Consider the following 72,089-nt stretch of genomic DNA (forward strand, 5'->3'; position numbering starts at 1 on the left):
TGCACCATCACCACAAACACAGATCATTTGTTTCCCCGTATGGAGCTTGGATGGGTGCCATACCCACACCAGATAGCCATGGCAGTATGGCAGTATGGACACATCACAAATTCATCAATGCGGTAAACAAATTGATATACATTGTTTTGACTGGTTTAGATACACATACACCTGCCAACATTACTTTGGCAGGTGGTGCTCGACTGGTTGCCAACATTGATGCACCGAGACTGTCTGTTGGCTTAATATTAGAAGCAAATTAAGCCCATGGTTTGGCAAATGGACTTTAATGGGCTCAACCCATAGGTGAGACATTGGTTTAATTTGGTGTAGGGGGCATGTGTTACAGCTAGGGATGGGTTGGTTTTACATCGAGTGGATGAATGGATTGGTATGGATTAAATAGCATAGCATGGTGGACATGGTTTGGTGTGGTTTTGGTTTGGACCTCAACTCATTCTTAGAGCTAGGGCGTTGTGAATCTTTGTTTAGGCATAATAATAGTTTTGAAAGTTGTCTTTGGGAAAAGATGAAGGCAACATATCAGGTGCAAACCAACCAACCTGTGCAAACTTGGAAACTACCGATCAGGACCACTAGATGTTGATCCAATGGATGGGGTGACGGGGCTTAAGCACAAAAAAAGGCTGGCGGATGGGGGGCTTAAGCGCAAAAAATCCCACCTCTCACCCCATCCATTGGATCAGCATCTAGTGGTCCTCATTGGTAGTTTCCAAGTTTGCACAGGTTGGTTGGTTTGCAGCTGATACGTTGCCAAAGATGAAAGATACATCTAGCTCTGGTATGTACGTAAATTTAAGAAGTGAGATTTTTAATTCTTCTCTAAATATTGTAAGCTAATATTAATAATATTTTTGCAGTGCTTCTTCTCTTAATCATTGACTTATCATTGTTGTGGTTATATTGCTAGGTCATACGGAAGTACTTAGAACAAGATAATGGACATATGGCTGTTTACTTGAACATTATTTGACATTTTAAGCTACCCAATATATTTTTCCCATGTTAAGAGATGAAAAGAATCCGCTTGAATCCACTTCATGTCCACTCTTGTTCACTTTTACTCAGTACTTGCAGCTACATTAACATAGTTATTTATAGTAATTATGGCACAACATAAATTGAAATTGTCTTAGTTTTCGATGCTTTATTATTATTTTTCCAATTATAGTATAGCAACATTCTTACAATAGTCCTTTGTTTCTATCATTGCAGATTAATATTTTGTCACCTTGTTCCAGAGCTCAAGTATGATGGATGCATGGTCATGTAGTTGAAGAACATACATGGATACTTATTTAGTCTCGAACTCTATGAATTCATATGCTATATGTAAATGGTCTACGTGATGGTTCATAGTATTCTTGATATCACCTAAAAACACACTAAAGTGGGTCTCCAAATCACCTCATTCTTTTGTGAAGGCATTTTTTTTGAAATTGCCTCAACTATTGTTCTTAGACTAACAAGTTGGTTCTTAGACACTAAATTCCTTTTTTAAATTTAGACATTTCAGAACATTGGTTCCGCTCAATTACGACCTTCTTAATTGTCTACCTGTTCCTACTCTAGTGTCATGTGAGGACCATGATGTGATGGCCTATTAGCTACGAAGACACTCCACACACAATGCGATGTCCTTACAGCTTAGGAATTGGATGTTCATATGTATATATTTCTTTGTAACACTTCAATGGTAACATTATTTGGCGTTACTATAGGGTGCATATTTGTCACACATTTCATGTGTTCCATTAATGTGATACAATATAGTACCACTATTGTAACACTTTACTTGTAACATTAATTTTGTGTTACTATAATTGTTGTTAGTAACACATTTTTGTAAAACAAGTCATTTGTGTTACAATCCATATTTGTAACACATACTTTTGTGTTACTATGAAATTTCTTTGGAACACATTAATGAATATGTTACAAGAATGTGTTACAATATCCTTGTTTTGTAGTAGTGTTTCTATCACCTACGAGCTATAGGTGGATACCTGGTCACAATTGGCTATATTTGCTATCGTGGAAAAGAACCATGTGATGATGTAATTAGAGGTCGGACGGAGTCTATGTTGTAGGTTGACTCATGTGATTTTGTCTGTGCCGCTTAAGGACCGCATCATTGTTGGTCCTCGGTCATTTTGAACACAGCCTCTCACTTAGCTGGTTGGATAACTCGTTTCGACCGTGAAGCCGAGTAGCTCAACTCAGGCTGGGCCTCATTCTATATGAGTGTGCACATTAGAGGTAGTAAGGATGTGCGGGTAGCCGAATGTGAGTGCAAGGGCAGGTTGGGCCTGATCGTCCTGGCAGCGGTCAGTCCCTGAGTGTGCGATGTTGATTGAACCTATGACATACGACCTGAGTTGTACCAAACGTGAACTAAGGCTACCTTGGTGCAGGTATGTGTGGTTTGTGTTAGGATTTTTGCCCAGCTGGTTGCAATCGATTTGAATCGTAGTCTCACCCGGATAGTGAGAAACTTGACTGAGCTTCCTTCTATCGTAGTAAGTTGCTGAAAGTGAAATGGTTATGATTATGATACAATAAATGGCTATGGTTAATAATGTGATGCTACATATTTGTATACAACATGTTTGGCACAGGTTAGTTGATTATCTAGAGTGAATAGCTATAATTAACTTGATGACTGAATTATAAAATGTGTAGCTCAACTAGTGGCTTTTTATGCAAAATGTTGTCAATCTAGCTCCACTTATAAAGCCTTGTATAATCCTTGGTGTCACTTTATTTTTGGTTTATGACGTGTAAGTATAGCTGAGTACCTTCTTGTACTCAGGATTTATTTCCCACTTGTTGTAGATGGTACTGTGTATCATGGTTATTGTAAGAACTGCTTCTCTCCAGCGATGGACGAGGAGTGAGACTGTGGGCACGGTCCTTCTATATTATTTTGTTCAGGTTGCTTTTGTTGGACTTGATCATGGAACTAGCACGTATCTCAACTGTGTGTGAGAGATGTTTTAAAACTATGTTGCTTCCGCTAATAAATTTGAATTCATGCTATAATAATTATATTTGAACTCCGATGTATGTTGAACTACTTGTGAACTTTATGTAAGATGTGACATGTATGTTGAATTATGTATGATCTTGGTGATGAATCAACATCCTTTGCGATACTCGACGGACTATCAGATTTATATGGGCTCAAGTATTACAGTGTGACCACTCCAGTGGTTGCCATTGTACTTGTACTCTTATAAATTGGTCGATTCTGTGACAACTAGCATCGGAGCAAGATTCAATATTATTTGTCATGTATAATTAAAACAAAGGTTTTTGTTTTACAAAATCTATTTTGGCAACTTATAGCTATATATATGTGTGTGTGTTCGAATCTGAAATTTAATCTAAAGTGTGCCTGTGATCATCTCCTTTATGCCCAGTTAAGGATTTCAGGTGGCTTAGTAAGTACTAACTTTGGGGTGTTACTTTCTTGCAATTTTATTTCATCGTCCATACGACGTGCTATTGTATGGGTGCCATTCACTTGAATGGTAATGTATGGATCAATATACCTCTACGTTCAGGTAAGCTGGTGAGTGGCATGACCACAAGATGTTAGCGTGCGGTCTAAGGGGAGGGGTAGTTTTGATACTGAAGTATATATATTCCATATATATACGGATGTATTTAATTATGGGTTAGTTTTGATATGGTTGTATATGCATATTTATATATATGTATGGACGTATTTACATATGGGTAGCTTTGATACAGAAGTATATATATATATTATATATATATGGAAGTATTTAGAATGAGACCTAGAGACCAGACTTTCATTTCTGCATATATATAATTGTTGGGTTGGGCTGAAATGTAATTCTTCTGTAGGTACACTAACAGCGAAATGTGTAGTCTGACTAGTTACGATTATATTATGAGAGAACGTATGTATGCCACCGTGTATGTCACTAGAACTTTAAGATTTTTACTAAGTTTGTAAGGATGTACGGAACGTGCATGCATCATGATAACTCATTCATTTGCATTTTTGCATTGTTCCTCCACTTATAAGTTGCTTATCCCAATGAATAAATTTTTCTAACGTAAGACTTGTTCTCACAAGAGTTGCACCATTTTTGGTACAGTGATTCATCGGCCACTAGATCGATGAAGAATCTCTCAAAAATCCGCAATGGCAGAACCAGGGTCACCGGCTAGGAACGATATGTCCTTAGGTTTGTTTGGCACCCCCACTCTACTTTGGAGGGTGTTGCACTCAGTGGGGTATACGGAGCCGCCTCGCTACTTTTGGTCATAGGAGTACATGGAGGCGCAGCCGTGGTACGAGGTGCAGGTGACCATTCCCGCTTGTGCACAGGCACCATAGTGGCAGGAATGGAGGGCTGAGTCCGAGGGAAAGTCCCCTTGGGAAGGTGCACATGTGGCAGCTTTTGAGACTTTGAGCAAGATCTGTCAACAGCATGGTGATGAGCTTATAGACAGTGCAGCATGGACCTTTCCTCATGTGGATCCATTAGTTACAGCTTGGGTATAGACTAACCGCAATGCTTTGTTGTAGGACCGGGATGAGCGAGCATAGAGTTCGAGTCCTTCTATGAGTGCCATGTTTGTTGTGATGCAGATGTTCTATGCACGACAAGATACTCGGGATTTCTGGTAGGAGTCTTATACCATATGTGTGGACAAGCTCATGAGAGCTGAGGCCGCACAACAGAAGTTGAGGAGGCATGTGCGCAAGCACAGGAGGACAGCTAGGGAGGCTCTTTGGGACATGGATGATGCTCAGACAACACTAGGGGCCATCCAGGCTCAGATGGTACAGGCAGGCCAGTAGAGGGATGAAGCCAACCATTGCGCAGAGGTGTCAGAGGAAGCTAGGACTAGGACTATGGTGCTAGCTGGTCATCAGGCAGTAGAGTTTGGTCGAAGAGAGGAGTACCTACATTGACTTTAGCAGGCCTAGAACACCATCATAGAACTTCAGCACGACATCCACCGCCTCAAAAATATCATTGACCCCATTCCTCCCCTAGGTGCAGAGGAGGAGGACCCAGATATGTTGATCGAGGATGATGGTTGGGAGGACGTTGAAGAGGAGCCAGATGAGGATGTTGTGCCCATAGATGACAGCGATGATGATCCTATGTCCGACATCGACCACAACCACTTAGACGAGTAGAGTAGCTGTAGTGACTAACTAGCTACGCTAGATGTTATTTTTTGCGTTCTTAAGTAATAGACATGTAACTTAAGTCAGTTTAGTTAATGTGATTTTGATGTAACCTTGGAACCTTGTATGGCTGATCCATGATGTTGCCTGAACACTAAAAAGTCTGGTTCTGTTTTGCTGGCAAGATTTGGCATGTATGCGAGCGTGTTGCGAGAATGTTAAGTAATAAAATTGGTGATGCTGCATTGTGGAAATGAATTGTTGTGCATCTATTTTATTGTATGAATTTATTCTCTCTAGTGAATTTAGTTTGGCATGATTATAAAGTTCTTCTACAATTTATCGACATCATCCAATAATTACTTGTTGAAATTCTACAGATGACGCGCACTCATGGTTAGGGGTCTGTTGGTGGTCAGGATGGTAACAACAATCCACCCCCACCACCACTGGCCTCGACAACGGAGTTCCTAGCCCAGTTTCTAGGGAACCAGTGTGCTACGGAGGAAATGTTGCACAATATCACGCATAATACCGCACGCGGGGGACATCAGCTCCAAGGTCCAGAACCTAATCAGTACAGCACCTTCAAGGATTTTCTAGACATGAAGCCACAAATCTTCAAGGAAGCAGAGGAACCACTACAAGTTGAGGAGTGGTTAAACACAATTGAGCAGAATTTCGCCTTCTAAGGGTCACAAATCAGATGAAGGTCGAGTATACTTCGCACCAGCTGTAGGCACCTATAGGCATATGGTGAACCCACTACTTGTCCACTTTACCTACCGGTGCTAATGTCAGTTGGGATCAGTTCAAGACATCCTTTAGGGGACATTTCATACCCCCAGGGCTTACGATGATGAAGGTTGTAGAGTTCTTGAAGCTCACACAGGGAACCAAGACCCTCACTGAATATATGCATTCTTTCAATAGTTTGTCAAGGTATGCTCCTGAGTTTGTGAACACTGAGGAGAAGAAGATTGAGAGCTTCAAGCATGGACTTGGTACCAAGCTGATGAAGACCATGGCAAATTTGAGGTGTGCAACCTACAATGATTTTGTCAGTGATGCTCTTAGCCAAGAGAATCACAACGGTCTACATGCTGGGGCTAAGCGTCGTAAGCGAGCCTTTGAGGCAGGTTCATCTCAGCAAAAAGCTCCTATGGCAATGAAGCCTCAGTATCATCCACCTACACCCAAATTTAGGCTGCCATAGAAGAAGACATAGCTCAATCAGCAGTAGAAAGTGTATCGTAAGGCCTTCTCTATTCCTCTACCCAAAGGAAATGTAGGACTAGGAAACTCAGGAGGGTCGGGGAACAACCAGCCGTGCTTCAACTGTAATCAGGTTGGTCACTGGTCAAAAGAGTGCCCCTATCCTAAGAAATGCAACAATCAGAACCAGGGCAATCAGAGGCAGGCAAATGCTAAAACACGCCCAGGGCATGTTCATTACACTGTCATGGAAGAAATTCCTGCTGGAGAGGTTGTTACTGCTGGTATGTTTCTTGTGAACCAACACCCTACAATTGTTTTGTTTGATTCTCGAGCTTCGCATTCATTCATGAGTCAGGCATTTGCATCTAAGCATGATCAAAAGATAATTGTTGTAGACAAGGGTGGTTATTGCATAAGTTCAGCTAGGGCTAGTATCTCTACCAACCAAATAGTCAGAGATATGCTCATCTCCATAAAAGAGAGGGAGTATACTATGGATCTCATAGTGTTGCCAGGATTAGGAATAGATGTGATCTTGGGTATGAACTGGGTGAGTGGTCATGGTGTTCTTATTGACACTTCAACTAGAACCATTATGTTGAGGGAACCAAAGAGGGATGGTGCTTTTCTAGTGCCACTTTCCAAGAGTTTTGACCTTCAAAACATACCTTGTGCTATCCAGACCATGACTCTCTTTGATATTCTAGTGGTATGTTAGTTTCTAGATATATTTCCAGATGTGTTACCTAGTTTGCCACCGGATAGAGATGTGGAGTTTAAAATTGAGCTAGTGCCTGGTACAACACCTATCTCTAGAAGACCTTATAGGATGTCACCAAATGAGCTAGCCAAACTCAAGATTCAGTTACAAGAGCTATTAGAAAAGGGACTTATTCAACCTAGTTCTTCTCCATGGGGTTGTCTGGCTTTGTTTGTAAAGAAAAAGGACAAGTCATTATGGATGTGTGTGGATTATAGGCCACTCAATGCCGTGACAATTAAAAAAAAGTACCCTTTACCACGCATTGATATCTTATTCGATCAGTTAGCAAGGGCAAAGGTATTCTCCAAAATTGATTTGAGATTAGGCTACCATCAGATTAAAATTAGGCTGGAGGATATACCTAAAATAGCTTTTTCAACCAGATATGGCTTGTATGAGTATCTTGTCATGTCTTTTGGTCTGACAAATGCTCTTGCATACTTCATGTATTTGATGAATTTGGTATTCATGCCCGAACTCGACAAGTTCATGGTTATGTTTATTGATGACATCCTGGTTTACTCTGAGAACGAGGAAGATCATGCAAAGCATCTAAGGATTGTCCTAACCAAACTGAGAGAACATAAGTTGTATGCCAAGTTTAGCAAATGTGAATTTTGGTTATGGAAAGTGCCTTTTCTAGGTCATGTGTTATCGGAGGATGGAATCTCTATAGATCCAAGTAAGGTACAAGAAGTCTTGGATTGGAAGGCCCCGACCTCAGTTACTGAAGTTCGGAGTTTTCTTGGGTTAGCAGGTTACTATCGTCGCTTCATTCTGGATTTTTCCAAGATAGCTAAGCCAATGATGAGGTTACTATAGAAGGATGAGAAATTTGTTTGGACTCCAGAGTGTGAAGCTCTTTTCACACTCTATGGACTTTGCTGACCACCGCTCCTATTTTAGCAAAACCTGATATAGAGAAACCTTTTGATGTGTTTTGTGATGCATCTGGTACAGGTTTGGGGTGTGTTCTTATGAAGGAAGGCCAAGTCATCGCTTATGCCTCACGTCAACTAAGGAAGCATGAAGTTAATTATCCGACCCATGACTTGGAATTAGCAGCAGTTGTTCATGCACTGAAGATCTGGAGGCACTATTTGCTTAGGAATGTGTGCCATATCTATATAGATCACAAGAGTCTTAAGTATATCTTCACTCAACCCGAGTTGAATATGAGATAGAGAAGATGGCTAGAGTTGATCAAGGATTATAACTTAGAAGTGCATTATCATCCTGGCAAGGCGAATGTAGTTGCTATCTTAAGCCTAGAAATCTTATTGCAATTTCTTGGACTCAGTGTTGGAAGATGGATTTAACTTGTTGCACCCTGTTGTGCTGCATAATATCACTGTTAGTTGCTCACTTGAGAGCAAGATCATTGAGCGTCAGAAGACCAATGTGGGTGTATTTCACATCAAAAGAAAGATGAAGGAAAAAAGACACCAAGCATTTCAGGCTAGATGAAAGACGTGTACTATGGTTTAAGGATCAACTTGTAGTGCTGAAGGATCGAGAACTTGGAAACTAGATCCTAGATGAAGCTCACTCTTCCAAGTTGTCTATCCATCCTGGTAGTGGTAAAATGTATCAAGACTTGAAGACACATTTTTGGTGGACAAAGATGAAGAAAGAAATCACAGCATATGTTGCTAGGTGTGATATCTGTAGCAGAGTCAAGGCCGATCACTTGAAACCTGCTGGACTACTTCAACCTTTGTCTATCCCAGGTTGGATGTGGGAGGAATTAAGCATGGATTTTATTGTTGGGCTTTCACCCACTCAAAAAGGTTTTGATTCCATATGGGTAATTGTGGACTGTTTGACCAAGTCTGCACATTTCATTCCGGTTAGGACTAATTACCGACCACATCAATATGCAGAACTGTATATAACTCATGTGGTACGTTTGCATGGGGTACCAAGAACCATCGTGTCAGATAGAGGATCTCAGTTTATTGCTCGTTTCTAGGAGCACTTGCACAAGCAGTTAGGTACCAACCTAGTTCGAAGTTCAGCATATCACCCTCAAACGTCTGGATAGACTGAGCGAGTGAATCAGATATTGGAAGACATGTTGCGAGCAAGTGTAATTTCTTAGAAAGGTTCATGGGAAAAGTGGCTACCTTAAGCTGAGTTTTCCTATAACAATAGTTACCAACAAAGTATCAAGATGGCTCCTTTTGAAGTCTTGTATGGCAAAAAATGTAGAACTCCTTTGAACTGGATTGAACCCGGGGAGAGGAGGTATTATGGAATTGATTTTGTCAAGGAAGCTGAAGAGCAAGTTCGTATTATCCAACAACACATTGAAGCTGCTCAATCTAGACAAAGAGCTATGTGAATAAAAGAAGACGACCTATCGAGTTTGAGGTAGGCGAGTATGTGTACCTGAAAGTATCATCAATGAAAGGAGTGCAACAGTTTGGTGTGAAAAGAAAGCTTGCACCAAGGTATGTAGGTCCATACAAAATTATTGAGCGAATTGGAAGAGTAGCCTACAAACTACAGTTACCTCCAGAAATGAGAGCTATTTTCAATGTCTTTCATGTCTCTCAGCTGAAGAAGTGCTTGTGTATTCCTAAAGAAAGAGTTGAAACTAAGGATATCAAGACAGAATCAGACCTAGCTTATGAAGAGAAGACCATACAAGCTTTTGGATAGTAAAGAGAGAGAAACTCAGAACCAAGTGATTAGATTTCACAAGGTAATGTGGAGTAACCATAGTGAGCAAGATGCAACATGGGAAAGAGAGGATTATCTACGTGAAGTTTACCCCGCATTTTATGTAAAATGGTAGGTACTTCAATCTTGGGATGAGATTCCTATAGGGGGGAGGGGCTGTAACACCCCAAGTGTTAAGCTTGCATTTTTCACTTGCATTGCATGAGCATAAGCATCATCCATTCATTCATGAGCATGAGCACATGAAATTTTGTTTCATTCACTCTATGTTTATCACATGTGATACTTAATTTATACATGTATATGCCTTATGGTCATGCTTGGCTAATGCAAGTGGGTGTTGTTTGGTCACCAAAACAACTTAGACACACTTAGGATGAAAAATAGAACCATGTTTGTATTCATGACTTGGTCCAAATTTGCTTCTAAGGGTTGGTATGACTTGAATGACCTTTATCATGTTGATTGTTTGACCTATCTTGACTAACTACTTAGTGATCTTACATGGTAGTGGGACCTAAATAAAAGTTGTAATTCATGTCATGTAGAACAAACTTTGTTTTATGGTCAAGAGCTAATCAGTGCTTAGCTTGGTCAAATAGGGCTTTCAAAAATCAATTCAATGTTGTTTTCGAAAGCAAAAATATGGCCAAGTCATAAGCTGAGTTTCAGTTTGCATGTAGCCAACTTTGGAGCATTTTATTTTGAAAACCAGTTCGAATTAGACAAAACTTCTTTAAGCAAATTTGTAGTACTCTTGTAGCTCTACACAATGGTGAAATTGGTTTACCAAAGCTCACCATGGTTTCGGAGAACTAGGGGCTCAAAAATCGGTCGTTAGTCGGCTTCATCAGGTCTGAATCGGCCTTGCTGATTTGAATTTCAGACAGAGCAGTGGCCGATCGGCTGCAGGCCATGGCTACCATGTGGCTGCCATACGCCAAAGCCAAGCCCATGCCATGGTTAGGGTGGCGCTGAAGGCAGCGGCCTCGCGCGCTCTCTCTCTCTCTCTCGCGCGCGTGCTCACTCTCACTCACTCATGTCGCTCTCGCGCAGCCGAAGTGGACAGGCGACCATGCCACACCGCCATCCAATTCCTGGCACCCATAGCTCCACTATGTCGCCCTCTACCTTCCTGGCCTACTCGTGTCACCATTCGAGCACAGGTAAAGCCCTAGGGCCAATGCGCCGTCACCTCGGACACTATTGTCGCCGCTGAGCTTGAGCTCGCCGTGGCCGCGCCACCTTGCACCTACACTGCTCTCTCTCTCTTCCCTCTTCCATAGTTGCTATGACTAGTGCTAGCTAGAGCCATGGACCTTTGGCCAACATCGGCCTCATCGGAGGCTTAACGTCAAGACACATCGCAGTGAACCAGCCACGCTGCCACCATGCACGTGGCCATGCCTCACCGACGTCTCTGCTACGTCACCCTAAAGCCGTAGCCGAGCTTGTCCAAGCTTGCCATGGCTAGTGATGGCCGAAGTGCCGCCGTGCTGCGCCGTCGAGCCACCATGAACACCGCTGCCCTAGCAAGAGGTCATAATAGGTCCAACCACTGACCCTAATCGATGCGGGAGACCAAGGGGATCACGTTGGTGCCAACACCGCCCACCGTCAGTGAACTACGGCCGGTCAAAGCGCTATCTCTGCTCTATGTGTGTATGACGCGTGGGCTGAGTTGACCGTGGGACCCAGCTGTCAGCGCCTCTGGGTGCAGTACGCCGGGTGCACTTAGCATTTAACAGGGTTTTTGATGTTTTTCTTTAATTGTTTTTCCAGATTTTGTCGCAAACTTGTAAAATTCATAACTAATTCTAGGAGTGTCCAAATGGAGTGAACCAAATTTTGTTAGCTTCATCTTGATGAGTACTGGTCCTATTCGCTTCTCTTATAATCCGTACTTTTCAGCTTATTTTTTCAGCCGAAGCAGTGTTTTTCTCTTACAACAAATCAGCCGGAACAGTGTTTCGGCTTGTTTTTTCAACGAAGCGAACGGGGCCACTATCTGTTAAAAATATGAAACTTAGTATGTGCTACAGTTGGTACCTTGTTTAAATTATCTTGTTTATTCCCTACTAATCTTGAAAATCCATAACTTGAGTTTGGGAGATGCTAAAAATGTTATTCCAATTTTGTTGGTCATGTTTTGACATGCTGTAGCTAGAAAAAATATTAAACCTACAGTAAGCATGCTTGGAATATGACTTCTTGTTTTAGCTTGATTAAATGCTAGTTTCTTGTGGAATTAATTGTGGTAGATTTATGGAACATATGGGCATGAATTAATTTCCACAGCATTCTTGTGTTATGAGGACGGTAGGAAAAATAGTAAATCTGTTGCTAAATCTATTTAAGTTGTTATAAGCCTATGCAACTTGCCATTTTTGTAGAGGTTGCTACACTTATTCAAATGGCATGAAATTTGAACAGTAGTCTCTCGAGAGTTTGTATAGGCTGATGTAATGTTTCCAGAATTTACTGAGCACTGGAAGTAGCGGTTCCAATTTTCACCCGAATTAATTGGTAAATTACTAAAGGCTTGTTTAAAATTGAATTGGGTCCAACCATTACACTTTTTAACATGTTGGTGATGGGTATAACCTATTGGTACATTTGGTTGTGCCCTGAATTGAGTGTTTATATGCAGCTAGTTATTTATTTCCCCATAATTCACTTTTATCTAGTTCAATGACTTGGTTGCTTTGTATGAACTTGATGCTTGTTAATTAGATGATTAGGCTAATTAAGATAAGTTGTTAGCTGTAGGTTTTTGGCCTCTTACTGATGATGAACAACTTTATCTTAGGTTGCTAGAACATGGTGAGTGTATGTTTGCTTTGCTAGAGAAGAGATATGCACCTACTCAGTAAAATAAAATTAATCTTGTCATCACCTTGCCATCTTGTTGTTAGGAATGAGTATATATATATGCATGCATTGCACCCTATCATTCATATCATCCCTTGTGCATTCTCTATATTTATCTATATACTCATACATATAGGATCGGCGGAGGGAGTGATACTGCTGGAGTTCGAGCTCGAAGGAGAGGAGGCTCTGCAGGAGATCCCACAGCAAGAGGTTCCCGAAGGAGAAGGACAGGTTTAGGAGGAGCTGCCCGAGTGTCCTGATCACAGACCCTCGGCCTATCTGAAAGGCAAGCCCCGGAGCATTCTAAGTCTCTTATGTTTTATAAATGCCAACTTGAGTTCTTTATGTTTGATGCATTAGGTTGTAGGAGTTGATTGGAAACACTTGATGCATATGATCTCCTTGTCCAGAATTATATCTTGAAAGCCTATGTAGGTCTAGGATCGAATAAATGCTTAGCCATACTTAGTTCGGTAGAAGTCGGGTGACTTTCTATCACCTACGAGCTAATAGGTGGATACCTGGTCACAGTTGGCTATATTGCTATCGTGGAAAAGAACCATGTGATGATGTAATTGGAGGTCAGACAGGAGTCTATGTTATAGGTTGACTCATGTGATTCCGCATTGTGCCGCTTAAGGACCGCATCGTTGTTGGTCCTCGGTCATTTTGAACACAGCGTCTCACTTAGCTGGCCGGATACTGTTGTTCGACCACGAAGTCGAGTAGCTCAACTCAGGTCGGGCCTGGTTCTATACGAGTGCGCACACTAGAGGTAGTAAGGATGTGCGGGGAGCTGGATGTGTGTCCAAGGGCAGGCCGGGCCTGATCGTCCTGGCAGTCAGTCAGTCCTGAGTTTGCGGTGCTGATCGAACCCGCGACATACGATCTGAGTTGTACCAAAGGTGACCTAAGGCTACCTTGGCGTAGGTATGTGTGGTTTGTGTTAGGATTTCTGCCCAGCTGGTTGCAACCGATTCGAATCGCCGTCTCTCCCGGATAGTGAAAAACTTGACTGAGCTTGTAGTAAGTTGACGAAAGTGAAATGGTTATGATTATGATACAATAAATGGCTATGGGTAATAATGTGATGCTACCCAATAAAACCTGTTGTAAAGATGAATAGTCTCAGCATGAGCTAGAAGAATGTTGTGGCCAACAAGGTATGGCTCTTTGATTGAGTTCCCATTTGGGTTGGGACATTTTAGTTGTCACACCCAATTTTAAGAACAAAAGAGGATGTATAAAAGTCTTATGTGCACCCCAGGAATGGTCGCACACATAAGTGGACAAATTGTGAATTGTGCCAACACAATGTTTATTACATAGCGAATAAATACTCAACACATAGTCTCAAACATAGATATAATATCTACTAAATAACTATCTTGCGGATGCTCCAACAAGGACGTCAACTGGTTGACACCAAGCCTAATACTCATCATGGTAATCTTCAATCCAATCTTGATCCGTTACCCATCCAGGATTTTCCAACATAAAAGATAAAGCAAGGCATAAGTACATGTCGTACTTAACAAGATAACTAAGGGTTCATGAGGCTCAAATAGCTGACACTGGTTTACTGCGGTTAGCATTTAAGTCATCATCAAGTTTAGCATTTATTAACATCAAGGTAGAAATGATCCCATGTCACAATGATCCAATATAATCGAATAATGAATAACAATAAAGTATCATAAATAAACGATTATCATGTTTCAATTAAGAACTTGTATATTCCCTTAGTTTTCCAGGCCACCCGTATCTGTGGGCACGGCTGTTATAATAGTTTTACACTCTGCAGAGGTTGTACACTTTCACTGTGAGTCATGTTGTTCAAATGTATGGGTTAATTATGTCCAAACACCGAACACCATATAAAGCCACCTAAGAGCTCGCCTAATCGGCCAGGGCCGCAGGGTCATCAGATATAGGAACCCCCCCTTCCAAAAATATAAAAGGCCGCTTCCATAGCTAGGCTCAACAGGACAGAGGTTGTCCTATACCCAACTCGCAGACCTCTAACCAGCTAGAAAAGGGTTTCTTAAGCGACTAGAGCCAGAGCCATGTAGCCCTCACAGTTGTACGGGTTGTCCCAGCTTTTGCCAAAGGATAAGTCCTTTTAGTCATCTTTTAATGTATTGCTTATTCCATTAATCCATTCACATGATCATTGTCATTGCTTAGCACTAGCATAAATACTACCCATGCATATATCCCAAGGTTTTCAAGGTAACTGAGTATTCAATCTCTAGGGAATCCTACCATAGGTAGCAAGGAAGACACAAGCATATGTATTTTAGTGAGCATCATGAATAGGACAACAAGGAAGGTCCTTAGCTATACTTGCCTTGATCAGAGTTCTCATGAAAGTCTTGCTAGTCTTGCTGGTCATAGAAGTTCTCTTGATCACCAATGTAAACCTCACCGTCTGAACTCGATCAACAACACCAAGCAGCAACATACAATCATCCGAGCAATCATACACGAGGCAAACAAATAGATTTAATTAGAACAGTACCCCAACAGAGACAAACAGTTTTGAAAAGTTTATAAAACTATTCTACACGTTGCTATGACCACACAGACGCAAAGAACACGAAAAATGGAGCTATAACGAGAAAGTTATGGATAAAGCAAGTTTTCCTATTAAAGAAATAGATTAAATATAAACTTGAATTTTAAAGTTCAAAAACATGATGACAAATTATATGAACAGATAGATCTCGAAAAGACGAATCTAACGCAACTTGAACGGATCAATTTGGAGTTAAAACGAAGAAGTTATAAGCAATTAAAGGCAGTGGCAAAACTGTAATTAACTGGAACTTCTATTTGAATCTGTAAACTGAAAAATACGTTTTCAAAACGAGAACACGTATTCCCTGGAATCCGCTTTCGACTGCGGGTTCTATTATTAAAAACCACAGGGGCTCTTTAGCAAAAGTAACACGCGAAGGGGTATGGGGGTTTCCTAGCCGTTTGATCATAGATGGACGGCTCGGATTTAAAGTGGGGGAGAGAGGTGGCGCTGCCGGCCGGAGTTGAAGGGAAAACGGTGGCAGCAATGGCCAGCGGCCGTGGAGCTCGCCGGAGCTCTCGGTCTAGGCGATTTCGGGCACCAATCGGCACGCGACCGGTACCAAACGAGAGAGGAGGTCGAGGCGATCTTACCTAGCTAGAAGATGGAAGCCGAGGCGGATCGTGGATGGTGTAAGGCTCGGCTCGGCAGCGGAGAATGGCAATGGCGGCTAGGGTTGAGGCTTGCTGCGACCTTGAGCGCGTGAGCGAAGGTGGCGGTTCGCTTAGGGTTGCAAAGGCGTCACGGACGCAGGCTCTTAGACTTTATAGGGGAGACGGGTGGCGCGAACGGCCACACGCGAAGAATCGGCATCCGGTTCGGGATAGAGTCTGGCTCGTCGCTGAGTCGGAGGAGGAAGAAGGATGCGGGCCCGCGCTGTCAGCGACTCTGAGGAGGCAGGCTGGCCTTGCCGCTCGCTGGCTGACCGGCCGAGCTAGGCTAGCCGTCTCGGCCGAAGAAGGATGAAGGAGGAGCGGGCCTACGTAGCTTGGCGAGCTGGGCTTGGCTACGTGCTGGGCCAAAAGCCGAGAGAGTGAGAGAGGTGAGGTTTTATCCCTTTTCTTTTTTAGTTTTCCAAACTTTTGAATACAATTTCAAATAGATTTGAATTCCTTTTGAATTTTTGGATAAAAGCCAATCATCACAATAAAAAGTATGCACCAGCATGAATGCTCAAGCATGTATCTAACTTAGAGATTGATTTTATTTTTATAAATTTACTATTTGGCCTATGTTAAATGCTCACATAAATAAAAATAAATCCATTTAGCCAATTTAAATTTATTCAAATTTTAGGGTGTTACAATTCTACCCCCCTTAAGAAAATCTCGTCCTCGAGATTAGGTTGTGCTTACTCAAACAACTGTGGGTATGTCTTTCTCAAGTCATCTTCTCTTTCCCAAGTTGCCTCTGCTTCCGAACACCGATTCCACTGAACCTTGCACATCCTAATTGTTCTGCTTCTCATAACTTTCTCAGCCATATCCCAAATCTTAATTGGAAACTCCTCATATGTCAGATCATCTTTAACAGCAAGTTCCTCTAATGGTATCTGCTCCTCAAGCACACGCAAACACTTCTTAAGTTGAGACACATGGAACACATCATGGACACCAGACAGGTTCTCAGGCAATTCTAACTGATAAGCCACTTCTCCACACCTCTTCAAAACTTTAAATGGACCAACATACCGTGGTGCTAGTTTACCTTTCATGTTGAACCTTTTCACACTTCTCATAGGTGATACTTTTAAATAGACATAATCTCCTTCTTCAAATACCAAGTCTCTTCTTTGATTATCTGCATAGCTCTTCTAACGGGTTTGTGCCACCCTCAGGTTCTCTCTAATCTTTCTCACCTACTCTTCAGCGTTTCTAAGCACATCTGGTCCAAACACTTGACTTTCACCTGTTTGATTCCAAAATAAGGGTGTTCTACACTTACGCCCATACAAAGCTTCAAACGGTGACATCTTGAGACTCTGTTGATAGCTGTTGTTGTATGAGAACTCTGCATAACACAAACTTTTATCCCAACTAGTACCATGCTGCAACGCACATGCTCTCAACATGTCTTCTAAGATTTGATTAATTCTCTCCGTTTGCCCATCTGTCTATGGGTGATATGCTGTACTAAAATTTAACTTTGTTCCTAGTGAATCATGCAACTTTTGCCAAAAGATAGAAGTAAACTGAGTTCCTCTATCAGACACAATCTTCTTAGGAACTCCATGTAGACACACTATTCTCTCCATGTATAACTCTGCTAATTTTGCTCCTGTATAAGTGATTTTGACTGGCAAAAAGTGAGCAACTTTAGTTAATCGATCCACAATTACCCATATCGAATCATAACCTCTCTGAGTACGTGGTAACCCCACTATGAAGTCCATACCAACTTCCTCCCACTTCCACTCAGGTATCTTCATAGGTTGCAACAATCCTGCAGGTCGTTGATGCTCAGCTTTCACTCTTTGACAACTATCACATATAGCAACATACTTAGCTACATCTTTCTTCAGACCATACCACCAATACCTCTCTTTAAGATCCAGATACATCTTAGTGCTGCCAGGATGGATAGAATAAGTTGAATCATGTGCTTCACGTAGGATTGCATCACGAATGGCTTTCACTTCAGGCACACAGATTCTTTTCCCAAACCATAGAGTCCCATTCTCATCTATGCTAATGCCTGGAGCTTTCCCAAGCACTACATTACCTGCTATCTCCCTTAGTTTCTCATCCTCCAACTGTCCCTTATGTATCTCAAGCTCTAGTGTAGGGGTCACTTCTATCTCCCTAGCATTATAAACAATACCAAGGTTCAAGTGCTGAAGCTCTTCACATAACCCCTCTGGCACAAGGGCCATCTCAAGCTCATTGGCATATCTCTTCCTACTAAGTGCATCAGCTACAACATTTGCTTTACCCGGATGATAGTGCACCTCTAGATCGTAATCCTTGATCAGTTCCAACCAACGACATTGTCTCAAGTTCAAATCCGTCTGAGTGAATATGTACTTCAAACTTTTATGGTCGGTAAAGATATCACTCTTATGCCCAATCAGATAGTGTCTCCATATTTTTAATGCATGAACCACAGCTGCTAACTCCAAATCATGAGTAGGATAATTCAATTCATGTTTCCTCAGCTGTCTAGATGCATAAGCAACAACCCTACCTTCTTGCATAAGAACACATCCCAAACCTTGACGAGATGCATCACAATAGATAGAGAACTTCTTACTTAGATCAGGCAAAATCAGCACTGGAGCTATTGTCAATCGCTTCTTTAATTCTTCAAAACTAGTTTGACACTGATTAGACCACTCAAACTTAGCATTCTTCTCTAACAGTGCTGTCATGGGTTTAGCAAGCTTGGAGAAACCTTCAATGAATCTTCGATAATATCCAGCTAAACCAAGAAAGCTACGGATCTCACTTACATCAGTAGGTGGCTTCCAATTCAGTACATCCTTCACCTTGCCTGGATCCACTGCTATACCACCATTAGAAACAACATGTCCAAGAAAAGAGACTTCTCTTAACCAGAATTCACACTTACTATGTGAAAGCATCTAGGCCCCTAAGTGGATTTCGGTGATTAATGTCAATACAAGATTACTATGACTAACATGTGTTTTGCAGAGGCAATTAAGTTAGGTCATGGTAATGGAGATCGATTGGGCAATCGAGGTTGTCATGCCCCTACGATGGAAATCGTTTCAGTTTTCAAAGGATAGACGACAAGGTTAAGGATAACTAGTTCTAAGTGTCAATTGAAGTTGGAGAGACACTTAGAGTAGTTTAGGACTTTGTTTTTCCTTTGGCCGTACTATGAAGGGGGGTATGAATGGGTAGCTTGACCTAGTTGAGTCCAGTGAGTTAGGTGTGGTGCACACTTGTTAAAACTAGCTCTAGGTAGCTCCTATGAATGCCTAAGATCCTTTGGAGCAAACTTCATTCACATATGATCGAGAGTTGGAAGTGAATGGAGGGTCAAATACTGACCGGACGCTGGCTTCGGTGCGACCGGACGCTGGCCGCAGGGTCCGGTCAGTTCATTTGGCTGAGGAGATCAAGTCTGGAGTGACCGGACGCTGGAAGGTCGTGTGACCGGACGCTGAAGGCCAGCATCCGGTCGACTCCAGTAAGGGTTCAGACTTGAGAAAGTGTGACCAGACGCGTCCGGTCAGTTGTGACCGGACCCTGAGTATCCAGCGTCCGGTTGTTTACAATAAGCATCCAAGAGCGACCGGACGCGTCCGGTCGGTACTGACTGGACCCTGACTGCGTCCGGTCATCACGTGAAAACTGTTGCGCGGGTTGAACTGACCGGAGCGTCCGGTCAAAACGATCAGAGCGTCCGGTCACCCCGCAGAAGACGGTTCGTTTTTTCGGCTGCCTTATAAATAGAAGCTCCACTCGTGAGTGGAGTTACTTTTGCTCATTCCAACAGCTGAGAAACACGTTTATGAGTGCTAAGAAGAGCAAGGTCCTAGTGAGGTGTTTGTGATTTGAGAATCCAAGAGTGAAACCTCATTAGTGAATCAAGAGTAGACAAGTGTGCATCCATCTTCTCATTAGGCTTCGCGTGGTCAAGTGAGAGTTCGTGCTTGTTACTCTTGGTGATCGCCGTCACCTAGACGGCTTGGTGGTGATTGGGAGCTTGGTGATCACCCGACGGAGCTTGTGGGTGACCCAACTCAAGTTGTGAGCGGTTTTGGGTGATTCGCCGCGATGGAGTGTCGAAGAATCAACCCGTAGAGAGCACTTGATCCTTGCGCGGATCAAGGGGGAGCTACACCCTTGCATGGGTGCTCCAACGAGGACTAGTGGGGAGTGGCGACTCTCCGATACCTCGGCAAAACATCGCCGCGTTCCTTTCTCTCTCTATTTACTTTGAGCACTTACTTTGAGTATTTACTTTGAGCAATTCAATACTTGTTTTACATCCATAGAATTGCTTGCTAGAGTAAGTTTGGAACATAGGTTGCGAGGTTGTTGTGCATTAGTTTGATATAAACACTTTTCTAAGCACAAGGGGTTAATTGGGCTATCCGTAGGATTTGATTATTGCAAGAAAATTTAGAATTAGCCCAATTCACCCCCCCTCTTGGGCATCTTGATCCTTTCAATTGGTATCAGAGCCTCGTGCTCATGTTTTTAAGCCTAACCGCTTAGAGCAAGATGTCTCACGGGGATGGACCTCCTCCTATCTTCGAGGGGGATGATTTTCCATATTGGAAAATTCGCATGGAGGCTTACCTAGAAGCTCTAGATGTTGGAATTCTTAGAGCCACCTCTCAAGGGTTCCCAACACCTAAGAATGCCGCACAACTTCAAGGCGATGAAGTAAACTATGAAAAATGGAATGCAAAGGCTCGCAACACCATCTTTAGAGGCCTTTGCAAAGATGTGTTCAATCGTGTAAGGAACCACAAAGACGCCCATGCACTATGGTCGGACGTTTGTGCGCTCCATGAGGGAACCAAGAGTGAGCGTGAGGAACGCTATCATCTTGTGATTAAAAAGCTAAATTCTTTTGAGATGCTTCCCAAAGAAAGTGCTAATGAAATGTATTCTCGTTTGAATGTTCTTGTAGAGGAAGTCAATGGGCTTGGACTTACTCAAATGTCACCATCCGATGTTGTGAGAAAGATCTTGAGTGTCCTCCCCATTGACAAATATGGGCACATTGTGACCGTGCTACATCAAGGTGATCTTTCCGCCGCTACACCGACACAAATCTTGGGAAAGATCAATGCTCATGAGATGTAAATGCACATCACGCCACAAGATGGCTCATCTTCTACAAAGAAGAAAGAGAAGGACTTAGCATTCAAAGCTAGCCAAGATAAGGGCAAGGCAAGACTTGAGTATGAGAGCTCAAGTGATGAAGATGATGAAGAAAGTCTTGCTCTCATGGTGAAAAAGACTGCCAAGATGCTAAAGAAGCTAAACAAGAGTGGCATCAAGTTTGACGGCAAGAAGAAGAAGTTCTTCACTAGCTCAAGAAGAAAGCCAATCTCCAAGATGGATTGCTACAATTGTGGCGAACTTGGCCACCTAGCTCATCAATGCACAAAGCCCAAGAAAGACAAGTTCAAGAACAAGGGCAAGAAAGATGATTCAAGTGATGAAGATGAAAAGAAAAAGAACAAGCCATACAAGAAGAGAGATGGCAAAAAGAGAGACTTCTACAAGAAGAAGAAGAAGAGTGGCAAGGCCTATATTGTCGGTGATTGGCTCACGGACATTGATTCATCAAGTGGATCATCCGATGATGAGAGTGACAATGAGAAGGTGGCCGCCATTGCTATTGATCTTGCATCCTCACCGCCACCATCGCCATCATCCTCTACACACCTATGCCTTATGGCCAAGGGTGAACGCAAGGTAACTAAGAGTGATGATAGTAGTGATGATGAGCAAGCTAGTGATGATGATAGTGATAGCGATGATGATTCACCCACATATGATGATCTTGTCAAAATATTAAGAAAATACACTAAGATCATTAGAAAGAGTAGAGCTACAAATGAAAAGCTTGATGCTAAAAATGATTCACTCTTAGCTAAGTGTGATACATTAGAAAAGGCTAATGATGAGCTCAAAGAAATAAATGATTCTATATCATCCAAACTCAAGGAGCTCAAATCTTCTAAGAAAGAGCTTAAAGATAAACATGATAAACTTGAGTGGGTGCACAATGAGCTTATCATTAGTCACAACAAGCTAAAAGATGAATATACAACTCTAAAGATCAATTATGATACCCTTGTTATTGCACAAGAATTCTTACCAAATGAGCCACATGTTGCTACTAACCATGTTGTTAAGATTGATATAGCTACCTCATGTGATGATTTAATTGATGAGAGCATTGAGCATGGATCTAGTAGCAAAGGCAAGCAAGTGGTTGAGTGCAATGACTATGATGAGTATGTCAAGCTCAAGAGTGACCATGAAAAGCTCATGAAAGATCTTGAAGAGATGAAAAGTCACAACACCATTGTGCTAGAAACTCTTGATCATGACAAAGAGTTGATCCTTGAGAATGAGAAGCTCAAAGAAGAAAACAAGAAACTCAAGGAAGAGAAGAACAATGATATTCTCAAGGAAGAGAACAAGAAGCTCAAGATGGAGAAAGAGCATCTCAAGGTGGGATTGAGCAAGTTTGCTAGAGGCAAGCATCTCTAAAGTGAGCTACTCATGAATATCGTCATGAAGATGGATAGAAGTGGCATTGGTTATATGGCAAGTGTAGAGAAGAAGAAGGCTCAAGCTCAACACCAACAATCAAAGCCAAAGCTAAAGCCAAAGAGATGTTTTGAGTGTGGACAAGAAGGCCACTTTGCTCATGAGTGTCAAACTCCACCACCACAACCCTTGCCCAAGCATGCTAGACCCTTTGCTTTCAATGCTCACTACATGCTTAGAAAAGATTCTAGTGGAAAGATGAAAGTCATGTTCTTAGGACCCCCCAACGAGAGTAGGCCTAAGAAGATTTGGGTGGCTAAGTCACTTGTTGAGAAGGTGAAGGGCCCTCAACAAGTTTGGATCCCTAAAGCTTGAATCTCTTGTGTGTAGGTGAACTACAAGACCGGTGGAAGTCATTGGGTTATTGATAGTGGTTGCACTCAACATATGACCGGTGATCCTTGTATGTTCACCTCACTAGATGAAGAGGTAGATGGACAAGAGAAAATAACATTTGGAGATAATTCAAAGGGCAAGGTTAAAGGATTGGGCAAAGTGGCAATATCAAATGATCATTCCATCTCCAATGTGCTCTATGTTGCCTCATTGAGTTTCAACTTGCTATCCGTTGGGCAATTGTGTGATCTTGGCTTCCAATGCTTATTCACCGAGAAGGAAGTTGTTGTATCCAAAGTAGATGACAAACAAGTGATATTCAATGGATTTAGATACAACAATTTATATCTAGTTGACTTCACCTTTGAAGATGCAAACTTGAAGACTTGCCTATTCACCAAAACAACACTTGGGTGGCTATGGCATAGAAGACTTGCTCATGTTGGGATGAGCTCACTCAAGAAGCTTATGAAGAATGATTTGGTGAGAGGGTTGAAGGATGTGAAGTTTGAGAAGGACAAGCTTTGTAGTGCATGTCAAGCCGGCAAGCAAGTTGCAAACACTCATCCAACCAAAGCTTTCATGTCAACCACAAGAGTGCTAGAACTCCTACACATGGATTTATTTGGACCAACAACATACAAGAGTTTGGGAGGAAATCTCTATTGTCTTGTGATTGTGGATGACTATTCAAGGTATACATGGGTGTTCTTCCTTCATGACAAATCCGAAGTTGCATCTTGTTTCAAGAAGTTTGCCAAGAGAGCTCAAAATGAATTTGAAGTGAAGCTCAAGAAGATAAGAAGTGACAATGGCAAATAATTTGACAACACAAACATAGAAGCTTATTGTGATGAAGTTGGAATCAAACATGAAGTCTCCACAACCTATACTCCTCAACAAAATGGTGTAGTTGAGAGGAAGAACCGGACTTTGATCACTCTTGCAAGGACAATGCTAGATGAGTACAACACCCCCAAAGCTTTATGGGCGGAAGCAATCAACACCGCATGTTATGCATCCAACCGCCTATTTCTTCAAAAGTTCCTTGTCAAGACACCGTATGAGTTGCTCAATGGGAAGAAGCCGGACGTCTCCTTCTTTAGGGTGTTTGGTTGCAAGTGCTACATCTACAAGAAGCGGCAACACCTAGGGAAGTTTCAAAGACATTGTGATATAGGTTTTCTTGTTGGTTACTCATTGAAGTCCAAAGCATATAGAGTATTTAATCAAGCCACCGGCTTGGTTGAAGAAACATATGATGTGGAATTTGATGAATCTAACGGCTCCCAAGGAGCACATGAGAATCTTGATGATGTAGGTGATGAACCATTAAGGGAGGCTATGAAGAACATTCTGGTGGGAGACATCAAGCCAAAAGATGATGAAGATGATGTACAAGTCATTAACCAACCTTCTTCATCAAATGTACCACAAGATGGTGAAAAAGATGGGAGAGTGGAAAATGAAGATACTCATATCTCTCATGAGCAAATGGTGGTACAAGCACAAGATGTTGATGCTCCACAACCTCCTCCTCAAGTGGTCAATAGAAGAAACACACCTCTCCTACAAGATCATCCACAAGATCTCATCATAGGGAGTCCATCAAAGGGTGTAATGACTCGATCTCAAAAACTTACTTCATTTATTGCTCATCACTCTTTTATCTCTTGCTATGAGCCTACCAAGGTAGAAGAAGCTCTTAAAGATCCGGATTGGATCAATGCCATGCATGAAGAGTTGAACAACTTCACTCGCAATGAAGTTTGGAATCTTGAAGAGCGACCAAAAGGTGCAAGAGTCATTAGAACGAAGTGGGTGTTCCGCAACAAGCAAGATGATCAAGGTGTTGTTGTGAGGAACAAGGCAAGACTAGTTGCAAAGGGGTTCTCTCAAGTTGAAGGTTTAGATTTTGGAGAGACCTTTGCACCGGTTGCAAGATTAGAAGCCATCCGTATCCTTCTTGCATATGCATCACATCATGAAATGAAACTATATCAAATGGATGTGAAAAGTGCATTTTTAAATGTCTTTATAAATGAACTAGTCTATGTTGATCAACCTCCCGGGTTTGAAGACCCTAGATATCCTAATCATGTTTATAGGTTGTCCAAGGCATTATATGGGCTTAAGCAAGCCCCAAGAGCTTGGTATGAGCGCCTTCAGGACTTCCTCATTGAGAAGGGCTTCACCATTGGGAAGGTTGACACCACACTATTCAACAAGAAGCTTGATGGGCATATCTTCATTTGTCAAGTATATGTTGATGATATCATCTTTGGATCATCAAATGAAGACTCATGCAAAGAATTTGGTGAATTGATGTCGAAGGAGTTCGAGATGTCAATGATTGGTGAGCTTACATTCTTTCTTGGTTTTCAAGTCAAGCAAATGAAAGAAGGCATCTTCATCTCTCAAGAGAAATACACAAAAGATCTTCTCAAGAGATTCAAGATGGATGAATGTAAGCCAATCAAGACACCAATGCCTACAAATGGACATCTTGACCTAGATGAGGGAGGTAACCCGGTTGATCAAACTATCTACCGTTCTATGATTGGTAGCTTGTTATATTTAACCGCATCTAGGCCCAACATCATGTTTAGTGTGTGTATGTGTGCTAGATTTCAAGCTAGTCCTAAGGAAACACATTTAATTGCCGTAAAAAGAATCCTTAGGTATCTTAAGCACACACTAAGCATTGGTCTTTGGTATCCCAAAGGAGCTTTATTTGAATTAATTGGCTATTCCGATTCGGATTACGCTGGATGCAAAGTTGATAGAAAAAGCACATCCGGAGGGTGCCATTTGCTTGGTAGATCACTTGTGTCTTGGTCCTCCAAGAAACAAAATAGTGTGGCTTTGTCCACCGCCGAAGCGGAATACATTGCCGCGGGTGCTTATTGCGCACAAATATTATACATGAAACAAACTTTGCTAGACTATGGAGTAGTTCTAGACAAAGTACCTCTTTTGTGCGACAATGAAAGTGCGGTAAAACTTGCAAATAATCCGGTTCAACACTCTCGCACCAAGCATATAGATATCCGCCATCACTTTCTAAGAGATCATGTGGCTAAAAATGATATATCACTAGAAGGTGTAAGATCCGAAGATCAATTAGCGGATATCTTCACAAAACCGCTAGATGAGGCTACATTTTGTAGATTGCGGAATGAGCTCAATGTACTTGATTTTGGTAACTTCACTTAAAATCGAGCTTGTGTTGTCCCTTGCATTCATTGTAATATACAACATGTTTAATTTGTGGCAATGCACATAGGGCTTGTCTAACATGGTTAAGATAACCGCCGAAAAGCGTGTGAAGAAGCTTAACCTTGGATCAAACTTGACAAGCAACTAGATTTACTTACAAGTATTACATATGCATGAATGTTGTCTTTGTCATTTTGTTCCATTTGCCCTCTTGTTGCCTATTTTCTTAAAAAGAATTATAGCCTAAGGCAAAATATTTTGAAAAATATGAGGGTTTGAGAGAGGTCACTCACATCAGTCCCAATTGGTGTTTATTTGGATCTTATTCAAGTTGGGACTTGATTGGGAACAGGCAGCGCGAAGGAAGTTTGAAGATTTGCTGGAAAAGGTGCACCGGACGCTGCTGTCCAGCGTCCGGTCAGTTCACAGGAGGTGAACTGCTGGTGAAGGAGTGACCGGACGCTGCGTCTGTGCGTCCGGTCAGGAAGGGTTCAGTGTCCGGTCGATCGAAGGACGACCAAGTTGTACTGACCGGACCCTGCCTGCGTCCGGTCATGGACCACCGGACGCGTCCAGTCCCGATTCCAGAGGATTTGGACCTCTCTGGAATCGACCGGACGCTGGGTGGTAGCGTCCGGTCGCTACCACCGGAGCGTCCGGTCAGTGGATCTCGTGCGTTTTCAGGACTCTTTTCCGTTTCCTTTTCTATCGCGTTTGGGGGACTACTTAACCGTACCACCGCATAAATTTTTTTCGGATCCCGTCGCGACCTTGCCTCCGAGCCCTAGCCTGCACCGCCACCATCTTGCCGCCGCAGCCAAGCGCGCCGCCGTGCTCCTGCCTCGCCGCGCCGTCCCACTGCGCCCGAGCCTCCCTGCGCGCCCCCACGCCAGCACGGCCCGCACCTCCCTTGCCCACGCTCGCCCGGCCCCCTCGCCAGCCACGTGCCACCAGAGCTTGCCGCGCTGCCGTGACTCCCCGCGCGCCACCGTGCCTCCGGTCTTCCAGGGTCATCAAGAATCGTCGTGCCCTAGTCCTACCTCCTACATCGTTGGTAAGACCAAATTTTTCAATCTCGATCTGTTGTGACCTAGATCAAGTTGCAGTCATTGATTCCCCATTGCATTCAGGCTGTTTGACCTAACCCTAGCCGGTTCCGAGTTCCCCGCGCGACATCTCATCTTTTCTCGGTTCGCGGATCATCAGGTAGAAAGCCATTCGATTCAAGTTCGCATCTACATTGCTTTCTCTATTAGGGTTTCACATCTATTAGACATATTGTATTTATTTGTATATCCATCTACTCTATCGTGCAGTGAGTCGGTTCCGTTGTGGTTCTTGTGGCAGTTGGCAGTCAACTCAGAGCCAAGCTCATGAGTAAGGATCGAGGCCAAGCTTCGAGAGGTTTAGTTTGTCTGTTGATCCTCATCAGCATCAGTTCGCCATCTTGTCAGTTCAGATGGTCCGCACCAAGAATGTTGGTGGTGGCCCAGGTGATGATGATCGGAGGCCCTCGCCTCGCCAGCCAGCCGGATCGAAGGGCAAGTCAACCAAGCAGGTGACATCCAAGAAGCGGAAGTACCCCGACGCAGAGACATCGAGAGCAGCAGCTGTTGCAGAGGCTGTAGAGCGTGCCGAGAGAGGTGGTGCTCGCAGCGGAGTTGTCACTGCAGATCAGTCGGTTTCACCAGCACTGAGAGCTGCGATTGAGGATGTTGAGCGTCGTCACGGTAGTCTAGCTGGAACTGCCACGTTTGCAGGACGACGGGTTGCCATTGAGGAGGGTCTGTCAGCACAGCAGCAGCCCCCACCAGCAGAGCCTCAGCTAGCCCAGGAGACTCAGGAGGGTCAGGACCCCGAGCCGGCACCTCAGCTACGCCGCTCGAGTCGTACCAGTGCTACAGTTCCACCGAGGCCAGTTACACAGCGCAGAGGTTCACGTCCTCCGCCCAGACCTCAGGGTCCGCCTCCAGTGGTTCACCTCGACTTGAGGGCCACCACCGCCAGACAGATTCAGCAGCTGCGATTTGTTGAGTTTGAGGTTTGGTTTCCTCCAAGGAGGGATGAGAGAGCAGCTGAGGGTTTCTACACGCCACTGCAGGAGGATTTCTACAATGCTTATCTCAGCAGTGGGGTAGTGTTCAGATCTCAGAGAGTCTGTCAGATAGAGTCTATTGTGGCAGCAGCCGGAGAGAGCATTCGGCCATACTTGTCATATTTGCCAGGACTGACAGATTTGATTGGACGGATGGGGATATATGTACCATCTTGGGTTCGTCAGTTTTATGCTTCACTCTTCATCGATCCACATCACAGGTTTATTCACTTTGCTTTCAGAGGCAAAGACTACAGAGTGATGAGTGGTAGGGTCAGAGAAATACTAAGGCTATAGGAGCAGCCTGTCAAGATGCATGAGGTCTATTATGGACAGCAGGAGCCTCCCAGGCGTCCTCATGGAGGGTTGGTGCCTCCTATAGATTTAGTGCGACATTGCTTCAAGGAGCCTTTTGGAGAGGGGTCGAGGAGGAACCCCAGTGACTTGACTCCTACAGCGAGAGTGCTAGAGGCCATTATCAGGAGGACACTGCTTCCCAGGTTGGGATATAGAGAGGGTCTGACTCGCTTACAGCTCTGGCTTCTTAATGCCCTGATGCATCAGACAGTATTTGATATCTGGGACCTCCTTCTTTCAGAGATGGAGGACACTATAGCTGAGGGATTCAAGGGTCGCAGGCAGCTTCCTTATGCGCACTGGATCACGTTTCTTATCCGCAGAGTAGTGCTTGATAAGCCCCCTGGTATGATGGATGAGTATACAGGTGCCACCACAGAGTTCCCAGCTTACAACCTGTCACAGAGGATCAGACACACCACTCCTCAGGCACCTAGACAGCCTAGCCGTCGTCCCGACATGCCAGAGTCCACAGCTCAGTAGGATGAGATCATCAGAGGGATTGCAGCCACTGAGGAGGAGGAGCTAGAGGCACAACAAGAGGTGAGCGAGTACAGTGACAGCTCTGATGACGACTACCAGCCTATACCTCAGATGCCACCACGCAGACACAATGCAGAGGCCGGTAGCTCCAGTTCTGCTCCACCAGCTCCGCAGACAGACCCCGCTCTCATTGCTATTCTTGAGCGGATACAGCAGGATCAGACACGACAGGCATAGGAGACAGCTACCAACTTCGCACAGTTTCAGGCTCGTCAGGACGAGTTCCAGCGGTAGCAGCAGCTCCTTCAGCACCAGCAGTTACTTATGCAGCAGCAGCTCATGGGATTCATGCAGCATGTAGTGACAGCCATTGGGGTCCCACTGCCACAGCCTTCACCCCAGCTTGCACAGCCTCCTACCACTTCGACGACTCCAGCAATACAGCCCAGTGGGCTCCAGAGTCAGGGACAGCCTCCAGCTCAGTTTGCTTCACCTCCAATACAGGTGTCCTAGTGGTTAGCCTCACCCGTAGTAGCCCCGCAGTTCACTCCATTTCAGACGGGTTTCACACCAGAGCAGTCCTCCTCGCTATTCGTGCCTGAGACATCAGTCTCCAGGAGTCTTGGAGCATCCTTCAGCGAGTTGACCGGCATGCCTACTCCGCCTCATATGCATACCACTGGTCCGTCTACAGCAGCTCCAGTCGCATTGACTACTCAGAGGCTCCCCTCGTCTGTCGCCTCGTCCGATCCTACGACAGACATACTTGCAGCTTCACAGGCAGCACTAGCCCCAGCTCAGACCCAGACCGCTTTAGCGACACTTCCTGCCACAGAGGGTCAGTCAGTTCAGAGCTCAGGATCAGATGATGATGGTGCCCAGTTCCAGCTTGCCCCACATTCTTCAGCGCCCGGCTCGTCCGCTGCAGCCCCGCCCTAGGTTTTGGTGTTTCACACCAAAGGGGGAGAGGGTGTTCGAGTATGTAGTCTCAGGGGGAGCTACATTTAGGGGGAGCTAGTTATATAGTATTAGCTTATTATATACATTTGGAGTTTAATTTGTGTGATACACTATTACTTATGCACTCGTGTGTTTACTTTCATGCATTCTATTATATATATGTGATAGTGCTATCTACGTGATTGTGATATTTGACATGTGTGATTTCTACTTTGCATTATCTATATGTCATATCACTTGTGTTATGCTCATTTGCTTTTGCTTCCGCGTTTATACTTCGAAGCAAATGAGCTTTGTTACTTGTACTCATGCTTAATTCATATTTTTTGAGTACACTGTGTTGGCTTGGGTCATATAAGCTTGCCTAACTCTTTTGTTCTTATCGACAAAAGCTTATATGAACCAAGCCCTTCAAAAACCTCACTCTTTAACATACTCGAGGTGGTATTGTCATCAATCACCAAAAAGGGGGAGATTGAAAGCATCTAGGCCCCTAAGTGGATTTCGGTGATTAATGTCAATACAAGATTACTATGACTAACGTGTGTTTTGTAGAGGCAATTAAGTTAGGTCATGGTAATGGAGATCGATTGGGCAATCGAGGTTGTCATGCCCCTACGATGGAAATCGTTTCGGTTTTCAAAGGATAGACGACAAGGTTAAGGATAACTAGTTCTAAGTGTCAATTGAAGTTGGAGAGACACTTAGAGTAGTTTAGGACTTTGTTTTTCCTTTGGCCATACTATGAAGGGGGGTATGAACGGGTAGCTTGACCTAGTTGAGTCTAGTGAGTTAGGTGTGGTGCACACTTGTTAAAACTAGCTCTAGGTAGCTCCTATGAATGCCTAAGATCCTTTGGAGCAAACTTCATTCACATATGATCGAGAGTTGGAAGTGAATGGAGGGTCAAATACTGACCGGACGCTGGCTTCGGTGCGACCGGACGCTGGCCGCAGGGTCCGGTCAGTTCATTTGACTGAGGAGATCAAGTCTGGAGTGACCGGACGCTGGAAGGTCGTGTGACCGAACGCTGAAGGCCAGCGTCCGGTCGACTCCAGTAAGGGTCCAGACTTGAGAAAGTGTGACCGGACGCGTCCGGTCAGTTGTGACCAGACCCTGAGTATCCAGCGTCCGGTCGTTTACAGTAAGCATCCAAGAGCGACCAGACGCGTCCGGTCGGTACTGACCGGACCCTGACTGCGTCCGGTCATCACGTGAAAACTGTTGCATGGGTTGAACTGACCGGAGCGTCTGGTCAAAACGATCGGAGCGTCCGGTCACCCCGTAGAAGCTCATAATGGTTCGTTTTTCAGGCTGCCTTATAAATAGAAGCTCCACTCATGAGTGGAGTTACTTTTGCTCATTCCAACAGCAGAGAAACACGTTTGTGAGTGCCAAGAAGAGCAAGGTCCTAGTGAGGTGTTTGTGATTTGAGAATCCAAGAGTGAAACCTCATTAGTGAATCAAGAGTAGACAAGTGTGCATCCATCTTCTCATTAGGCTTCGCGTGGTCAAGTGAGAGTTCGTGCTTGTTACTCTTGGTGATCGCCGTCACCTAGACGGCTTGGTGGTGATTGGGAGCTTGGTGATCACCCGGCGGAGCTTGTGGGTGACCCAACTCAAGTTGTGAGCGGTTTTGGGTGATTCGCCGCGACGGAGTGTCGAAGAATCAACCCGTAGAGAGCACTTGATCCTTGCGTGGATCAAGGGGGAGCTACACCCTTGCGCGGGTGCTCCAACGAGGACTAGTGGGGAGTGGCGACTCTCCGATACCTCAGCAAAACATCGCCGCGTTCCTTTCTCTCTCTATTTACTTTGAGCACTTACTTTGAGTATTTACTTTGAGCAATTCAATACTTGTTTTACATCCATAGAATTGCTTGCTAGAGTAAGTTTGGAACATAGGTTGCGAGGTTATTGTGCATTAGTTTGATATAAACACTTTTCTAAGCACAAGGGATTAATTGGGCTATCCGTAGGATTTGATTATTGCAAGAAAATTTAGAATTAGCCCAATTCACCCCCCCCCTCTTGGGCATCTTGATCCTTTCACTATGCTTGGCATATAGCTTATGCTCTCTAAGCTTCTGTAGCACCAATCTCAGATGTTCAGCATGATCATCTTCAATCTTAGAGAATACCAATATATCATCAATGAATACTACCACAAACTTATCAAGATACTCCATAAACACCTTATTCATCATATACATAAAGTAGGCAGGTGCATTGGTCAAACCAAATGACATAACTGTATACTCATATAACCCATACCTCGTAGTAAAAGCTGTTTTTGGTATATCAGTACTCCGAATCTTCAACTGATGATAACCAAAACGCAGATCAATCTTAGAAAACACACAAGCACCTCTCAACTGGTCAAACAAGTCATCAATTCTAGGCAACGGGTACTTGTTCTTGATAGTTACCTCATTAAGAGATCGATAATCCACACACATACGCTGTGTTCCATCCTTCTTGTCAACAAAGATCACAGGCGCTCCCCAAGGTGATGCACTAGGATGAATGAAACCTTTATCTGATAACTCTTTCAATTGTTTCTTAAGTTCTTCTAATTTGTTAACCCCCATTCTATATGGTCTCTTAGCTATAGGTGCAGTACCAGGTAATAATTCAATTATAAACTCAATGTCACGGTCAGGTGGCATACCTGGCAAATCATCGGGGAAGACATCTGGAAACTCCTCCACAACATGGTCCTGGGGATTAGCATCATCATCTAGTTGATTCACTGTAGTTGTTGGTGGTGGTTGCACTATCACGCCAACACTGATTCGATCTCCCTTTGGTGTTGTCACTGCTACAACTCTCTCCTGACACTGAATCACAGCTCGATGTTCTTTCATCCAATCCATACCCAGAATCACATCGATCCAAAAAGTTCTCAACACAATAGGACTGACTGTGAAGTCTACCCCCCTTAAGGTAAGACTTGCTGAAGGGCAACAATGTGCAGCAGGTATTGATCCCCCCGGTGAATTTACTAGCATTTGGGTCTTCATTGCAATTAAAGGTATGCTATGTGTTCTAACAAATGCTTGTGAAATAAAGGAATGCGAAGCTCCAAAGTCAAAAGGAACATTAGCGGGGATAGAGTTGATGTTGAACGTACCCATCATAACTTCTGGTGCTCCAACCACAGTCTTAGGCGCCACATGGTTCACTCTTCCAGTGTTGTACGTGGGCTTCTGGTTACTATTCTGCTTCTGAGGTGTCTGTTGATTTGGCTTTTGAGGGCAATGGTTAGCATAGTGCCCCACATCTCCACACTGGAAACACCTATTGGGAGTACTAGGTGCACTGCTCTTCATCAGGGTGCTGTTGGGCGTTCCTGGCGTGGAGTCTGATTGCCCATTTGCTGCGGTGTACGCTGGTTCCAATTTTGCTGTTGATTCTGAGAGCGTTGTGGAAACTGACCACGGTTCCATTGACTGACTGGACCTTGATACCTCTGCTGATTATTATAGCGCAGGCGTGTGTTGCCTCCGGAGGCCTGTCCCTTCATCTTTCTCTTCCTGTCCCTCTCCAATCGCATATTGTCAAGCACAATAGCGCAATTCACCAACTGCTGGAAATTAGCATATGTGTTACCAGCCAACTGCAACCTGAGATCATGGTAAATTCCCTTGAGGAAGAGACGTTGCTTATCTGCATCCTCCCTCACGTCATTAGGAGCATAGCGAGCCAACTGAGCAAACTTGTCGTGATACTCACTGACAGACATAGAACCCATCCTGAGAGATCTGAATTCCTCCTGCTTGAGCTCTATCAAACCATCTAGAATATGGTGTGCCCTAAAATCCCTCACAAATTCTAGCCACATGATAGCAGGAGCATTGTTGGGACGAGCAGACTGATACGACTCCCACCAAGTCTGAGCTGCCCCCTGAAGCTGTCCCGATGCATACAACACCTTTTGTTGATCATCACACTGAAGCTGTCCTGCTTGATCATCACACCTTTTGTTTCTCCACTGCACGTAGCCAATCATCTGCCTCCAAGGGGTCAGCGGCATGAGAGAAAACTGGAGGATGTCCTTGCATGAATTTCCTCCGCTTGTCTCTTGGTGGTAGAGGTGCTAGTGCTCCATTAGGTTGGTTCTGAAAGAACTGCATCATGGACTGCATAAACTGTCCTTGCATCGCCAACACCTCTGCTACGGTCACGGGTGGTGGTGGGGGTGGTGGAGCACCTCTCCCACGTCCTCTATTTCCTCCACGGACAGACATCTGCAATCCAACACGAAACATCACCAATATGTAAGAGATAGGCAATTCTGAAAATTTCTGGACGTGATGCAGAATCAGCAGGTCAGAAAAACTGACATAACTCAAGTTCCAGATATCCAAATAATATGATCTTTATACGGTTGGAAAGCTTAAGAAATTATCTACAACTTTCATTTAGACCACATTTTCTGATTCTGAAGTTACATTAATCAAAAACAGACCATAACCGAAACTGTCCTCAGATTCCAGATAGCACAGAAGTTCATATTGTGACAGTCATAACTCTCAGATACGAACAGATAAAAAGGTGATTCTTGTGCCATTGGAAAGACACAGAAGTCTATATACTCCCAGTAAAATTTCATGACCATTGCTCGAACAGGTAAAAAGTTATAACCAAAACATCACTGACTGTTCCAGAAAACAGCAAGCAAAGAGACAGGATAGACCAACCCAACTATTTATTATAGCACTTTTAACCCTAATATTTTAGCTAAGGAACTCGTGGACATGCCCACAAAGTTCCAGCACTCAACACAAAGATCCAAATCACACATAATTCACAATAATAATCCAGCAAGCACACCAATAGTTCACAAACACTTAAAAGACTCGACTCGACTCACAATACTAAAAACGTGCCTATTACAATGGTTTCATAGACTTAAGGGGTGGCGTTCTTCATGGTGGAGGGCTCATCTAACTTCTCAAACAGCTTGGGATGGCCTAACTCGGCGTTAAGGCCATCAATCTCTTTCTGGTATTCTTTGATCATGTCTTGTGCCTTCTTCAGCTCTCCTTTTAACGCTCCAACCTTATTTGTAAGTTCACAGGTTAACTCAACGGTGGCCTCAAGAGTCTTCGATCCTTTTTCCACGACCTCTATGGTCCAACTATTTTCCTTCGGAAGATAGCATGGGTAATACAAGAGTCCATCATCCTTCTTATCATCAGAGAGACGGCCACGGTAGTAGGCAAGTGCAATGGAAGCAGCATCCTCCATGCTTCTTTCCGCGGTAGCTCAGCTGACATGGTGAGTGACAACTGCATCTATCTTGCGAGTATTCAGGGTCTTGATCAGCAACCGAGTATCCCAAGATGAACCAATCAGAGGATGACTGTGCTCCGTAGTGTGATACTCCAGAGTGGCTTGCAGGTTTGGATAATAGCACTCCAACATAATTGTCAGCAAGTCATGGTAGAAGGCATTGTCATCAGGCTTCTTAATGCTTAACTTGTCAGTCCAACCTATACGAGGCAGTGGCTGGAGTACTTCATCTTCATCATCATTGGTCAAGTCAATGGCCTCCACATGTGCTGGGGATTGGGCTATCAGAGTTGGCGAAGAATGGACCTCTTCTCCAACCTCATTCTTCCAGTTCTTCCTCTGGGCGTCCTCTCTAGGCTCCATTGGCTCATACACCGCACGCTGTGGTTGAAAGCATCCAACGTACAAGCGGGCGGACATGCGGTCACGTGTCATCTACAGAAGTTTCAATTAATTAGAATAGAATCAATTGATTTTATAATAGAATAAGACAAAAGAAGCACAAAACTTAGCAAATAACAAGATTGAGGTGGAAAGCATGAAACAAGTGAAGCAGAGGAAACTAAAAACGACCATTCTAACTAGGCTTGCGTCCTACAGTCAACAGAGCTCTGATACCAATCTATCACACCCAATTTTAAGAACAAAAGAGGATGTATAAAAGTCTTATGTGCACCCCAGGAACGGTCGCACACATAAGTGGACAAATTATGAATTGTACCAACACAATATTTATTACATAGCGAATAAATACTCAACACATAGTCTCAAACAGAGATATAATATTTGCTAAATAACTATCTTGCGGAAGCTCCAACAGGGACGTCAACTGGTTGACACCAAGCCTAATACTCATCACGGTAATCTTCAATCCAATCTTGATCGGTTACCCATCCGGGATTTTCCAACATAAAAGATAAAGCAAGGCATAAGTACATGTCGTACTTAACAAGATAACTAAGGGTTCATGAGGCTCAAATAGCTGACACTAGTTTACTGCGGTTAGCATTTAAGTCATCATCAAGTTTAGCATTTATTAACATCAAGGTAGCAATGATCCCATGTCACAATGATCCAATGTAATCGAATAATGAATAACAATAAAGTACCATAAATAAACGATTATCATGTTTCAATTATGAACTTGTATATTCCCTCAGTTTTCTGGGCCGCCCGTATCCGTGGGCACGGCTGTTATAACAGTTTTACACTCTGCAGATGTTGTACACTTTCACTGTGAGTCATGTTGTTCAAATGTATGGGTTAATTACGTCCAAACACCGAACACCATATAAAGCCACCTAAGAGCTCGCCTAACCGGCCAGGGCCGCAGGGTCATCGGATATAGGAACCCCCCTTCCAAAAATATAAAAGGTCGCTTCCATAGCTAGGCTCAACAGGACAGAGGCTGTCCTATACCCAACTCGCAAACCTCTAACCAGCTAGAAAAGGGTTTCTTAAGCGACTAGAGCCAGAGCCATGTAGCCCTCACAGCTGTACGCGTTGTCCCAGCTTTTGCCAAAGGATAAGTCCTTTTAGTCATCTTTTAATGTATTGCTTATTCCATTAATCAATTCACATGATCATTGTCATTGCTTAGCACGAGCATAAATACTACCCATGCATATATCCCAAGGTTTTCAAGGTAACTGAGTATTCAATCTCTAGGGAATCCTACCATAGGTAGCAAGGAAGACACAAGCATATGTATTTTAGTGAGCATCATGAATAGGACAACAAGGAAGGTCCTTAGCTATACTTGCCTTGATCAGAGTTCTCCTGAAAGTCTTGCTGGTCTTGCTGGTTGTAGAAGTTCTCTTGATCACCAACGTAAACCTCACCGTCTGAACTCGATCAACAACACCAAGCAACAACATACAATCATCCGAGCAATCATACATGAGGCAAACAAATAGATTTAATTAGAACAGTACCCCAACAGAAACAAACAGTTTTGAAAAGTTTATAAAACTATTCTACACGTTGCTATGATCACACAGACGCAAAGATCACGAAAAACGGAGCTATAACGAGAAAGTTATGGATAAAGCAAGTTTTCCTATTAAAGAAATAGATTAAATATAAACTCGAATTTTAAAGTTCAAAAACATGATGACAAATTATATGAACAGATAGATCTCGAAAAGACGAATCTAACGCAACTTGAACGGATCAATTTGGAGTTAAAACGAAGAAGTTATAAGCAATTAAAGGTAGTGGCAAAACTGTAATTAACTGGAACTTCTATTTGAATCTGTAAACTGAAAAATACGTTTTCAAAATGAGAACATGTATTCCCTAGAATCCGCTTTCGACTGCGGGTTCTATTATTAAAAACCGCATGGGCTCTTTAGCAAAAGTAACACGCGAAGGGGTATGGGGGTTTCCTGGCCGTTTGATCACAGATGGACGGCTCGGATTTAAAGCGGGGGAGAGAGGCAGCGTTGCCGGCTGGAGTTGAAGGGAAAAACGGCGGCGGCCATGGCCGGCGGCCGTGGAGCTCGCCGAAGCTCTCGGTCTAGGCGATTTCGGGCACCAATCGGCACGCGACCGGTACCAAACGAGAGAGGAGGTCGAGGCGATCTTACCTAGCTAGAAGATGGAAGCCGAGGCGGATCGTGGATGGCGTAAGGCTCGGCTCGGCGGCGGAGAACGGCAATGGCGGCTAGGGTTGAGGCTTGCTGCGACCTTGAGCGCGTGAGCGAAGGCGGCGGTTCGCTTAGGGTTGCAAAGGTGTCGCGGACGCAGGCTCTTAGACTTTATAGGGGAGACGGGTGGTGCGAACGGTCACACGCGAAGAATCGGCGTCCGGTTCGGGATAGAGTCTGGCTCGTCGCCGAGTCGGAGGAGGAAGAAGGATGCGGGCCCGCGCTGTCAGCGACTCCGAGGAGGCGGGCTGGCCTTGCCGCTCGCTGGCTGACCGGCCGAGCTGGGCTGGCCGTCTCGGCCCAAGAAGGAGGAAGGAGGAGCAGGCCTGCGCAGCTTGGCGAGCTAGGCTTGGCTACGTGCTGGGCCAAAAGCCGAGAGAGTGAGATTTATCCCTTTTCTTTTTTAGTTTTCCATACTTTTGAATACAATTTCAAATAGATTTGAATTCCTTTTGAATTTTTGGATAAAAGCCAATCATCACAATAAAAAGTATGCACCAGCATGAATGCTCAAGCATGTATCTAACTTAGAGATTGATTTTATTTTTATAAATTTACTATTTGGCCTATGTTAAATGCTCACATAAATAAAAATAAATCCATTTAGCCAATTTAAATTTATTCAAATTTTAGGGTGTTACGTTAGTCCTGGTGAGCACCGCCCAGGGCAAGGATCCCAGTTCCGTAGGATAAACATCAAAATGTATGCGGTTCGTTAAAGGTCAACCAATTGTTCACCCTGTCACCGAATCGTTCAAAGCACAGTCCAGCGAAGTCTGTTTAATCTTTTCTGAAAAATTGCAAACCCGAATGGTGTTCATCAATAAATAGTTATGGTAGTTGGTCAGCACTTCGTTCAAATAACAATAGAACATTGTTTGGGATCTGCATACAATTTTTTTTAATATTGGCCATTGATGTTTCTCTAATACTTATATATGAACCATGAATTGAAGTTAAATCATATTAAATGTCAATTTCCAAAATGTATGTAACAATATTATAGTTCATATATAGTTTATTGTAACCGGAAATATTGATGAAACTTCAAAGTCGCCATCTTCTGATCGGTAATCTTTTTTGTTTTGAGGAAAGGAGTGCGTGAGCATGTCATTTGAACTGCATATAGTACTTACATAATTCTCTTATCTTAGAAGCCGCCGTAGTCCTCTACCAGTGCTTGAGGCGTGTCCCAGTGGAAAAGTATTACATATGGATCTATGCCTGATGAGTTGCAATGAATAAATTAAGAATGATTCGTCAAAAATTTTAATTTGCGCATTGGATAACGATATTCTTCAATTAATTAAGCTGCTAATCGAACGAGGAAGAAAATTGGGTTTTTACCATTGTCTATCAACAAGTCGATCAGGTTATTGTAGTAGTCGATGCCTTTTTCATTAATGTCTCCGAGCGTCCCATCTGAAAGCCGTAAGCATATGCTGAAATTAGCACCCTAACAATACAACTCAGATGGTGTGCATCTTAGTTGTAGACATTGTCTTTAGTGTTCCCAACGTACTCACCGTACGAAACATATTTAGATAATTTTTGTTTATACTTACTTGGCAGTATACTGGGCCAAGAGATCGAGAACCTATAGGCGTCCATGCCCATTTCCTGGAGCAATCTCACATCCTCCTGCCAGTCAAATAAAAGTACTGGACATAAATAATGATGACAATATAAATTAACAAGCATATTAAGTTAGAAGTGGATATACATTAACATTTTTTTGCCAGAAAAAAATCTGCACAATACCAAATATATCCTGTCATAAACATATTTACATGTTTAACAGAGTAACGGCATATAAACATTATATCAGCTGGTTGCCTGATTGCTCACAATTTCCTCTTATCCCAAAAAATATATAAACCACTTCATTTTTTTTCGAACCGAGTTTCCAAATTTTACCTTAGCGTAAGCATGGAAACAATTCATTGTCTCCACAAATATTAATTTTTTAATACTTCTGATCCCCTTAGTATTTTGCAGTTTTCTAATAAAATAACATAATATTTCAAATTTCCATACAAACTGGTAAAATTTATCTTGTTTTCCTATAGTATTTGTGTCTTGGAATATTCTCAGTGACGATGAGATATACTGCATTTTAACAAGTGCCGCACCAAATTTGTTTTAGGAATGTATATAGCTAGTTAATGGCATCTCGGCATCTCAGTACTTACTCTGTAGAGATGGTAGGAATCCGCTGCAACGTCCCCATTGCTCCCATCCGCTATCCAATCGTCTATTCGTATACGCATGAAAGGAAATGACATCATATATGATGGTTATACTGAAAACTACATCTTATTGTTGGTACATATACAGCATGCATGATTATTATAAACAAAAATTATGTATCTTACCCGCAAAATTGTGGCAGAAGTGATCCCAAGTGCTTGGCCCCTTTCCATCTTCATTCCAACCACCTTCGATCTACACGGACATGACATGTATACTAATATTTTATGCATATCAAACACATAATTAAAATGCATTCACACATCATATTTTTCTTTTAAGTATTAGTTATGATTGTAACAGTTAATACTAGTTTCCTTTCATACTAACAAAAACATAAACTTTCGTGCTATAAATTAATACTTGGAATGCTGAAGTGGCGGCACCAAAGATAAAGCTAGGAGGGAACCAGTCCCTTTTAGGGACTTCCCAGTGCTTGAGCTTTTGGCCTCCAAGCTGACTGCTTATCCTTTGAGCTCGTGACCTAAGGCTAATGTTGCACCTGCTTCTTCGCTTAGTATTTTGTGAGGAAGAAGATAGGTGCCGTGAGATATGCTCATTATTGGGTCCTATATGGCTTCTAAGCCCTGAATGGGCACTGTGATTTATGTCAGAAGCATGAAGTTGTAGTGGAGCCATTTCTTGCATTGCTAGCTCTGGCTAAAGTTTTGAGCTGCTGTTGAGTATGTAGTAGGAATGTAGGATATAGGCTGATGCATGTATTTATGGTCGAGGATGCCAACTCTGTAGGAGGATTTCCAAATATTTTAGTGCCAAACATTTGTATGTAGCTGGATGCATGTGTTCTGTGTACTGCTTTTGGCAAACACTAGTACACAGTACTAACTAAAAGATTTTTAGAGGCGTGTACCGGCTTATCCGTAGAAATATTTTGAATTTCTACCTGTTTGCCAAATTTCTAGCGGCTGAATTCTTTTCAAATCCGGTGATGCCCCACTAGGTCCGATAGTCGTGCATCACACACTACTAGAAACTCGAATACTTCTTGTGTGATTTCAACCCATAATCTGAAGCCTTGCATGTACACCCACTAACAACTAGACCCTCAACGTAACTTGTTTAAGGGATAGATTGAAAAACAATTTCAAATAAAAAAGTTGACACAACTGAAAAGTTGTATAGCTCTTTGAGATCTACAACTTTGTTTTTGTCATTTCTCCATTCGAGGTCGTTAGAATAATTTAAATTTTAAAATATAAGGATTCAAACTGAATTTTGGGATCTCTGATTATTTCAATGAAAAGTTATCAACTGTAATATTTTAGATACTTTTGAGATCTATAACTTGGATTATGGTCATTCTCCATGAGAGATCACTTGAAAATTTTGAAAAATTTGAATTTCAAAATGTGAGACCTTCAAACAGAACTTATGAGATCTAAATGATTTCAAATGAAAAAGATGTCAACTCCAAAGTTTAAAATCTCTTCAAGATATACAACTTTGTTATAAAGTTTGTATAGATCCAACTTCGTTTGAAGAAGTTATGAATTTTACTATGCTGCACGAATTTTAGAGATAATTCTAGATCTAGCTGCCTCTACAAATCGATTTCTAGGAGCGGCTCAAAATCCAGCTGCCTCTAAAAAATAGCAGCATTTTTAGAAGCAGATGGAAACACCAGCCGGCTCTTAAAATATATTTCTAGAACCAGGTCATTTCAGAAACCATTTTTTAGACATGGTTTTCGATAAAGCCGCCTCTACTATAAAATTGAGGTGTTGCTAACATCTGGGTTTCTATAGGCGGTTCATAAAGAGAAAGCACTAATAGAAACAAAAGAGTGGGGCATGGTTATCATGGCTATGAATCACCAGGGTAGATACATTTGCACTGGTGTTAGGCTTATGAAAATCGCCGGTGTAAATCCTAGATCTACACTGGTAGTTCACTTATTACTATCGCCGGTGGAATGTATCTCCACTACCTTTTAGCTTAAGTGACCACCAATGGATAGGTCTCTTGGAGATAAACAAATCAGAAATATATGCGTGATATGTGCCGGTTAATCATGCGCAAGATTATTTACTACCAAGGAAAATATTTTGATAACGCATATGAGTAAGCACAGCCTGAATATAGAGATCTTATTGGTTTTCCTAGGCTAGATTAGAATAAAGATGATTATTTGTGAGTTTCAAGACTTTATGCAACGCCTGAGTTAAAAAAACATCGATGTATATTTATGCTCGGTTTGATGACTTGATGGATGACTATATAGTAGAACCAAATAAGTATTTGTGTTTATAGATTGTAACACCCTAAAATTTGCAACATTTTGAAAATAGGTGAATTGGATTTATTTATGCATTAGTGTGAGCATGTAACATAGAAAAATAATAAATTTTATCAAATTAAAATCAAATATAAGGTTTACCTACATGTTGATGCATTCAAGTTGCTACATATTATTTTTGTATTGTGTGGTTTGAAATCAAATTTCAAATTGATTTGAATTTGCATTCAAAAGTTGTTTGGAAATTACTTTGAAAAATAGGAAAGGATTTCATTTCCCTCCATTGACTTCGGCTTGCCACAGCCAGCTCGGCCTGACCCCGCGCCCGCGGCCTGTTCCAGTTCCCCGCAGGCCCAGCCGCTCCTGCTCTTGGGCCGGCTCGTATCTCCACAGCTGGAGCGCTCTCGTGCGGCCCAGCCGGAGACCCGTGTCGCCCGCGTCCTCTCCTCTCCCATGCCTGAGCCACTATCAGCTAGGTCCCACGTGTCATCACCTTCCTGCGCGCGTGACCGGGACAGACTCTGCCATTGCTGCCACTGTCGAATTCGCCTCCACTACGCCGCGCCTGATGTGAACCCCAAGCTAGCTCCGCCCATAAATAGTAGCCGAGCTCGCGCCGCATCCCTATCTCGCCTTAGAGCAAGCCTTCGCCCTCGTTTTTGCTCCAACCGCTGTGTAACCCTAAGCTCCACCACCGTCGTCGGGTTCGAGCAGCCGCCGCGCGCCATCATCGGTTCCCCGCTCGTGTTTTCGGTCTCGGTGAATTCACCTTGATTTCCTCTCTCTCCCCGTGCTCTTGTTTCCCTCAGTCGTGGACCGTAGGCCATGAATCGCTAGCGCCACTCCGCTCCGGCCATGGCGCCGCCGCGTCAGTCCTATTCCAGTCGGCCAGCTCTCTCTCTCCTCTACCCGATCGAATCTGCGCCGTTCAAATCTAATCCAACGGCCCAGATTCAATGATACCCCTTCATCTGTCATTTTGCAAAAAGACCATTATAACTATTTAGATCTCAACCCGTCGTCCCTGGTTTCTTTCATAAGGACCCCTGTCTTTTCTTTTAATAGTGGTTGCAGTCCCTCCATCATTTTAAAATCAGAATTTGATTTATTTTATTTTAGAAATCAAGTTCCACTTAATTACAGAATTGCCACTACCTTCTATAGGCCATAAAATCTTCGTTTTAACTCCGATTTAATCCGTTCAAGTTGCGTTAGGTTTGTAATTCCATAATCTACATGTCCGTAATACTGTTAAGTATGTTTTTAACTTTTAAAATTCAAGGTTAGATTTAATCTATTATTTTACTAAAGGAAATCTTGTTTAATTCATAACTTCTTTGTTTTAGCTCTGATTTTTGTGATCTTCACGTCTGTGTGTTCATAGTGAGATGTAGATTCATTTTACAAACTCTTCATCTTGATTTTATGCTGATTGGTGTACTGTTCTAATCTATAGCTTTTGTTTGCTATGCATGATTGCTTCTGGATGCTTGTATGTTGTTGTGATTATCGAGTATAGACGGTGAGCAATTCGTGGGAGACCAAGGGTATTACTTTGTCGAGCAGGATCACCAGGAGTACTTTGTTCAAGGCAAGTATAGCATGGGATTATCCTTGTTTCCTATCAACTTTAATAAATTAAATTCATGTTGCGCCGTCAGTGTATAGGCTGCGTGATATTGTGCCTGTCGGAAGGGGAGCCCTACATTCACAGGCCACCAAAACTTAGCGGCCCTGACTGGTTAGAGGAACCTTTGAAAGGCTCCATAGTGACCCTGCTTGCTCACCTTGGAAGTGTTTTGGGAGTAATTAACCTGAGCATATGGGTATCACGACTCACAGTGAAAGTGTACAACCTCTGCAGAGTGTAAAACTAGTATATCAGCCATGTTCACGGTCAAGAGAGGCCTTGGAACCCTTATAGAATAGATGATCACTAAGAATTATTGGTTTATACTATTCATTATTCATGATTACATTGATCATGTGTTTTGCTTTGGGATTGAAACAACTTGTTGCTACTCTTATGCTAAAATTATGACAACTAAAAGCTGAATGATGTTAAACCTGTGTCAAGTCTTTTGAGCCTCATGAACCCTATGTTACACTTTTTGAGTACGACATGTACTTATGCTTGTTTATTTTCATTATTTGGATAAAAATCCCGGATGGGTAACATATGGCTATGGTAATGACGATTTTCCTTAGGATTACTAGACTTGTGGTCAACCAGTTGACGTCCCTATGATATGGAGCTTCCGCAAAAGATATTTTCTTTATACTTCCGCTACATTTATATGAAGACTCTGTTTTATTATTCGGAATGTAATAAACACTTGTGATGATACTCTTAATAATTTGCCGGCTTATGTATGTGACTGATCTCTAGGCGCACATAAGATTTTGCATCCCATTTTATCCTTAAAATCGGGTGTGACAGATTGATATCAGAGTTGTGTTGACTGTAGGACGCAAGCCTAGTTAGCAATGGTAGTTTTAACTTTTTTTGCTTCACTCATTTCATGCTTTTTATCTCACCCTTGTTATTTGCTAAATTTTATGCTTCTTTTGCCTCACTCTGTTATGAAAATTATTACTTCTAATCTGACTAAATCTAATTCTGTAGATGCCTCATGCTAATAAGATCGCTCGCATCAGCATCGGAGGCTACTACCCGCCTCATGGCTTGTCCATGGATCCACATGAGGAGGAACCCCTGGAACAAGAAGTTGACTCACCAGCGCCTGCACCTACGCCTGAGCTATTCTAGGAAGAGCCTGAAGAAGAAAAACCTGAAGAAGTGGAGGTTGTTGCATTGTCTGATGATGATAATGAGGAAGACGTTGTTCAAGAGGATGAGCCGATCCCTCCTCTGGGGTGGACTACGAAGGTCTGGTACAAGCTGGGGTGTGAATCTTCTGTCTCGCACCAACGACTTATGGGGATTCTTTAGACCTACTACGGTGATTGGGACGCAGCTATGGAGTACGTCTACACCGAGCATATGCACCCTCTGGAGGACACCTATTGGAAGACTAGGGTGTGCATCTCCATCAAGGATGAACAGAAGGACGCCTATCAGCTAGACTTGAATTATGCGCATCACACTCACTGTGCCACCATGGAGGATAGCAGAGAAGATGCAGCCGCTACAGCCTGCATGGGTCTTCGTGGTCATTGCTTTGAGAATATGAAGGAGGAATAATATCGATTACTCCCTTGCCAACACTTTGAATTGGATTGGGCAATGATGGACCCTCAAAGCACGGACCCAACTACCCAAGTGATGGTACACTTTGGCTGTGAGTCAGTAGCGAAGATTCGGCGACTAGAAGATCCATTGAAGCACAACAGGAAACCCTTAAGAGATGCCGACAAGTGATAGATGAGCAAAGGTTGTGCCTTAGCCTACCAAGGATGTATGAGGAGCTTCCCCATAAATTTTGCCCATAGGTGTTGTCCCTTTTATGTAATAAGACGTTAGTAGAACGGGTCAAGTTGAGTCAAGTCGAGTCTAGTAGTGCGGTGTGAGCTTTGGTGTGCCCAGCTGATTTATTATTATGTTTATGTGTGAGTTGGATTTTTGTAATGAGTGCTGGAACTTGGTGGGCATGTCTGCAAGTTCCATAGTTAAGAATATTAAAGTTTGAGTCAATAAATAAATAGTTGGGTTTGGTACATTTTGTTCTCTCGGATCTGTTTTTTGGGGCAGTCTGCCTTAATCTCAATGCCAATCTAAATCTACTTGACCAAAAATTATGAAATTTTTATGGGAATAACTAGACTTAAGTATCTTTCCATTGCCTCTGGAATCACCCTTATATCTGATCTGGTTTGTGAGATATGACTGTTTCAAGTTAACGTTTCTGTGCAGTCTGGTATCTGGAACAGTTTTTGTTGTATCCTGTTTTTGAGTAACCTAATGACATAATATTGGAATGTGGTCGCAATACAAGTTATAGATAATTTCTTAAGTTTTCCAACCATGTAAAGCACGCCTCTTTTGAATACCTGGAACTCGAGATATGATTGTTTTACCGAGCTACTGTTGTTGGAACTCATCCAGAAAACTTTCAGAATGTAATCTATATCTCTATAAGTGTATATAACTTGGAAATCTCTAAATTTGAATACTTCTGTTGGATGTCTGAAGGGTCGAGATGGCGGACTAGAGGGGGGGTGAATAGTCTTTTCTAAAATTAATCGCGTCGGCTAACCGATATAATTGCGGAATTAAAACTATCGGTCTAGCCAAGACTATACCCCTCAATGTATGTTCACTAGCACCTTGCAAAGATAACAATTATGCAACAAAGATGCCGGGCTAGCTAGAGCTCTCCTAATCAATTCTAGGTGCAAGGTCACACAAACCTATGCCACTAGTACTTTATGCAATGAGGGAGCTCCTACACATGCTAGTAAGCAAAAGCACAAAGCTAACTAAGCTCACTAGCAATGCTCAATAACAAGGCAACTAATGCCTAATTAGAGAGCGCAAATACTTAGCTACACAAACTAAGCAATGTGACTAACAAGGTTACTAAGACCAAATTAGCCACGCAAGGGAGCTACTTCTATGCTACACAAGCTAGAAGGTAACTAGTGAGCTACACAAGCTAACTAATTACAAGAGCAACTACACAAGCACAATGTATGTGAAAGTAATTACAAGCTTGTGTAAGGGGGTTGCAAACCAACGGGAAGAACAAAGTTGACACGATGATTTTTCTCCCGAGGTTCACGTGTTTGCCAACACACTAGTCCCTGTTGAGACAAGCTTCAAGGTTGCCGCCGGTCCTCTTGCTAGTGGTGACTCGCAAGTCACACTCTCCCACGTGGAGTGCTTACCACAAGCTCTAGCACTTGACCCGGCCGGACCACTTGTCGCCCTTCGCGTCTCGCTTTACTAGAGTTGCTCTTCGCGGCTCCCGCGGGGCGAGCACAATGCCCCTCACAAGCACTTCTCCGGAGCGCCGCACAAGCTTCTTGCGCGCTTCGACGGAGACCACCACCAAGCCGTCTAGGAGGTGGCAACCTCCAAGAGTAACAAGCACCACCGGCTTGCAACACGATCACCTAGTGCCACTCGATGCAACCTCACGATGCAATCGCACTAGAATCGCTCTCTCACACTATCGGATGAACACTATCATGTATGTGTGAGATGGAGGGCTCCCAAGCACTACTACACAAGCCACCAAGGCTCTAGTGTGCTCAGCTACCGGCCCAAGGCCGGCCATGGCCTCTATTTATAACCCCATGGGCAAATAGAGCCGTTACCCCTTCACTGGGCAAAACTCGGGCCGACCGGACGCTCCGGTCCGATCGACCGGACGCTGGACCTCAGCGTCCGGTCACGCGATACTCGCCACGTGTCCCCTGCGTTCAACGATCATCTTCCGATCCCAACGGTCATCTGCCGACCGGACGCAGCACTTCAACTGACCGGACGCTGGACCCTCAGCGTCCAGTCGTTTCCAGTAAGCTCCCGAGCATGACCGGACGCGTCCGGTCAACTCGACCGGACACAGCCCAGCGTCCGGTGCTTAACCCTAAGCACTGTGCCGACCGACAGCCTGACCGGACGCACCACCTCAGCGTCCGGTCGTTTCGGACTCAGCGTCCGGTCACTGTTAAACAGTGAGACCGAATTCCTTTCTTCTCTATCTTCTTCACCCTTGGTCCAATGTGCTAACCACCAAGAGTTTGCATCCGGCATAATAGAAAATAGGCATTCCATTTTCTCAAAAGCGCTGAATCCCGCCTCGCAAGCTCGGCGGGAGGGAGAGAGGGACCCAAAACCCATCTCACCCCTGCAAACACCACCTCCTTTGTAAATGTGCCAACACCACCAAGTGTACACCATCATGTGTATGTGTGTTAGCATTTTCACAATCATTTCCCAAAGGATGTTAGCCACTCAACTTGCCACGCCACTCGATCCTAGCGACAATGCAAAGTTAGATCACTCGAGTGGCACTAGATGACCGATATGCAAACAAGTTTGCCCCTCTTGATAGTACGGCCATCTATCCTAAACCCGGTCATAAACTTCTCTACACACCTATGACCGGTGAAATGAAATGCCCTAGGTTATACCTTTGCCTTGCGCATTCCATTCCATCTCCTCCAATGTCGATGCAACACATGCACCAACACGATCAACAATGATATGATCCACTTCATATCATCACATGATCATATTGGTTCATCGATCTTGACTCTCCTTGCTCTTCACCGTTGCCATCGTCCATCGGCGCCAAGTCTTGCTCAAGCTTCACCGCCACGCGGTCCATCACTCCAAAGCCTTCGACTTGCCCTTCACGCTTGCAACCGGTCCATCAAGCCAAGTCATGTCTTGATCTTCTCCACCTTGATCACATGACTCAATGTCATGTCTCATGTGCAATAAGCTCCTTCATCATCACATGTGTGAGCTTTGCAACATCTCCAAGCCATTTTCACCTTCATGGCATATGTTGCTCACACACATGTACCTGTGGACTAATCACCTGTGTATCTCACATAAACACAATTAGTCCACCTAGGTTGTCACTCAATTACCAAAACCAACAAGGACCTTTCAATGTCAGATGTCTAGAAGAGGAAGAGACCAAGGTCATGGGGGTGTTCTCCCACATCCACCACCACCACCGCCACTGACTATTGAGCAATTTCTGGCAGTGCAGACATAGCTTATGCAAGCTCTGGTGCAGAATCAGCAGAATCAACCGATTGGTGGAGCACCGCATGACAAGCGTGGTGAGTTCTTGAAGGGCCATCCCCTAGTGTTTTCTCATGCTACCGATCCACTGGAAGCAAATAATTAGCTTTGTGCAGTGGAAAAGCAATTCAACATAGCACAGTGTGATGACCAGCAGAAGGTGTTGTACGCGTTAGGACAACTCTAGAGAGAAGCTCAAGACTGGTGGGAGTCATTCGAGTATGGATATCCCACTAATGCTCCTTGTATCACCTGGAAGGAGTTTAGAGAGAATTTTAGATCCTACCACATACCTGAAGGATTGATAGAGCTCAAGCAGGAGGAATTCAGAAATCTGAACTAGGGATCTATGTCTGTTGCTTAGTATCATGACAAATTTGCTCAGTTGTCACATTACGCTCCGAATGAGGTGGCTGATGATGCTGACAAGCAACGCCATTTTCTCAAGGGTCTATATGATAGTCTGCAACTCTAGCTTATGTCCAATACATACCCCAATTTCCAGACACTGGTGAATCGCACCATTGTTATTGGCAATAAGCGCAAAGAGATGGAGGCTAAGAAGAGGAGGCTTCAGGGATAGGCCTCTGGAAGCAATACTTGTCTGTGTACCAATCCTCAGTAAGGTTTCCAGCAGAGGTACCAAGGACCACCCAATCAATGGAATCACAACCAGAATCAGCAACGTCCACCATACCAGCAGCAGAATGGCAATCAACTTCCCCAGGAGCAGAGTGGTCAGTAGACACCACGATAGGGAGCGCCTAACAATACCCCCATGAAGACTAGTGCCCCTAGCACTACCAACAAGTGTTTCCACTATGGAAAAGAGGATCACCTGTCGTATAATTGCCCAGAGAAGCCCAACTAGCAAACCCCCCTGGGGCAGAAGAGCAACCAGAAGCCCCCACATTATGGGAAGGTGAACCATGTGTCTACAGAGACGGCGCTTGCAGAACCAGAAGTCATGCTCGGTATGTTCGATGTCAATTCCACTCATGCCACTGTTCTTTTTGATTTTGGAGCTTCGCATTCATTCATATCACAAGCATTTGTTAGAAACCATAGCATACCCTTATGTGCCATGCAAAATCCTGTATTAGTAAACTCACCAGGAGGTAGTATGCAAGCTTCTTATCGTTGTCTTCCAACTAGTCTATCCTTAGGGGGGTAGAGTTCAAAGTGACCGCTATTGTGTTGAGAACATCTGGTATTGATGTGATTCTAGGTATAGACTGGATGAAGCAAAACCGGGCAGTCATTCAGTGTCAAGAGAAGGTAGTTGTTGTGACTGCACTGAATGGGGAAAGAATCAGTGTCAATGTGGTAGTACAAGCCCAGCAGACAACCTCAGTGAACCAGCTTGAGGATCGTGTCAACAAGGAGGACCCAGTAGTGGATGAATTTCCAGATGTGTTCCCCGATGACTTGCTAGGTATGCCACCAAACCATGACATTGAGTTTATTATTGAATTATTACCTAGAACTACACCTATAGCTAAGCGTCCATATAGAATGGGGGTTAATGAACTAGAGGAACTTAAGAAACAAATAAAGGAGTTATAGGAGAAAGGTTTCATTCGTCCTAGTTCATCACCTTGGGGAGCACCGGTTATATTTGTTGACAAGAAGGATGGTACCTAGAGAATGTGTGTTGATTATCGATCACTAAATGAGGTTACTATCAAGAACAAGTACCCGCTACCTAGAATTGATGACTTGTTTGATCAATTGAGAGGTGCTTGTGTTTTCTCTAAGATTGATCTCCGCTCTGGTTATCATCAGTTGAAGATTCGTGCAACTGACATACCCAAGACAGCTTTTACTATGAGGTATGGTTTGTATGAGTACACTGTTATGTCCTTTGGTTTGACCAATGCACCTGCATACCTTATGTACTTGATGAATAAGGTGTTCATGGAGTTTTTGGATAAGTTTGTGGTGGTATTTATCGATGATATATTGGTATTCTCCAAAACAGAAGAAGACCATGCTGAACATCTTAGGTTGGTCTTGCAGAAGCTAAGGGAACACAAGTTGTATGCTAAGTGAAGCAAGTGTGAGTTTTGGTTGAAGGATGTTTCTTTTCTAGGCCATGTTGTCTCTAATGGTGGAATAGTAGTAGATCCAAGCAAGGAGAGAGATGTGTTGAATTGGAAACCACCAACCGATGTGGGAGAGATTTGAAGTTTCTTAGGATTGGCTAGATACTACAGAAGGTTTATAGAAGGTTTCTCTAAACTTGCCAAGCCTATGACAGCTTTGTTGGAGAAAATGCTAAGTTTGTGTGGACCAAGAAGTGTCAGGCTAACTTTGAGGAATTGAAGAAAAGACTGACTACCGCCCCAGTGTTGGTTTTGCTAGATTTGAACAAGAGCTTTTCTATCTATTGTGATGCATCTCGTCAAGGTCTCGAATGTGTTCTTATACAAGAAGGTAGAGTAGTGGCTTATGGATCCCGACAGTTGAGAAAGCATGAGCTAAACTATCCTACTCATGATTTGGAGTTAGCAGCAGGGGTTCATGCTCTAAAAATATGGAGACACTATCTTATCGGGCATAAGAGTGATATTTACACTAATCACAAGAGTCTGAAGTATATTTTCACTCAGACGGATCTGAATATGAGACAGCGTCGATGGTTGGAGTTGATTAAGGATTATGATCTAGAAGTACACTATCATCCTAGAAAGGCGAATGTTGTTGCTGATGCTCTTAGCAGGAAGAGTTATACCAATGAGGTGCAAGTGGCACCTATGTCAAGTGAGTTGTGTGCTGAATTTGAGCGACTAAACTTAGGTTTTGTCACTAATACAGTGGAATTGGTGTTAGAGCCTACACTGGAGCAAGAAATATGTAAGGGCCAGCTACAGGATGCGAAGTTGAAAGAGATAGCGGAGAACATAGTGATTGGCAAGGCACCAGGATTCCATATGGATTATAATGGAACTCTGTGGTTTGGGAAAAGGCTATGTGTGCCTGAGAATAAGGCTATACGAGATGCAATTCTTCGTGAGGCACATGAGTCTGCTTATTCTATTCATCCTTAGAGTACCAAGATGTACTTGGATTTGAAGAAGTATTGGTGGTACGGACTAAAGCGAGATGTGGCTAAATATGTTGCTTTATGTGATACATGTCAGAGAGTCAAAGCTAAATATCAAAGACCTACAGGATTGTTACAACCAATGAAGATACCTGAGTGGAAGTGGGAAGAAGTGGGTATGGATTTCATTGTTGGGTTACCGCGCACTCAGAGAGGTTATGATTCAATTTGGATAATAGTGGATCGGTTAACTAAAGTTGCTCACTTTATACCAGTCAAGAATACTTATAATGGACCAAGGTTAGCCCAGTCATATATGGAGAGGATAGTGTGTCTGCATGGAGTTCCCAAAAAAATTGTGTCTGATCGAGGTACTCAATTTACATCTCATTTTTGGCAGCAAGTACATAGTTTATTAGAAACAAAGTTGAATTTTAGTACAGCATATCATCCTCAGACAGATGGGCAAACTAAGAGGATTAATCAGATATTAGAGGATACGTTGAGAGCTTGTGCATTGCAGTATGGTACAAGTTGGGACAAGAGTTTGCCTTATGCGGAGTTTTCATATAACAATAGTTATCAGAAGAGTCTCAATATGGCACCTGTCAAAGCTTTGTATGGATGAAAGTGTAGAACCCCATTGTTTTGGAATCAAATAGGAGAAACTCAAGTGTTCGAACCAAATGTTTTAAGAGATGCAGCAGAGCAAGTAAGGATGATTAGGGATAACTTGAGAGTGGCATAGTCTCGATAGAAGAGTTATGCTGACACTTGGAGGAGAGAATTGGTTTTTGAAGTCGGAAGATTATGTTTACCTAAAAGTATCACCTATGAGGAGTGTGAGAAGGTTTAACATGAAAGGAAAGTTAGCACCAAGGTATATTGGGCCTTTCAAGATTCTAGAGAGACATGATGAAGTAGCTTATCAGTTGGAATTGCCTGAGAGTTTGTCAGGTGTACATGATGTGTTCCATGTGTCTCAGTTAAAAAAGTGTTTGCGTGTACCTGAGTAGCAGATACCGTTAGAAGAGCATATAGTTAGGGAAGATCTCACTTATGAGGAGTTTTCCGATAAGGATTTTGGAGATGGTAGAAAGAGTTATAAGAAGTCGAGTTATAAAGACTGTGTAAGGTTCAGTAGAATCGGTATACAGAAGATGAGGCTACTTGGGAAAGAGAAGAGGATCTGAGAAAAACATACCCATAGTTTTTTGAGTAAGCATCGTCTGAATCTCGAGGACGAGATTCATTTTAAGGGGGGTAGAATTATAACACCCTAAAATTTGCAACATTTTGAAAATAGGTGAATTGGATTTATTTATGCATTTGTGTGAGCATGTAACATAGAAAAAAATAAATTTTATCAAATTAAAATCAAATATAAGGTTTACCTACATGTTTATGCATCCATGCTGCTACATATTATTTTTGTATTGTGTGGTTTGAAATCAGATTTCAAATTGATTTGAATTTGCATTCAAAAGTTATTTAGAAATTAGTTTGGAAAATAGGAAAGGATTTCATTTCCCTCCCTTGACTTTGGCTCGCCATAGCCAGCTCAGCCTGTCCCCGCGCTCACGGCCCATTCTAGTTCCCCACAGGCCTAGGCAGCTCCTGCTCTTAGGCCACCTCGTTTCTTCGTAGCACACAGCGCTCTCGCGCGGCCCAGCCGGAGGCCCATGTCGCCCGCGTCCTCTCCTCTCCCGCTCTTGAGCCACTATCAGCTGGGTCCCTACATGTCATCGCCTTCCTTCGTGCATGACCAGGGATAGACTCCACCATTGCCGCTGTTGTCGAATCAGCATCTGCTATGCGGCACCTGCCGTGAACCCCAAGCCAGCTCCGCCCATAAATAGTAGCCGAGCTCGCGCCGCCTCCCTATCTCGCCTTAGAGCAAGCCTTCGCCGTAATTGTTTGCTCCAACCACCACGCAACCCTAAGCTCCGCCACCGTCATCAAGTTCGAGCAGCCATTGCACGCCATTCCCCGCTCGTGTTTTCGGTCTCGGTGAGTTCACCTTGATTTCCTCTCTCCCCTTGCTCTTATTTCCCTCAGTCGTGGACCGTAGGCCATGAATCGCTAGCGCCGCTCCGCTCCAGCCATGGTGCTGCCACGTCGGACCTATTCTGGCTGGCCAGCTCTCCCTCTCCTCCGCCCGATCAAATCTGCGCCGCTCAAATCTAATCCAACGGCCCAGATTCAATGATACCCCTTCGCCTGTCATTTTGCAAAAAGACCCTTATAACTATTTAGATCTCAACCCACCGTCCCTAGTTTCTTTCATAAGGACCCCTATCTTTTCTTTTAATAGTGGCCATAGTCCCTCCGTTGTTTTAAAATCAGAATTTGATTTATTTTATTTCAAAAAATGAAGTTCCACTTAATTACAGAGTTGCCACTACCTTCTATAGGCCATAAAATCTTCGTTTTAACTCCGATTTGATCCGTTCAAGTTGCTGTTAGGTTTGTAATTCCATAATCTACATATTCATACTACTTTTAAGTATGTTTTCAACTTTTAAAATTCAAGGTTAGATTTAATCTATTATTTTACTAAAGGAAATCTCGTTTAATTCATAACTTCTTCGTTTTAGCTCCGATTTTTGTGATCTTCGCGTCTGTGTGTTCATAGTGAGACATAGATTCATTTTACAAACTTTTCATCTTGATTTTATGCTAATTGGTGTACTGTTCTAATCTATAGCTTTTGTTTGCTATGCATGATTGCTTCTGGATGCTTGTATATTGTTGTGATTATCGAGTATAGACGGTGAGCAATTCATGGGAGACCAAGGGTATTACTTTGATGAGCAGGATCAGCCAAGAGTACTTTGTTCAAGGCAAGTATAGTATGAGATTATCCTTGTTTCCTATCAACTTTAATACATTAAATTCATGTTGCATGTGTCACCTTGATAGGGATTCCCTAGAATTGATCTTATACCTTGTCTCCTATGGGATATGTTTTGGGTAGCTTTGCTAGTGCTCAATTAAATCCATGATCTTATAACTTGGCTAATGGTATATATAATAAACATTAAAATATGACTTTTTAGCAACTTGGAACAGGGGGCTGGAGTGTTTAGCTACTTTCTAAATGTTTTAGATTCCCCTCCCTAAGGACTTATCTGTAAGTGATCATCTGGGACTTATAGTACAGCTGTGAGGGCTACATGGCTCTGGCTTTAGCTTAGTATGAGGACTTTTTCTAGCTTGTTAGTGGTTACCTTTATGGCGCAAGAGGGGTGTGTTTCGGGTTGGATATAGTGCGGCCTCTATCCGTCAGTGTATAGGCTGCGCGTCAATGTGCCTGTCGGAAGGGGAGCCCTACATTCGTAGGCCACAGAAACCTTAGCGGCCCTGACTAGTTAGACGAATCTTTAAAAGTCTTCATAGTGACCCCTACCTGCTCACCTTGTAAGTGTTTTGGGAGTAATTAACATGGGCATATGGGTATCATGACTCACAGTGAAAGTGTACAACCTCTGCAGAGTGTAAAACTGGTATATCAGTCGTGCTCACGGTCACGAGCAGCCTTGGAACCCTTATGGAATAGACGATCACTAAAAATTATTGGTTTATGCTATTCATTATTCATGATTACATTGATCATGTGTTTTGCTTTGGGATTGAAACAACTTGTTGCTACTCTTATGCTAAAATTGTGACAACTAAAAGCTGAATGTTGTTAAACCTGTGTCAAGCCTTTTGAGCCTCATGAACCCTATGTTACACTTGTTGAGTGCGACATGTACTTACGCTTGTTTATTTTTATTATTTGGATAAAAATCGCGGAGGGGTAACAGATGGCTATGGTAATGACGACTTTCCTTAGGATTACTAGACTTGTGGTCAACCAGTTGACGTCCCTGTGATATGAAGCTTCCGTGATAGATATTTTCTTTATACTTACGCTACATTTATGTGAATACTCTGTCTTATTATTCGTGATGTAATAAACACTTGTGATGATACTATTAATAATTTGTCGGCTTATGTGTGTGACTGATCTCTGGGCGCACATAAGATTTTGCATCACAATTTATCCTTAAAATCGGGTGTGACATGGATACATGAAATATAATTGCCTATGATGTATATTTGTTATGTTGTTATAATTATTGGTGTTATCTCTATTTGAATTTGAATGTGATCAGGTTTGTCAGTGATACGGCGAGAAACATCTAATTTTTTGAAAATATTTTGTACAAGCAGTTTATGTTACTAAGTGCCCTATGAAATTAATTAACAAAGTTAACTGTGTTATATAGACTGCTTGGGTGAAATGTTTACACAGACTGTTGGCTTAAGCTTCCTGCCAGTGTAAATGTAAAATCCATTTACACTAGCAGTAACCTTAAGCCAATCACATACGATTCTCAAGCTAACGTTAGTAGAGCATCTCTATTTTCACTGACCTTTCATACTAACTGTTTCGAAAACCAGTGGTGAGCAATAGAAACTTTTTCTGTACCTGTGAAAAATAGATTTACTATGAAAATATAGTGCATAATTTATCTAGTGATATTTCTTAGGCATTAGAAATATTAATATTTTTATATTTATTTGAGCAAACTTGAAATTATTTTACTGTTGTAAAAGCTCGGAGGAGGTAGCAGGGTTGGAAGGAGCAGCTGGCAGGGTAAGGCAGGATGCATGACAGACGGAGGGATAAGTTGGAAAGCTGATTTTTTGTGGATAAATTGGAAAGCGATTTGAGTATAGCTGCCAGCTATTCCAAGAAGAGAATCCGCTGAGTCACGTATCCCTGTGAACCTTTGGCACGTTACTGATGCTCCCTGGCCAATAGCCAATGCACTGCAAATGTTTAGGCCCGGTTTGGATCCATTAGCCGCTAATAGTTAGCTAGCTAATAGATAATAGCTATTATTAAAGTATCTCTAAGAGTCTTTCTAAATTTCACTCTCTAAATTATTATTTAGAGAGATATATATTATTTTCGCTCTCCAAGAATCTTTCTATAGCTAATATATCTATCCATTGCTTCCACCCTTCCCACTATGCTCCTATTTGAAGTAAATCCACCTAAATATGTTCCAAGAATTTCAACAAAAAATATGAATGAATAGATGATGTAAAATTATGTGTTCACGTAAAATTTGAGGTGTAACAAAAATCTATGAAGAGAGATAAAAAAAGTGAAATTAACACTTGAATACTTTTTAAAGAAAGGACCGTCTCTACGAAATAACTTATGTTAATGGGCCATTTGAAGAGGTAGTCGTGTTTTGCCTGACTATATAAATACATTAGCATATATAGACACGTTAAATGTTAACATAGGCGGCTTCTGTAAGGCCCTATTTGGATGGACTAGTACTAGTTGTCAGCTATGACTAAAAGACAGCTAGCTAAAAATTAGCTAAAAACGGTTTATAGCAACGGAGTAATTTTTTTGTAGGGGTGGCTGATGATGGAGCCGCCCCTACAGTGACGTGTTCGGGAGCCCAGAGACCAGCCGCCCCTACAAATGGAACAACAGGGACGGCTGGTGATACGAGCCGCCCCTACAAATGGGTCTGATTTGTAGGAGCGGCTCACTCACCAGCCGCCCCCGGTGTTGGTATTTGTAGGGGCGGCTGGTGATTGAACCGCCCCTACAAATGCTCCACGTATAAACACTTGCTATTTGTAGGGGCGGCTCAATCATCAGCCGCCCCTACAAATGATCCACATATAAAAAAACTGCAGCACCTTCTTTCTCCTCGGATCACTCACTCCAACCCATGAAAGAAAGGTGGGGAGGCCTTGGGCACCTCCCAAAAATTGCTCTACTAAGTGGGGACGATTTTGGTCTCAAATCCTTTGGTGGAGAGGTCGTAGAAGGTAAGAAAATGCTATTCCACACTTTTTTTAAAAGTTTTAATGGTTGGTTAGTGAGTAATTAGAGTTTTGTTTTTCTCTCTCTTCTATGGTGCTTGAGCTACTTATGAAGCAAATTAGACCCAAGTTTTGAATGTACTAGGGTAAATTAGGTAGGGGAACAAGATCATATCCTTATTTGGTCCATGTTTCTTGATTTTAGTGAACAATTAGTTAGTTTTATGGATGTTTCATGTGCATGTAGATCTAGATCTAAGGTTTGATTTTTTTATTAGTTTTATTTTTTAAATTTGTGTTTGATGAAATTAGACTAGGGTTGTATGAAAGATATTGGGTAAAATATAATTGTTGCTAATTATTGTCTTTGAACTTATTTATTGTAATCAACAAATATGTATTTTAATTATTTATGAATAAAATGGCCATTAATTAATTTTCCTCTACCATGGTGTGTTTGTATGCTTCATGTAATTATATTTGATTTATATTCATATATATCTGAAGTATATACAATTATTCTCAAATAATTATTAATTTGATTCATTTTTATATATATCTGAATAAGTAGTCCTTTAATGTTTGTTTTGTTGTTGTTGTAAAAGATGGAGTACAAGAACTCTTGGATGTATGGTTCGTTAAGGTTCAAGGCAGGTTTCCGTAAAGAGGTGGATAAATTTATTGAAGCCGCAAAGAAGCATGCAACGACATTGACAAAGAATAAGGATACAATTATTTGTCCCTATAAAGATTGCAAGAACCGTATGTCATGGATATATGTGACTATCATCAGATCATATTTGATTATGCGAGGATTTGTTGAGGACTACATAGTGTGGATTCATCATGGTGAAACGGTTATTGTTAACGACGAGGATGAGGAGGAATACAACGACGAAACCATAGAATCCCTGTCCCAATATTCAGCAAAGCATGATGCACGGATGAATTTCGAGTTTGGCAATGAACAAGGTGGTGATGTTGGTGGGTGGGATGGTAACGACGAAGGTGGTGCCAATAATGATGGTGGAGCACATGTCGGGGATGAAGATGATTTGGAGGACATGATTCGAGCCCTTGGACCAGAGATTTTACTAAATAGCCCAAAAAGTCTAGAAAATTTGGAAATGGTAACAAAAGCATCGAAGGAGACTGTGTATGGTGTTGAAAAGGGTTGTCCGACACATTTGACATTGCTACGTTTTGTGCTTGAGCTACTCATCCTGAAGGCTAAGTATGGCTGGTTAGATTGTAGTTTCAATGATCTATTACATCTCCTATCGTGGGTGCTGCCATAACCTAACTCAGTTCCCGCCAACACATACCAAGCGAAGAAGGTTATAAGTCCATTGACAATGAGGGTTGAAAAAATCCATGCATGCCCCAACCACTGTATACTTTTTTGTGGTGAAACGTTCAAGTCACTGGATAAATGTTCCCGGTGTGGGGCCAATCGGTACAAGAACAATGACCTTTACGGTGGGGACGAAGCCTCCACAGGGAAAACGAGGAATAAGAAGGGTACAAAAAAGGTGGTACAAGAATCTCAGCCCCTAGAGGACACTCCATTAGGCAACGATATAAAGCAAAGAAGAATTCCTACCTTGGTAATGTGGTACCTACCAATGACCGACCGCTTGAGACGTATCTTCATAAACCCTAAAGAAGCCGCACTCATGACATGGTGGGATGATGAGCTCAAGGTGGATGATGATAAGATTGCACACCCGCCTGATTGTAGTCAGTGGCAAAGGTTCAATGAGAAGCACAAAGAATTCAGCGATGACCCAAGGAATGTATGATTTGGCTTGAGCATCGATAGAATGAATCCCTTAAATTTGAGGATGAGCAACCACAGCACTTGGCCCGTGATCTTGACCATGTATAACATCCCAACGTGGTTGTGTCAGAATAGAAAGTACCTTCTCCTCACTATTCTTATTTCTAGCCCTAAACAATCAGGCATTGATATAAATGTGTTGCTCGAGCCATTGATGTAAGAAATGGAGAGGCTATGGAGGCATAGGGAGCCGATGTATGATGCATTCCGAAAGGAGGACTTCATATATAGAGCAATAATATTTGTTACTACCAATGATTACCCCGTGTTGTTTGCTTTGTCTGGACAGATCAAAGGGAAGACAGGATGCTTGGTTTGCTTGGGTGGTACTACATGGGTGTACCTAGATGCATCCAAGAAGATAGTTTACCTAAGGAATCGACGCTTCTTAAAGACAACTCACAAGTGCCGCAGCAAATTGTTCTTTAGATTTTATGACAACACCCCAGAGATTGAACCCCCTCCGGAGAGATGTCATAACGGAGAACATGTGTACAGAATGGTGAAAACATACGTGTTGTCTATGGAAAGAAGAATCCGAATGGGACAAATAGAGATAGAAGCACACCTCCTGTCGAAGGCGTACCTTTCAAGAAATAATCAATCTTCTTTCAGCATCTACCTTATTGGCCAGACTTGGAGGTCCCCCATGCCATTGATGTTATGCACATGTAGAAGAATGTCTTTGAGAGTCTCATTGCTACCTTGATGGACACAGGCAAGTCAAAGGATGGTCTGAAAGCATGGAAAGATATGGTGCAGCTAAACATGATGCCACAGCTTCACCCAGTATCTGAGGCTAATGGAAAATACACTCTGCCCATGGCGTGCTTCAACCTAACACCAGACAAGAAGAGAGCTATATGCACTTTCCTGAGGGGGGTCAAAGTCCCGACTAGGTTTTTAGCAAATGTGAAGAAGCTAGTGTCGATGAAGGACTTGTTAATAACACACTGCAAGGCTCACGATTGTCATGTGATGCTGACAGTGTTTCTACCTATTACAATTAGGGCTATAAAGCTAGAGTTCTTGAAAATGGCCATCACCCGCATGTGCTATTCTTTTTGAAGATCTCATAGAAGACGATTAGCAAGCAAGAGCTGAGTGACCTACATGAATTTGTGGTGGAGACACAAAATCAACTAGAGATGTGTTTACCTCCTGCTTTTTTGATATAATGCCACATCTCATGATTCACATGGTTCATCAGATACAGGCACTGGGCCCTTGCTACTTGCATGAACTGTGGTCCTATGAGTGGTTCATGTTGGTTCTAAGTCGATACGTGCATAATTGAGCATACCCAGAGGGCTCCATGATAGAGGGTTACAGTACTGAAGAAGTCATCGAGTGTTGTTAAGAGTACCTAAAAGTATAGAAAGGGATTGGTAAACCCAATTCTTATCACAAGGGTAGGCTAGCTAGGAAGGACACCAGTGGTAGAAAAGTGTTCATCGACCATGATTACAAAGAGGTGAGTCAAGCGCATTATAGTGTCTTGCAGAGTACACAACTGATGCAACCGTATATTGATGAACACTTGGCTATCATTATGGCGGAGACAAATGGTCATTTAGTTGATTGGGTCATGAAACAGCATAAGCAATAACTAACTACATGGTTGAAGGACCAAAACATACCGCCTAGAGAAACCATAGACTCTATTACCATCAGTAGGTTGGCGGAGGGGCCATCGAGACAAGTGACATCTTGGAATGCTTATGACATCAATGGGTATACGTACTATACCCACACAAAGGATAGTAAATATGTGAACCAAAATAGCGGCGTTCGAATAGAGCCTCTCGATGGATTGGGGCGAAAGATCCAATACTTTGGCATCATTGAAGAGATATGGGAACTTGACTATTGAAGAGATATAATGGTGGACCTGTTTTGATGCCGCTGGATCAAGCATCACCAATTGAACGAGATCGGACTGAGAGTCCTAGACCTCGAAAATCTAGGCTACCAAGATGACCCTTGGGTGCTCGCTTCACGTGTCGCACAAGTTTTCTATATGTATGGCCCACAAAGTAACCTCCCCCCAAAGAAGAAGACAAAGCATGTGGTTGCCTCCGAGAAACAACACATTATTGGAGTTGATGGTGTGGACGATGTTGAAGCTTACAATAACTACGATGAGATGCTGCTATTCACAGACTTTCCTAAGAAGATTAGTGTTGTGGAAAAGAACCTACCCAAAGACATATTGCCATGGGAACGAAAAGGTGTCAAGGGGAAAGTCATTACAGCAGGCTAGCTAGTTGTTTAACGTGGAGTGTGTGTGTAAGTGTGTGTTTGTAAGACTTCATTTATGCATGCGTGTGAGACTATATATTTATGTATGTGTGTAAAACTATATATTTATGTATGTGTGTGAGACTACATTTATGCATATGTGTGAGACTACCCTTTGCAACATCCAGATGAATCTATTTCAACATCCACTTTATTACTACTAAAACTTTATGGAATCACTTAAGACTTTATGAAATGAAGAAATGGCCAAAATAAAAGTTGGAGATAGTGATGTGTTCAACAACTTTTATATTCATCACCTTTACAGCTGAAATCATTTAGTGGTTGAAAATCAGGTTTAAAGCTGTCATTTTCTGAAATTCAAAATTTGAATTGTTCAAAATTAGTGACAAAGATAGATGACTAGACTAAAATGATAGAGCATGATTTTAGAAAATTTTAGGAAAAACAATCACTTTTGGAGTTAGTATGAGGAAGAAAAACTAGTTACAAGTTTTAGCCACAGGTTAAAAAGAGAAATCACACTTGTTCATCATTGATCATCATGAACAGTTGTGATTTTTCTTTTTAATCTTTGGGTAAAATTTGTAACTAGTCTTTCTCCCTCATACTAGCTTCAAATGTGATGATTTTTTTCCTAAAATTTTCTAAAATCATGCCCTATCAAGTTACTATGTTGATTTGGTCATTCTTTTCATTTAACAAAGTTTGAGTAATTCAAATTTTCAAATTTAAAAAAAATGACAAGCTCTAACGAGATTTTCAACCATTAAATGATTTCAGCTGAAAAAGTGATGAATACCAAAGTTGTACAACTCATCAAGATCTACAACTTTTATTTTGGTCATTTCTTCATCTCATAAAGTGATAGTAAACATTGTTCACAAATCAACATGTCTCTCGTATAGTTCATAAAACTATGAGTCATATGTGAATTTGTGAACAATGTTTACTAATACTTTGGCACATGAAGAAGTGAACAAAATAAAAGTTGTAGATAGTGATGAGGTCAACAACTTTTATGTTCACGACTTTTATTGCTGAAATCATTTAAGGTTTTAAAATCTTGTTTGAAGTTGCCATTTATTGAAATTCAAAATTTTAACTGTTTAAATTTGGTCAAATGAAAAGATGATCAAAATAAAAGTTGTACATATTGATGAGTTCTACAACTTTGGTATTCATGAGTTTTTTAGCTGAAATCATTTACTCTTTCAAAATATTATTTCAAGTTGAAATTATTTGAATTTTAAATTTTGAATCATTTAAACAAAGTCACATGACAAGATGACCAAACTAAAAGTTATATATGTTGATGAGTTATACAACTTTTATGTTTACAACATTTTCATTTTAGGTCATTTAATGTCCTAAAATGGTAGTCAAAGTTTTAAAATTTAAATTTTTAAAATTCAAATTGTAGTCACATGACAAGATTGAGTTATGTTTAGAACTTTTATGACCACAATTGTTTTTATATACATTTGTGCATATATAGAATAATGCAAAATATTATATACATTTACTTTGTGTTTTTGTGATTTAAAAAATACATAATTAATAATTTAATAAAATAGAAAATATTTATAGGGGCGGCTAGATCAGGAACCGCCCCTAGAAATGTATTTGTAGGGGCGGCTGGATCAGGAACCGCCCCTACAAATCGTCCTGGGTATAAATCCTTGGCGCTCAGGAGAACAGGTGTGGGACGCTCTCTTCTTTCTCCCGATGCCGTCAGGCTGACCAACTGTGTCTCGCCGCCGCCACCGTCTCCGTGCCCTAGCCACTGCTCTCTTCACGCCGCTTCCTCTCACCTCCGTCGTCCTCCTGTGACAGCCTCCATCACCCGCTATGCTTCCTCCCCCAAATGGCGCCTTCCCCAGGTCGGCTGCCACGGCGGCTATGGTTTCCGCAAGAGCTCACAATCCGCGACGGTAGTGAAGGTCGCCTGCCTCCTTCCCCTCCCGCTTCCCCTTCCCGGCGCTGAGGAAGATGGGCTGGCACCATCCCCTCCTGTTGTCTTCGGTGCGACTTCCCTTGGCTGCGTAGACTCGCCCGACCCCTGTGACTTCCCGACAGCGTGAACTCCCTTAGCGACCGCGTCCTGTCTCAGTCCGTAACTTCCCGGCAAAGCTAGCTCATCTGAATGCCCCCGCTCTCTGCTCTAGGTATGCCTTTGCTATCTGCTCTATCGTTGTGTTGAATTTCTTGCTAAAGCCAACTCGTTCGCGAGCATCTCGTTGTGGTCCATGAGTTTGGTGACCTCCCCAGACAGTGCTTTTAGTTCCACGCCTACAGCCGAGGCCAGCTACTTATGCCCTTATAATATTCTAAAAATTGTATGATTTTTTATCTTGTTAGGATTAATTGGTGGTGTGCTAGTGCCCTGAACTGCACTATTTCTAATTTCCCTTGCTTTGCACCATAGACTGACCAGACTGAAAAGGCTGCTTTTTTGCAGCTTTGTTGTAGAAGGATGAAGGCATTGTTTTTATGCAACGAACGTTGATGAGTGATGAGAGCGAGTTGTAATTTGCTCTTGTTTTAGCTGAAATTAGCATCAATGCTTTGCTTCATTTCTAGACAACTCAAAATAACTCGTAATGTACCAAATTAAATGTTCTATTCTACACCCTGCTGCTGCTGAAGTGCTTGCCCCAATTGTCTGCTTAGTTTGTAGGGTTAGAGTTTAAAAGTAGACTTTTGCATATTTGAAGCAGGATTGTAAAACTGAGAATTATTTGTTCAGTTGTTGGCTTGTAGGGTTAGAGTCTGAACAAATAAGTAGTAACTGAATGTGAAAAGTAATCTTCCTGTATTGGCCTGCTGCATAGGATATAATATGAAAAAACTAAGCTTATATATGATAGAAATATTAGGATACATTATGATTACTGAAACAATGGACACAACTCTTTCTTTTGTTACTTCTTCCCTTAGCACTTTCAGTTCAATTTCTACATATGCATTAATATATTTTACTCGTTTGGTTTCTTATAATATGAGATATATGATGGATTGCTTGATAGGAATCTAAATTGGACATCGCAGGCATCAATACATTCGGGTATTCATCATTTATTGAACATAGAAGAGTGTTTTTCATATTATTTAACAAGGCTAATCCTATTGCTTGGTCTCTGTCGACAAAATATGGTCGGCAGTCTACCTAGGGGTATGCCCAAGGTAGTAGATTGTCGGCAGACAGATGCGCAAGCTACAAATAAGACGGTGACGCAAGACAGACACGAGGTTTTATCCAGGTTCGGCTGCCAAGAAGGCGTAATACCTACGTCCTGCGTCTGATTTGTATTATTGTATATCAATGAGAGATGTTTTTTAGAGGGGTCCCCTGCCCACCTTATATAGTCCGGGGGGCAGGGTTACAGATCTGGAAACTAATCCTAGCCAGTTACAATTGCCATATGTGACCGGATAAGGATTCCTATTCTAACTGACCAGGATCTTGCCTGTTCGCCAAATCTGCCTTGACTCCTCGCGCGGGACTCCGAACAGGTTGGCCGGGCCACGCGTCGTCTTTTGGTAGACCGGACTCACCGATCCGGGCTGGCCCAAGCTTAGCCGTAAGGGTATAGGGGTTAATACCCCTAATGCTAGTCCCCGAGCACCATGTATTATGCTGTGACACACCATTTTAACCTTCTCCGACAAGTAAGGCTTGAGTCCTTGACATCTCTGACCACCGTTGTTGCCAGAGAAGTAGGTTATCCGAAGAATGTATGGTGCTCTTAAGAAAAAAGAAAAAGATTTCTGTCCCGGGAAGTGTGCCCACTTGTATTTCTGAACAGAAATGTAACTGCGTCTTGAAGCGTAGCACCCTTGATCATCAGAGGCGTAGGAGTCGAAAAACAAACACATTCACTGCAAGGTGAAGTGTGCCCACTTAGTCCCTGAGCCTGGTAGTAGGTGACGTAGGCACGTGGTGCTAGGGTCTAAAAAGAATTCCCAGTTAAGTTGAGAACCCAAGTGTCGTACAAGCAATACGAGATGCATCGGCAGGTGCATCGTACCGATGTAGTCCCCGAGCTTGCTGGAAGGCGAAGTATGAGCCTTGTAGCAAGGTCCAAATAAATGTCTCTCAACTGTATGTGAGTACAAATCACATGTAGTCGAGGAAAGCAATCTCCGAGCAGTGGTCGGGACAGTCCCTGAGCACGATAGTAATCCTTACAATCAGTCAAATCATAAGGGTCAATTAAATAAACACATTCACCACAAGGTGAAGTGTGCCCACTTAGTCCTCGGGCCTGGTAGTAGGTGACGTAGGCACGTGGTGCCAGGGTCTAAAAAGAAGAATTTCCATTGAAGTTAAGAATCCAATCATCGTGCAGGCGATACGAGATGCACCCGCAGGTGCATCGTACCGATGTAGTCCCCGAGCTTGCTGGAAGGCGAAGTATGAGCCTTGTAGCAAGGTCTAAATAAATGTCTCTCAACTGTATGTGAGTACAAATCACATGTAGTTGAGGAAAGCAATCTCCGAGCAGTGGTCGGGACAGTCCTCGAGCACATTAATAGCCGAAGCAATCCCTGAACACGGCAGCGGTCGGAGTAGTCCCGAGCACAGCAGTGGTCTGGGCGGTTCTTGAGCATGGCAGTGGGCTGGGCAGTCCCCGAGCACAGCAGTGGTCTGGTCCATCATTGAGCACAAGACATGCAGTGAAAGGAAAAAGAACGCCGCTTGTATTATTATTTGGTGTATTTATTTATCTCCTTACTCTGTCAAGTCCAAACTACCACGTCTGGTCAAAAAAGCAGACAGATATAACACGTCACTCTGCCTTATTGCTCGTTCTAGCAAACAGTCGCTTGGCACCTGTATGGAGGTGCGTCAGTGTGGGCCCTCTCACACTATCAATGAAGAGGCACGTACACTGGTAACGAAGGGGCGCATTTATTAGCGTAGATCTCGAGGTTGTGAAAACAACCATCTACGCCGTGTGTGCACGTCTCCCAAGAATCTCGGGTGGACGAAACGACGGAGCTCTTGGTTATTTATAATATAGAACTGGTAAGTTACTTTTTACCGATCTCCATTGTCATTCGCCGCCGCAACCTTCTTCTTCCTCTTGCCAAACCCTATTCCTCCGAAAATCATCACCAATCCCCCCGCCACCGCATCCAACCCCTTAGTAAGGATAGATTAATGGCGAAGAGAGACGCCAGAAGAAAGGCGGAGTCATGGCGAAGGAGTGGTGGAAGTCAAGGAGCAATGAGCAGACCATCGAAGACCTCGTCGCCATGGGAGTGCTCCACAACAAGGCACTCGCAGGATGGCGTGCGCCGGAAGGAGAAAGCTTCCCCGATCCACAACCAGATGAGATTGTGGTTTTTGAGGATTTCTTCAAACGGGGTTTTGGGGTTCTAGTGCACCCTTTCCTTCAGGGTCTCTGCTTGTATTACGAGATTGGGATTTGCAATCTGCATCCCAACTCGATTCTTCTTGTCTCCACCTTCATCCATCTTTGTGAGGCCTATGGTGGCTTCCAGCCCCATTTCAACCTCTTTCGCCACCTGTTCTATCTGCGGAAGAAAGGGAGCAGCGGCTCGAAGATAGCCGGAGGCGTCTACCTCAATCTGTGTGATGGTATGAAGGCCCAGTACTTGCACTGCCCCTGGAACACGTCGCTGGACGAATGGTACAAGAAGTGGTTCTACATCCGCGAAGAGCCAAACACAATCACCCTGTGCGACGTGGGGTTGATTCCGGAGAAGAAGAACAGCTGGTCGGAGAAGCCCGAGCACTTGGAGCAGATCACAGAACTGCTCGGGATGATCCCGTGGGGAAAGCTGGATGGTCCAAGTGTGGTCGGGAACTTCATCAGCCGAAGGATCCAGCCCTGCCAGAAGAGGGTACATCCTGGCTTCGAGTACCAGGGGAGCGCAGATCCAATGAGGACCAGGAAAGAGGCGCTCGACAAGATAGAAGTCAAGGCCAGGATTGGGGAGCTATTCAACCTAGCCGATCCCAATTATGTCAGGTTAAACGACATCGAGCACGCCTTCAAGCTGGCCCGACCTCCCCCAAAGGTAAATGATGCTTCCTTGTACCTGTAGAATCATGTTGTAACAAGAAATTGACTGTTGTCTCCTTTATGTTTCCTAGAGTAATGGTCGTGACCAGGCAGCAGTATTCGTGTCTCCGCCCCCTGGTGTGGATTGGCCGCAAGTTGTCGGCCCAGCCGCCCAGACCAGTGCCAGGACCGAAGACGTCCACTGGGCAACACTCGAGGTTGTGGAGGATGCATCGGCCAGAGTTGCTGGCAAGCGGCCGGCTGCCAACAAACGTCGCCAGGCCATCTTCCCCCTTTCAGACGATGAAACAGAGGATGCGGACATCTTCCGACTTGTCCCTCGAAAGAGGAGGAGACAAATGGGGTCGATGGAGCAGGGTGGCTTCTCTGTGCCAGCAGTGATCGCATCACCGACCACTGCAACACAGAGGACAAGCGGGGCAAGTGTCGAGCACCAAACCCCGGCGCTAGTACCGGTCATGGAAAAAGACCCGGTGGAACCCGCCGAGCATGTGGAGCAGGCGCGATTGAAGAGATGCTCCTTCGCCACGTCATTCCGAGCTTCCAAGCTGTAAGTATCTGTAACTTTGATGTAAGCTTATAATTTGTATTGAATACTATTGTCTTCTGAACTTTTCCCTGGTATATTAGGTTGGCGTCCACCGAAAATCCCAACCAGCTAGCCGGGTGTGGCACGGCTTCGCCAGTACTAGCGGAAAGAACTGTTCAGCAGCCAGTTGTGGAGGAACCTGTAGAAGAAATTCCGCCAGAACCTCAGCAGACGAGCGCCCAGATGTCAGTCCCCAAGCAGCTGGTCGAGAAGACAGCCGAGCAAAGTACAAGTGCTCCAAGCACTAACCCTGCTGAAGCAGGTACCTTGGCGCCAAGGGAACCAGACCAAGCCGAGGAGCGGCAACCGGAGTTGGCACAGAGCACGCTAGCCAATGCTACGGCTCATGGGAAGGCCATAGTGGTCGCGGAGACTGCAGACTCCAGACCAGTGCTGCCCCCTGAACAAGAGGCCAAAGAGGACGAAGTAGAAGAAATCCTAGGCCGTCCCCAAGATAAACGACAACATGTATATGTGTCGCACTGGCGGAACGACGAGTGGGTTATGCATGAAGAAATCCCAGAGGTCGAAGAGACCCTAAAAGTTGAATGGGCGGCAAAGCGTCTGGTGACAGAAGTCCAGGTATGTTTGGCTTGACCACTTGACCCTATTATGTAGTCAATCTGTCTGACTTAGCTTGTTTATATGCAGGACTTGATGAAGACCGCGAAGTACCAAAAGAGGTGCTTCGACCAGATTGAGGGAATCACGGCGAACAATAGAGAACTGGCGGCCGAGGTGGAACGCTTGCACCGCCAACTTGAAGCCGCCGACCAGGAGAGGACAGAGCGAGAGGCACAGAACCAGAACCTGGTCGGCCAGCTCAATAACAAAGAGCGGGAAAAAACAAGTAAGTTGTCATTTTATCACAGCAAGTGTATGACACGTGTTGTTGCGTTGTTGGTAGTGACAACTGTAATATAGGCTTAGAAGATGAAGTAACCCGCCTCCAAGAGGAGAATAGCCGCATGACCGCAGAGTGTGGTCGTCTGAAGGAGGACAATGAGAAACTAGCACGCAACCAGTCTCAACTCTAGGACCACACCACCAAAATGAAGGAGGAATTGAAAAGTAAGTATTCCAGACCACCTTTCTCATTTTGTTGCCCACCTTGTCTTGTCGTGCCATTACATTTGATGTCTTGTACGGTGTGCAGTTTTAAAAGTCAATGCCAAGAGGCATCTAGAAGCCGTGATCAAAGAGCGTGACGGCTGGAAAGCACAATGCCTCGAGGCCACCGAGGATCGGGACACATGGAAGAACCGGTGCCAGGAAGTGGCAACTGGCATTTTGCCCGTCCTCGACCTTATCGACCCGGCGCTCATAGAGGAAGAGCCAAGGACGTCCCAGCTCGGACTGGTCGAGAGATGCAGACAAGCATGGGGATGGTTCCAAAAGTTCGTGAAGGAGGCGGGTGAGTACACGGGTGCCCATGTGCTAAGCATGGTGCGTGCCCACTACCCTCTGATCGATCTCAAGCGCCTAGAGGCTGGATACCCGAAAGAGGTAGACCCAGACAAGGCGGAGGAGCTTCGGATGGCCTAGCTGGACCTATCGTCAAAGATAATTGGCGACATTAACCTGTGTGGAGGTGGGACAGCACCTGTATAGGGGACGCCATCGACAAGTCGGCTGGAAACGCCATCAGTTGCAAACCAACCGACAAAGCCTGTGGTCTCGACCAGCCAGGCATCGGCGGGGCCATCCCCTTCAGCTCGACTAGCACAAGAGTCCCCAAGACTCGAGTAGGATATCGGAAGCAGCGAGCAGTAGGTGCCGCGCGCCCCGACCAGCTAATGTAATAGGCTTAGAGCTGTAGAAGGAGGACATAGTTGTGTTATTGTAAACTTGGGCCTCTTCAGGCAAGCTTGTAATAACGTAAATGTATATCATTATAAGCTTGTTTGCTTTGTATAAAACGTTTTTAAGCTTGAAACTTATATTGGCGTAACTAAGTGAGAACATGTTAACGTTCTGCTTAGTTGTACCATTTTGGTCAACACATCATCCCGAAAAGTTTGTGCGGCCCTAGTTTGCCATGTGGTCGAAGTGTGAGGTGCGTGACCTGTGCACACGTAGACACGGACAAGTCAAACTAAAGGGGACCTGCCGATCACCCGTAACATAGAGAGCGGATCCCATGCACGTGTTGGGAGGAAACGGAGACAGGGCCTGTTCCGAAAACCATAGAAGGAGTGGTGGTCGACTTTTATTGGCTGAGTTAGAATAACCATAAAATTCGAAGTGACACATTAGAGTGGTCAGAGAAATCATAATAGCTTTATTGAAGTGAATCGAAAGTACAAGAGGAGTACATATCTCAATAGTTAAGCATAGAAACGTCTAAGCTTGTCGATGTGCCACGAGTTTGGTACGTCAGTACCGTCCAGGTGAGCTAACCTGTAAGACGTTGGTCGTGTGACTTCCTTGATCATGAAGGGACCCTCCCATGGGGTTGCGAGTTTATGGACACCATCCTAGTTCGTCTTCCACTTCAGGACCAGGTCCCCGACCACGAAGAACCGCTCTTTAACGTTCTTGTTGTAGTACCTGCGCAAAACAACAAGGTATTTGGCCGTACGTACACAAGAATCGAGCCGCTTCTCTTCTGCGCTATTCACTTCTAGTTCCCATACTTCATTGACCCTTTTTTCATCGAAGTTCTCTACCCGTGCTGATCTAAAAGCTATATCTGCTGGAAGGACTGCCTCAGCGCCATAAACCATAAAGTACGGTGAGACGCTGGTGTTACGACTGGGCTGAGTTCTGAGGCCCCAGACCATGGCTGGTAACTCTTTGAGCCATCTTCTAGGAACTTTGTCATTTTCTTTGTACATCCTCTTCTTCAATGCGTCTAAGATCATGCCATTGGCCCGCTCGAGTTGTCCATTAGCTCTAGGATGCGCCACCGAGACGTATTTTACTACTATGCTTCTTTCATCGCAGAAGTCCCAAAAAGCATTCCTGGTGAACTGAGTACCCAGATCAGTGATGATGCTGTTGGGTATGCCGAAACGGTGGATGACCTGGTCGAGGAATGTGATAGCCTTTTCTGAGGATGCATGTACCAGAGGCATGTATTCTATCCACTTAGAAAATTTATCGATCAGCACAAAGATGCATGTAAATTTCCCTGGAGCCGGTTTGAAGGGCCCGATCATATCCAGTCCCCAGCATGCGAAGGGCCAAGAGGCTGGTATTGTCTAGATCTCATGTCCTGGTACATGGATTCTCTTGGCGAA

The 72,089-nt window shown here is 43.3% G+C and overlaps 1 pseudogene; it reads right to left on the bottom strand.

The window, feature by feature from the left end:
* Positions 1–13,810: 13,810 nt before the first annotated feature.
* Positions 13,811–40,868, bottom strand: LOC136507414 (4-hydroxy-7-methoxy-3-oxo-3,4-dihydro-2H-1,4-benzoxazin-2-yl glucoside beta-D-glucosidase 2, chloroplastic-like; annotated as a pseudogene).
* Positions 40,869–72,089: the final 31,221 nt, after the last annotated feature.

This window comes from Miscanthus floridulus, chromosome 15 (assembly GCF_019320115.1).
Source record: "Miscanthus floridulus cultivar M001 chromosome 15, ASM1932011v1, whole genome shotgun sequence".
In the NCBI taxonomy this organism is placed as follows: domain Eukaryota; kingdom Viridiplantae; phylum Streptophyta; class Magnoliopsida; order Poales; family Poaceae; genus Miscanthus; species Miscanthus floridulus.